Genomic DNA, 72,089 nt, shown 5'->3' with positions numbered 1-72,089 from the left:
ACTTGTTTGCACTCAAAAAGTGGCAAAAAAAAATCAAGCTCCATTGTGTTTTTAAAGTCTATACACCTTCGTCAAACTTACAGAATTTTGCTGAGGTCAGATGAAATCACAACATGCTATAGGCCTGTTGTATGTAACTTTGACAAGGAACTAGCAAAATAACTTTATATACTCACAGAAGGAGGGGAAGGAGCCAGTAATCCTAAATAAATTCCACGACATTTTCAGAAAGAGAACAACCTGAACATTAGTCAAATGGTATGCTGTGATGTTATCTGTTCCCAGCTGTTAGACTACAGCCATGCGGAGGTGGTGGGATCTGACCTGCGATGCTAATATGAGAGGCATGAATCAATGTGCATTACAGAGATTAAACTTATTTGCATATTTTTATTTCTGCCAGTATGATCACATTTAGCAGTTTTCTAAATCTGTTCATCAAATTCTTTCTCCCGACATCGCTGCGTTCGTCAGCAGCACAAAGAGCAGCTTGTTCTCGCCTTTCTTTAATGCAGTTATCTAACAAAATGCCATTTTATTACAGTATGTCTGCACAAATCTGACACATTCCTGCAGTACTATACACTGAGGAAATAGAATTAGAATTTATGTTAGAAATCGTTTTAAACCAATGTACTGTCTGCTCACATGCTGAGATTAAATTAGTCATGCCTGTATTTATTGCTCACTGTTTATCCATACGTGTATGTCCTTGGCAGCGCTGGATTTAAACCCACAATTTTCCTAATCTGAAGTCTCAGAATTTTATGCATGTTGTGTAACGTATTATTTTTGACTAATCCTTTGTCTGAATCTTTTGCCTGCCAAACTTGTTTACAAGCTTTATCATAAAAGCTGCAATGAAAAACAGTAGTAGATCCAAAACTACTACTAAATAAAACTAATCTCCAGAGATTATTTAGAAAGGCTGACAATAAATGTCTAAAATGCCCCAACACCTCAGTACTTTTGTTACTGTCATATACAAGGACTAAGGTTTAAAATGTGTAAGCTAAATACAGGCACTTATGTATTTTGTTGTATGTCCTTCCATGTACAAGAATAATGTACATGCTAAATGCTGTTATTAGAAACATATGTAAATTTATGAAGCAATTTAAGGAAAATCTGTCTTTTGTCTGATGTCTGATTATAACAAAAACACTGGCAATGGTGACTCATTCTACATAAATCACTAAGAAAATAAATGACAATAAGTCTCTGTTACTCAATCATCTAACCACTTTTGTGCATATTTTGTTGTATGTTTTGCAGAACGCGATGATGACGTTCGAGGAGGAAAAGATGCAGACGGCGTGTGATGACTTGAAGACCACAGAGAAACTGTGTGAGAGTGACAACGCCGGAGTTATTGAGACCATCCGCAACAAGATCAAGAAAAGTGTGAGTCCAATCTGTTTATTCCAAGGCTTTATAAGTATATTGAAAGTATAAATTTTGTTCTTTCATGCACGTGTTGGTGGTGAATGGTGTACCTCATTGTATAAACTTAAAGAAACTGCATGTAAGATTTTAAATGACATAAATATTACCCAACTGTGTCCCCAGATGAGGTAGACATGTGCAAATCAATTGCATCTTTTACTAATTGTAATGCTCATTTTTTTCATTACAAGAATGTTGATGATGGCTTGGTTGTTTGTTATAAATGAGTCTCACATTTGTGTTACCAGGTTCAATGATGAGATCTGAATTGTCACTACCTAAACCCCAGCACTGGCAGCCAATCATTACTCAGTGCTTTTGTAGGTTCTGCTGCTGCAGTATATATTGTGCACACTGAGAATGACAAATGTGTTCTCTATAGACAGATTAAGGCAGTGGCAACCCAGGTTTGGTTGTGAATTTTTTTTTTTTTTAATCATAAGAGCACAGGCTACATGTATTTCCTTTAAATTAGCTTAATTTTAAAGAGTCATATAAAGGTCTGGAAAAAATCTATATACAAATACAGAAGTTGCCCACATTGTGAAAGAGTAAGCCTGGTACATTTTTGTTAGATTTATATGTCTGGCCATTGTCTCTAAAGGTTCTTCTCTCACAGATTAAAAATTAATGTAGTGAATAAGTGTCTAATGTTTGATATTTTTGGTAGCCTTTGGACCTGTCACCTTCACAATATGTGAGAAGGAAAAGGCTTGGGGTGAGTTTGTAATAAATTTAAATTACGGGACAATAATAAAAAAAAAATTCCCTACACACAAAATATTGGCAGACCTTGCCAGGCCATTTGTTGCTCTGTAGTCTAGACAATCGGTATTGCGCATGAAAAAACAAAACAAAAAACATATCAGACGATCTCTAATTGTAGTTTAATTCCACTGTTGTTTTCTGATGTTGATGGTTCTTGTTGCCATGAGCTCATACCAGCGCTGCTCTCTGATTGAATTACTGTCTGTCAGATGAAATAAGAAGTCCACACATGTCCTGGAGTCTCCTCTCTCCCCTGGACTCGTGCCACTGGGGAAACTCCTCATTAATATATATTATATTAGAGTTAGTGTGTAGTGTGAATTTACATAAAGGTGAGTTGTGTATCATTTACTACAAGATCAAATTGAAAATGCTGAAGGAATTAGATACTGTAAGTAAATGTATCTACAAAAAAAAAAAAAAGCTTCCTGAAAGCTGAAAAAATAAGTGTTGCAGTGTGTCCAAAAAACAACACTGGTTTATTCTCGGGATAATTTAAAATATCTATTATACACTCACCTAAAGGATTATTAGGAACACCTGTTCAATTTCTCCTTAATGTAATTATCTAATCAACCAATCACATGGCAGTTGCTTCAGTGCATTTAGGGGTGTGGTCCTGGTCAAGACAATCTCCTGAACTCCAAACTGAATGTGAGAATGGGAAAGAAAGGTGATTTAAGCAATTTTGAGCGTGACATGGTTGTTGGTGCCAGTCTGAGTATTTCACAATCTACTCAGTTACTTGGATCTTCACGCACAACCATTTCTAGGGTTTACAAAGAATGGTGTGAAAAGGGAAACACATCCAGTATGCGGCAGTCCTGTGGGCGAAAATGCCTTGTTGATGCTAGAGGTCAGAGGAGAATGGGCCGAGTGATTCAAGCTGATAGAAGAGCAACGTTGACTAAAATAACCACTCGTTACAACCGAGGAATGCAGCAAAGCATTTGTGAAGCCACAACACGCACAACCTTGAGGCGGATGGGCTACAACAGCAGAAGACCCCACCGAGTACCACTCATCTCCACTACAAATAGGAAAAAGAGGTTACAATTTGTACGAGCTCACCAAAATTGGACAGTTGAAGACTGGAAAAATGTCGCCTGGTCTGATGAGTCTCGATTTCTGTTGAGACATTCAAATGGTAGAGTCAGAATTTGGCGTAAACAGAATGAGAACATGGATCCCTCATGCCTTGTTGCCACTGTGCAGGCTGCTGGTGGTGGTGTAATGGTGTGGGGATGTTTTCTTGGCACACTTTAGGTCCCTTAGTGCCAATTGGACATCGTTTAAATGCCATGGGCTACCTGAACATTGTTTCTGACCATGTCCATCCCTTCATGACCACCATGTACCCATCCTCTGATGGCTACTTCCAGCAGGATAATGCACCATGTCATAAAGCTCGAATCATTTCAGATTGGTTTCTTGAACATGACATTGAGTTCATTGTACTACAATGGCCCCCACAGTCACCAGATCTCAACCCGATAGAGCATCTTTGGGATGTGATGGAACGGGAGCTTCGTGCCCTGGATGTGCATCCCACAAATCTCCATCAACTGTAAGATGCTCCTATCAATATGGGCTAAAGAATGCTTTCAGCACCTTGTTGAATCAATGCCACGTAGAATTAAGGCAGTTATGAAGGTGAAAGGGGGTCAAACACCGTATTAGTATGGTGTTCCTAATAATCCTTCAGGTGAGTGTAGAGTATGTCTGTTATAACTGGTCACCAGTTTCAGATAATAGAGTTTGATGAAATTATGGAGTATCTTTGAGTATTTGTGAATGTGTTTGTATGTGACAGATGGACTCCCAGAGGTCGGGTGTGGCTGTGGTGGATCGGCTCCAGAGGCAGATCATTGTGGCAGACTGTCAGGTGTACCTCGCCGTTCTCTCCTTCGTCAAACAAGAACTGTCTGGTAATACATTTATTAACGTGTGTCTCAGAAATACACAACTGCCTTTAGTTTGTAAATTAAGTCGTAGTAGCAGTAGTAATGAAACTGGGCATTTGTATCCATTCCGACATACAGCATGTGTTGGTCAATTGATCTCAGTAAATAAATGTCAGTGCTAGTGGTGATCTGTCAGTGTCTCTCTTTGTTATCCATGTGATTCACTGGAGCTTGTCCAGGACTTCTAAATCAGCAAGGACTGGCTACAACAATAGGACTTGAAAAGTGACTTTTAAACTTTTATTTGCTCATAAACATATTGCGCTGTAGTTATTATGTAGTATTACATTTATGTATTCATCTTTATGTATTCATACTTTGTATTCTCACTCAGCCTATATCAAAGGAGGCTGGATCCTGCGCAAAGCCTGGAAAATGTATAACAAATGCCACAGTGACATCTCCCAGCTTAAGGAGGCCTCCCAGCGCCGCTCCTCTGTTCCGCAAACGGAGTCCATGAGCACGGACAACGATAACCACAGCCCCAGCCCGGAGTCCAGTCCAAACACCAGCCCCCAGCCCAAGGTCCCAACGGAGAACGCTGTCACAGATGAGGCCCTGGACCGCCTCAAAGGGTCCGTCAGCTTTGGGTATGGCCTCTTTCACCTGTGCATCTCTATGGTCCCGCCTCATCTGCTCAAGATCATCAACCTGCTGGGGTTTCCTGGGGACAGAATGCAGGGGCTGTCCTCGCTCATGTACGCCAGTGAGAGCAAGGACATGAAAGCACCGCTTGCTACGTAAGTGGGCTCTTGGTTTAGCTAGCATTTAAGTGTTATGTTAAATATTGGTAGATGAACAACATATACTTGCCTAACAAAAATGCTGGCTTTTTTGTATTGTACATTTATTTATTTGATTGGGAAAGTGCGTGTTAATAGACAGACATGATACAACATGAATATAAACACACCGGATTATAGCCAAAGGCTTCTATTGTCCCAAAGGACTGAGGTCACCAAAGGGCCAAAAAACTGAATATGCTGAAACATCATCATATCTGAAAGACACTTTACTTAATTGTGATGTGTTGCTACTCTGAAGTAAGTGAATGAAATTGAATAAGCTATTTTTCACTTTGATGCATAAATATTTACATGTTTCAAAATAAAGTAAATCAATAGTAATAGTAATAGTACTTGAGCAAAGTTTAAATCTACACACAGTTTACTCTAGTGGACTAATGTTCCTGAATTACAAGATTTGACCTGATTGTTCATCTTGGTTGAATGACCTCTGAATCATTTGAAAATAATTAGGTAAATCCAGCGGATCATCACTGCACTATAAAATGTGCCAACATAGTGTGTTCATCCTCATCCCAACTGACAATACTTACTCTTACTCTTATAATTGATTAATGTTAAAAAACAAACATACCACAACTAGAAGTGTCTTTATCTTGGCTCAGGTTGGCCCTCTTGTGGTACCATACAGTAGTGCTCCCCTTCTTTGCTCTGGACGGCTCAGACACTCATGCTGGACTCCTCGAGGCTAAAGAGATTCTTCAGAGAAAGTCTGTAGTTTATCCAAACTCCTCTCTCTTCATGTTCTTTAAGGGCAGAGTCCACAGGCTAGAGGTAAGTACAGCAAATGTGTGTTCTCTAAAACAGTACTGCCATTAACTGCATCAAGTCTAGAGTATGTTTTTTGTTTCGTTTTTTTTCCCTGTTATTTTGTACCACAATCACATTTGAATTTTAATAATATACATTCATTTGACTTGTCCCTTATCCTTATTTATAATAGCCCAACTTTTATCAACCTTTATCATCTGGCCATCTAAGTTGTGCCGGTGTTACTTAAAGTCATTTCACTCGTTTGCTCCTTGTCTGCAGTGCCAAATCAACAGTGCTTTGGCCTGTTTCCACGATGCACTAGAGCTGGCCTCGGACCAAAGAGAGATCCAGCATGTGTGTCTGTATGAAATTGGTCTGTCATTTTCTCATTTTTTCTCATTCTATTCCTATCCAAAACTATGCCAACAGATTCACATTTGTTATTATATTTTTCCACTAGGTTGGTGCAGCATGATAGAGCTCAATTTTGAGGATGCCTACAGAGCGTTTGAGAGACTTAAGAATGAATCTCGCTGGTCCCAATGCTACTATGCCTATTTGACTGGAGGTAAACTCATGCATATCAGCAACCAATAAATAATAGCAATATTTATTTCAATTTTGTATCTTTTTCTTGTCAGTTTGTCAAGGAGCATCTGGTGATCTTGAAGGAGCTCACGCTGTCTTCAAAGATGTGCAAAAGCTTTTTAAAAGAAAAAACAATCAGATAGAGCAGTTTGCTGTTAAAAGGGTTAGTCAATGTAAACACAAATACAATTCAAATTGCAGTATATATTACACTCATTCTTGAAAGCTTGAAATAATACAACATACACAATAATATTTACACTTTTTCACAAAATACCACTTAATTTGTGCTTATAGGCCTAATAATTGATTTTTATTTCTATCTCTCATATTTTTGCTTCTATATTTCCTTATGTAGGCTGAGAAATTAAGAAAAATGTCTCCCACGAGAGAGCTGTGCATCCTGGGTGTTATTGAGGTGCTTTATCTGTGGAAGGCCCTGCAGAACTGTTCCCCGTCCAAACTACAGATCATGAACCAGGGTAAAACAGCTTTAGAATGTGTCAAAACATAGTGTAAAATATAGGTTTGATCTAAGGGTCTGTGTGTTTTTGGACAGTGTTGCAGCGAGTAGACGACACTTCTTGTAGAGGCCTGAAACATCTGCTGCTGGGCTCCATTCATAAATGTCATGGGAACATCAGAGATGCAGTTCAAGTTAGTAGTTATATATAGTTTTTTAACATATACAATGTAACCTAGTCTGTCTCTTGTTTGTCTCCGTGGATGTTGTTACCACTTTGCCTGGAATGTTCCAAAATATCTAAAAGGCAGGTGACTCCACAGGTCAGATTTGTGGGGAGATGTGAACCAACTCACCATAAGAATGCATATTTTTAAAAACATGTTTGAGTAAAAAAAATAATTGAATGTATGCAAGATAGATTTTTAATGCCATACTATGGTACTTTCTAAGTATTGACATGTCTTAAGTGAGTCAAGTTGACTTCTCACTTGAAAAGTTACATAGTGTACCTTTAAGGAGTGCTTTTCTTTAGAATACCTCATTTCCATACTGTTTACATCATCATGTCCTCTGGCTTCCCCGTACAAAATGATGTCACAACGATGATGGGATTAAGTTGGACCTTTGCCAACAATTGAGTTAATGCTGATTGGGCAATTTACCATTCTGTACAAAGTTCACTCACAAAAATGTACTTGTACTTCACATGCAAATAATAATAATTATTATTATAAGTATACAGATAGATAGAGAGGTGTGTGTGTGTGTATGTATGTATATATATATATATATATATATATATATATATATATATATATATATATATATATATATATATATATATATATATATATATATATATATATATATATATATACATAAAAAAGACTTGTCCCTGTTTCAGTCGTTTCAGTTGGCTGCTAGAGATGAGTACGGTCGTCAGATTAACTCCTATGTTCAGCCTTATTCTGTCTATGAGCTTGGCTGTATATTATTGGGAAAAGTAGAGGTAAGCTATTAAAACATAATTCTTTTAAGATATCATTAATTTGCTGTCTAAATTGATTTTGGTCACAAACATTTCATTACATTTCTTTGTTGCAATGTAGACTGTCGGGAAGGGGAGGTCTTTTCTTCTTCAAGCAAAGGTAATAGTGTACCTAATTATTTTTCTACCTGATAGAGATTTTTTTTTTTTTTATTTATTTATTATTATATTTATTTTTTAAGAGGTTACATAGGACAAAAATGGTTTGAGAAAAAAAATGATTTGAGAAAAGAGAGATAATTTTTGTTCTGTTATGCTTCACAATTCAGTTCCTATCATGTCTTTCTACTATTTTTGTTTTTTTCTTTCAGGAGGATTTCACAGGCTACGACTTCGAAAACAGGCTTCATGTCCGTATCCACTCAGCTCTGGCCTCCATAAAGGATGTAGTGCCTCAGTGACCTCAGCAAAACTACACTATGAAGGCTCAAGTTACTCGCAGCACACAAGCCAATCACTCTTTGATTTCATTTACCCGTGTTTGCCCATAGAAAAACAGTTCAAATCTTTACACAATGGATCAGTTGAAACTAATGTGGAAAAGTAGACCTCCTCATTGAAGACCTCATTGACGTTTGACCCTAGTTTTACATAGTGATACAGATCTGCAACAAAAATGTATCATTTTTTCATGAAACTCAAGGCCTTACCTGAAAAAAAGCATTGTTGACAGCAAAAAGCATTGTTTAAAGCTTGAATATGCTACTTTACATATGCATTATTACAGTATTTTGATGTCCATAGGTTGTGAAACAAAAGAGTGAATCTAGAGTATTTAAATCCAAATTCATTTACATATTTTAAAAACAGTTGTTTAACTGGGCAAAATTGAAGGGCCTCAATCTGCCATATTTTCTTTTTACCAGGAATAAAATCTGCCCGCTAGTAGCTACCGTTCAAACGTGATGACCAGTAGTATGAAGAGTCTTGTCATTCAGAGAACCAAGCTTAGAACTTAATAAAATGTTTTATAATATTGCTTTATTTTTTTAAGCATTTAACTAGTTAGTTTGAACTTGTACTTTACAAGAATTAGTTGTTAGTGATCACATTTTAGCTCATTAGAAGGCACCAGATTACATAATGCTGTAAGGTGACACTGATTGGCTCACCTGGCTTATATGGACAGGGCATCAGTGTCTTTAGACTGAACCTGTTTCCATTTCTTACAATGTGTTTCAATATAAATATTCACTACTGTCAAGTTACCAATGACAGTTGCGGCTAATTGTATCTTACTCATTTATACATTGACCCATATAGCCACATGTTTTACTATGCTTTTCAATCATCACTTTTGAGACTTATAATTGTATAGGCTTGGCTATTAAAACAAAATTAGAGAATATTTAAAACATTTTGCACAATTTGTAACCTTTTTCAACATTTATTTAGATGTACATATGAATCATTGTGTGCCGCGTATTGGCTTTGAGCTCTGTAAGCAATACATCAACAAACCAGAACTCCCCATTATTTGGATGCACATGGTTGATTTTCCTTAAAGAAAAGATGGTCATCTTTGTAGCTGGTTGTAAATTGTACCTGTAAAGATGGCTCGGCAGGGCTCAGTGTATTGAATTGTGATGGTTTTTGTCAGTAAGCTGTGATCAACCTGCTCTATCGAACTGTTATGACACCTATTTGTTATTATTTTCCCCTATGAAGCTTTGACTCTGAAGTTATGTGTCAGACTGATGGTGTTTCAATGTGTCACTGATCCCTTCAATAAAACGTTCTCAAGTGAAGTTGTCGTTTCTGTTGGAGTTTGCAGTAATGGGCCGTAGAGGCTCAGGTGGAGGTGTTCAATAACAAAATGAAATGTCTTTGATTACTGCTATTCGGACATTCTGAATGTGTCCTTCGTCACAACACTTCACTTGATAGTTTGTGTAGAGTGAAACAGGGCTGGCTCATAAAGGCAGAGGACACTTAACTATTTACTATAAAAGGATAACAATAAATATTTGCAAAATGTGCAAAGGTGCATGGTGGCAGTCTGTACATGGCAGAGATGTTTGGACATTCACTGTGTCCATTACCACCATCCCAAACCTCAGTCAGCGGGAGCGGGATTCCTCATTGCTTTTGTTTTACCAAAGGAATAGCACCTGTATCTGCACCAACAGCAGATAACAGAGGCCTGAATCACAGTCAAGTGCAGAATAAACTTTAGGTGGGAGAGGGGCTAGAGCACACACACATATAAAAGTAAAGTGCATATTTAGATTCCACCACTGGAGGGCAGTATGTGATAAGTCTTTTTTCTGCAAAGTGCCTCGTGCATGAACAAAGGTAAAACGGAACAAATACAACACATCCATCATTTACAACGCTTTATAAATCAATTAACATGCAATGAAAACAAATAAAATATTACAACAAATACTTACGGCACATGAGTCCATCTAGAGGTCGTCAACAAATCCGGGGAGCTTTTGGTGACTTCAGAAGTGCGCAGGAGTCAACACAGGAACCTTAATTGCTGCATACAGGAGATCACAATCAGTATTTTATGTATGCTTTAGATGTGAGATAAGTCACAATGAGGAAATACTTTTCTTTCAGGCTGTAGAAGAGGAATAAAGAGCGGCTAAAACAGAAAAAAAATTGCATCAAATATCAAACAGAGCGGATGAGGGGGTTTTGACTGACGTGTTGAATGTTTATTATGTATTGTATATATTATGGTCTAATCTTATTTATTCCTGGATCTTCTGATGCAAATACAATAACATTTTATAGAGTCTACAGAATAAAACAACCATACTTTTCACTAAATGTTTTGTCTATTTGAGAATTACCCATGTTACTGGGTTTCAGATGACATCACAGCATTCTATAGGCCAGTATTACTTAATACGATGGTGGTAGCTAAAATTAATATTGTTAAAATGCAGATTGTAGTTAAGAGAAACGATCAGGTTCAATATTTGTGCATTTACCTTTTGGCTCATGGCAAAATACAATATAATCAATATGGAAAAACTTTGTGTCATCGATTGAGGAATTTAACCCTATAGCGTCGGATCCTATCGTCGCAGATAGAGCGGGTTGCGGACTTTCCAGCAGCGTAACTCCGCCCAGTCGTGCTCTCATGTAAATTCAAACGGCGTCTCAAAGTGGAGACATGGGGCTATCTAAATATTTTACCATCATTACAGTAATCTGCCTCTGTTGTCCCTCGAAGGTGACGAATGAGAGCGTGGGGGCTGTGGGGATTTTCACTCATTTATTCGATGCGTAAAAGAAAAAATGCGGATGGATGTGTAAAATAGAAGTAGTTGTGTGGGGGGGAAAAAACAGTAAATTCTGATACTTCCTTTAACATGATTTTTATGGCTATAAAAAGACAAAACCGTAATCAACATGATTAGCTCTGTTATCGCTTTCAAACGAAAAATGCAGTTTTACTCCTGGCTGTCAGAAGCTACTGCCTGAACTATACATCCCTCACTGATTCTATTCAGTGTCATCAGAGCAGTAATCATCATTCAAGTAATTATGAACATGTAAGAAGTTCAATTGTGTTGTGCAGTATTATCTCATGACCAGTGTTGGGCAAGTTACTTCAAAAATGTAATTAGTTATAGTTACAAGTTACTTCTCCCAAAAAGTAACTGAGTTAGTAACTCAGTTACTTTTTGGGAGAAGTAACTAGTTACTAGGCAAAGTAACTACTCTGCGTTACTTTACTCCACGTTACTTATGTTAAAACAATAAAAACACAACAGATGTGAACCTTTAACATTTATTTCACTTTAACAGATTGCAATTATATTGCATTTGTTTTCAAGTAAATTATAGAATGTATCAAAAATAAAAAATAAAAAATTTCATTTGAAGTGCAAATAAATCAACATGTCACACAGTTTCAGACAACTGAACTTCAAGTATTTTCTTCATTAAAATAAACAATAACAATAAAGTGCTTTCAGTAAAATACTGAAAAGATTCATTACCATGTTTTGCAAAACTAAGGCATTCAAATGTAAATCATGTAAAATAAGACAAAACGTTTAGGCCTTCTCTGGCCACACACTGTAATTCTCTGTCCAGTATTCAAATATTAATCACCTCTGATCTGAGCCTGTTCCTCTTTGGAGAGAACACAGTCACGTTTCTGATCAAAACACAACTCGGACCTAATCTGCTGTGAATGCACGTGTGGACAGGACATCATTTCCCATCATGCATTACGCGTTTGTAGTCCATGCAGGCGGCCGCAGTCGGTGGAGAGCTGCTGCGCTCACCTCGCTCATAAACTTCCCGTTACCGGCGCATACGTCAGAGCAAAGTCGGTGACACAAAACTAACCGGCATGCACCGCGCACCGATTGACAGCGTCGTATCTGCGCCCGCCTCATCTCAAACGAGCCTTTTATCTCACCCCAGCCTCCTCTTTCACCAAAGAAACACAACAGCAGCTCCTCGGCTGAGAGACTCTGAAGAAGAGAAGCGTGAACTCAATTAAAAGTAACGCGCTACATTTTATTGTCAGTAACGGTAACGGCGTTACGACGCTAGGAAAAGTAATTAGTTACATTACTCCGTTACTGAAAAAGTAACGCAGTTAGTAACGCCGTTATAGTTTAACGCCGTTACTCCCAACACTGAATATCACACATGGGATTATTGGTCTGATAATGCAATAAATCCCAGTATGTTAACATATGTCTCGAATGTTCCTTGGTAATTGACATAACAGCCTTGCTAAACGAGTTCATTATAATATTCAATAGATAAAGCGTTAATGCATAACAATGATAAGAACAATATAAACATACATTGCCCACAAGACAGCGCCATTTCTCACAATCAAACAATATTTCAAACATAGACATTACATTTACAGTCATATTAGCACATTTGCACAAGTTATAATACACAGTGCATGACATTAGCTTTGTGACGATTTATAATTCTGCCTCACACTTTGCATTAAAGTTGCTGTATAATGGTAAAGCACTTACTTGTATATTCAATATGACCCATAAGCAACATAATCTGCCTTGCCCAACAAATTAAGTGTCACGGTTCCTGCTCTGCTCTCCCCGTGCCCTCGTCTTCCCCCCTCCCTCACCTGTCTGTCTCCGGAGCTGTGCGGAATCCGGACTCCTCCCACGCGCACCTGCTCCCCATCAGCGCAATCAGCCGTGGATAAGAGGGGTTCGGACGAGTCACTCGGCGCCGGAACGTCCGCGTGTTTCACGTGATTATGCTCATGGCGTAGTACTTTGATTCATGCTCGTCTATTTTGTCTCATTGGAACCTTTTTGTCCTGCTCCAGATCTCCGCCCCAGAACCAGCTCCGGACTACCCCAGCACCCGCACCTCCGCCCTGGTACGTCTTGTGTCTTCACGGCCGTGCACTGTGTCTCTCTGCGCTCACGGACCCGCACCCACGCTCCCCAGCTACGTTGGATTAATGAACTGTGAAATACTAGACGCTATGCTATGAAGCTGCCTCGTTTCCCCGGCCATGTGGATATATGAACTTTGGTTTCTATGAACACTTATTGTGAATAAAGACATTGTAAAACTTCGTGAGTCTCGCAACTTTGGTCCTTACGCCCCGCTGGTTACGACATTAACTAAGTTAATAAGAGTCATCCATAGAACACACCAGCCCCCGATAACCTATCCGCCCTGAGTTCACCTCGCCGGGACAGCTCTCAGCCAATGCCCCGCCAAAAGCTCCGTAGTTTGGAGCAAAAGCGATCTGGCTTCACAACACGGGATTTCTCCTTTATTATCCCAGATTGATTAGTAGATTAATGTGAACCAAAAAGAAACACAATTTGCCTTGTCTAGCGAGTTTATATATTGATAAGAGTAAAACACTGACGTCTTGGCCGCTAACAATGTATCCGCTTCCGAGTTCACGTCTACCGGACACAGCTCAACTGAAGCCCCAGCAAAAGACCCACGGCCCGGAGCACAAGCGATCTAGCTCAATAAACACGGAATTTTCTCCATAATCACCTACAGATTGAGTTGCACATTACATGTGAACCACAAGAAACATAATTTGCCCTGTCTAACGAGTTCATTAAATTGATAGAGAGCAAAGCTAACGTGTCAACTGCTAACAATCTATCCGCTTATGAGCTCACATTCACGGCCACGGCTCCACGGCCGCCCGTCGAAGACCTGCGGCCCCGGAGTAAAAGCTATCTGGCTCCATAACACGGAATTTTTCTACGTTATACCCACAGATTAAGTTGTATATTACATGTAAACCACAAACATAATTTGCCCTGTCTAACGAGTTTATTCAACCGACACGAGCTAATGCTAACGCAGCAGCTGCTAACAAACTATCCGCTTTCGAGCTCCCATCCCCGGACCCAGCTTGGCGGCCGCCCGGCCGAAAGATCCGCAGCCCCGGAGCAAAAGCTAACTGGCTCCATAACACGAAATTTATTTACATTATCATCCACAGTTTAAGTTATACATTACATGTGAATCACAAGAAACATAATTTGCCCTGTCCAACGAGTTCATTCAATCAATAAGAGCTAATGCTAACGTGTCAGCCACTACCAAACTACCCGCGTTTGAGCTCCTATCCCCGGACACAGCTTATCGGCCTCCCCGCTGAAAGACCCGCAGCCCCGGAGCAAAAGCTATCTGGCTCCATAACACGGAAATTTCTAGTTTATTCACAGATTAAGTTATATACTACATGTGACCCACAAGAAACATAACTGCCTTGTCTAACGAGTTCATTCAATTGATAAAAGAGTTACAACGCTGACAAATCTGCCGCTAACAAGCTAACCGCCTCCAAGCTCAATATGGCTCCATGAAACGGGGATCCTCTCCGTTAATATCCCCAGTTTAAATTGTATATGAAATGTAAATCACAAAGAGACATTATGATATGTCTAACAAGTGTGTTTATTGATAAGGGAATAAAACGCTGACGCATCAGCCGCTAATAACCTCTCCGCATCTGAGCTACCATCCCCGGGCGCAGCTAGACGGCCGTCCCGCTGAAAGACCCGCAGTCTCGGAGCAAAAGCTGTCTGGCTCCATAACACGGGAATTTCCTCCATTAACATCCCCAATATCAAGTTGTAGATTAATGTTAATCACATAGAAACATAATTTGCCTTGCCAAACGAGTTCTTACAACCGATACGAGCTAATGTTCATATTCATATATAAGCTAATGCTTCATATTAATAGACCGTGCCCCATGTTAATATTTGATTTATATTGATAGATGTAGTTAATGTTGTTTTAATGTTAATATTTTGGTTTGTATTGATAGATGTAGTTTATGTTGTTTTAATATTAATATTTGGTTATATTGATAGATGTAGTCATGTTGTTAACATTTTAATATTTGGTTATATATGGATAGGCCATACCAGTTTAATGGCAAGTAGATTTTGGCAAATATCTTGGGATTATCATTGTTCAAGTTACACGCAAATACCGTCACTCCAGCCGCGGGAGCGCGCATGAGTAAGAAAAGCACGAGCTGTGAAATCCTGTAAAGCCGAGGAGGCAGCACACAAGACCCTGCCAAATGAATTTTATATCATAGTGTTGTTTATTTATTGAGTTGCTTCAATTAATACTTTTTGTAAGGATATTTACAAGCTGTGAATTAAAATGCTGCAATCAGGCCTCAAGCCCACGCAACTGCTCCGACGCCCGGAGCTCAGACCGCGGGGAACCCAAACACGCCTCCCGCCAAGAAGCGCCACAATTCGGCCTTCCACTTTCCACTGCTCCGCACGCCTGGAGCTCAGACTGCGGGGGTCAAACACATCACGCATCACATTTTGATGCATAACCATTTGACATTTCACTTTTATGCATCATTTCACCTTTATGCATCAAATAACTGAAACAACACCGAGCTAAAGATGTGAAACAGCCATGAACACAAAACTCAATGTCATACAACATTATTGACCCGAGTGATTTGAATATATCCATCACTAAGCAAAACACCCCGCCACTTTCAACTTTTGATTTAATTCATCAGTTCTGTTACACATATACATATATATACACACACACATATAAACCCGCCGTGCCTCTGTCCCGCCTGCTGAGCCAACCGTTAGCCGGTTAGCTAGGAGCCTAGCCTGAAGCTAACCGCCAAAGTCACCCCCTTACCCCACACAGACCCCCCCTTCCAAAAACAAAAACAACACAGTCCATCCTCTGCCCCTGCACGCTCGGTTAAAGGGGGCTCCACCACCACCGAACACCGTAGGGACGCACCACCCACTTTCCTCAGGTCACACAGCTCAATCCTCAGGTCACACAGCTTCATCCTCTTCATGGACATTTTGGAAACGGTTACGTTAATTACAGTCACCAATGGTAGAAAATTAAAAAAAACAACTCTCTTGCGTGTTCTCCTCCTCCACACCTTTTTGCAACTGGCGCTGTTACTCAGAGCAGCAGATATAAGAACCTGTCACCTAGCTCGTTCATCCATTCATGCGTGTCACTAATTAGATGACGAGGCATTTGACTAGGTTAAGAGAGTCATAGTTACTCCTGCCGTTTACCCGCGCTTCGTTGAATTTCTTCACTTTGACATTCAAATCTCAAGGAAAGAGACCGCTGGCAGATACTGGCCGTGGACCCAGTTCGACGACACGGATCGCATGAGCATCGTCATCACTGTTGGTGTGGAAATATTTTATCCACGGGCGTACCAGATGCTCTCTTCCCGGTGTCGTGTGTTTCAACGGGAAACTCAATCTCTCTAGGGCCGTCTTCACAAAGGACATACTCAGTTTTCCTAAACGCCCCTATGTCCCTCAGGATCAATTCATTGGGCTGGTACCATTTGCCTCTCGCGCCCATGGGGAATCCTCTGGCGGTGGTTTTATGGACTTTGAGCCAGGCCTTCACCGCCCCCTCGAAGGGCATGTACTTTTTCGCCTTCCTGCTGGCGACATCACTGAGCGTGGCCAGGGTCTGTTTGAAGCAAATGGCCACGTCCACTATGTGGGCCACGTCGCTCTTCTGAAGTATCAGGTCCGGGACCCCCGTTGCCCCATCCACGCACAGCCTGTGCCCCGTCCACACCTTCCAGCCGTTGTCTTCGGCCACGTTAGCCAGTCTTTGGCACACGTTGTGGGTCCGCATGTGGTTCTCCCTCAGCGATGGACAGTTGCCCACCACATGCGCCAGGGAGCCCGTTGCGTAACCACACAGCCGACAATGGCAAAAGACCGCCTCTGCCGCCAAAGACCCATACTTTTTCACCATCAGGAAGGTGTTGGAGCGGAGCTGCAGGGCCATGATGAATTCGGACTCCGAGAGACCCGCTGCAGTCGGGTCTCGACACCAACCGTTGGAGATCTTGTCTAGTTTGAAGTTGGCCACCCCTTTGCCGCGGCTGAGCTGAGCGGCCCACTTGGTGAAGGATTGGGCCTTGAGAGCTCGTTACGCCAACCATTACACTTACAACAGGCCAGGTAAATCGAGAGCAACGGACGGACATCCCCAACATACATGTACAGTCTCCCCATAAACCACACAGACCCCCTTTCTAAAAGTCAGATATTGCTCACAGTTCAGACGAGCAGACCACCTCTGGAGGAGAAGACACCGACCGTACGGCTCCATCCTCCTCCACCGGACACTCGGCCAAACAGGGGTCCACCACCGCCGAGCACCGCAGGGACGCACCACGCACCATCCCCAGGCCACACAGCTCCATCCTGAGGTCACATAGCTCCATCCTCAGGTCACAGCTTAATCCTCTTCATGGACATTTTGGAAACGGTTACGTTAATTCACCAACGGATAAAATAACAAAACCTCTCTCATTTGTCTTCTCCTCCTCAAAAACTTTTAGCAACTGGCAACTCAGAGCAGCACACAGATATATAAGAACACGTAAACCTAGCAACGGTCAACAAAGTCACCCCCCAAAGCTACTACAGATGACACATTATTTTAAAGTATTTTTTAAAATAATATTAATATTAATAATGATAACAACTATAATAATAATAACTATAATAATTGTAGTAATAATAATCTTAATAACAATAATCATAATAATAACTATAATAATTACAGTAATAATAATAATAACTATAATAATTATAGTAGTAATAATAATAAGATAAGATAAGATAAACTTTATTGTCCCAAAGGGAAATTTGTCTTGGGCTCACTGCCCGCAGCTTAAAATCACAGTTACACTCATACATACACAACAGTCTCAAGATACATGTGCCAATAATAACTATAATAATGATGACAACAACAATAATGATGATCACAAGTATAATATATTAATAATAAAAAATGCCAATGATAACTATAATACAAACAATGATAATAATAATTATAACAAAGGTAATAATAATAATCAACATGTATTTACAATATATATATATATTTTTTTAAAAGTTCAATAATCATAATAATCAACAAGTATTTACAATATATATATATATATATATATATATATATATATATATATATATATTTTTTTTTTTTTTTTTTTTTTAAAGTTCATTCAAAGTGATTTAAATAAAAGTCATTGAAACAGCTGATTCAGCTGGGGGGGGGGGGGGACAGTTTGTGAAAAGCCCGGCACAGTCTTACGGTCCCGCCAAAGGTCGTCTTGACAAAACATAAACAGGTTTTTTTTGTCGTCCCGGGGTCGTCACCCCTAGGTCTTGTGAACAATATACAAAAATATTACAGTATGTTCTGTCTCCCACGAGACGGTATCATTTCTTACTCTCAGACATAATGTTACATTTTGGCCAAGGCCACATTTCGCACTTCTTCACAATAGCTTCTTTGATACAGAACGAGTGACACCCACCCTGAGATGATTTAAAAACACTGATGTAATCCCAAAATTGTCAGACTCTACATTTGATGTTACATGGACTTTGCATCTGATTCTGCTGTACGCTGCCTTTAACCCGACTGTAAAATAAAAATCTACAGAACGATCCCCGAGCCTCTGCGCCTGTTCTTTCTGATAACAGAACAGAAACCGACAGAAACTTGGTGGAGGATGCGGGCATTATCAACAACTAACTGATTCTTATTTTTTTTCTTTCTTACAGGGTTTTCACTGAAGGTGTCGGGTGACGGCACGCATGTGCCCATCAACGGCCTGAAGTGACGACCCCATAGAGTCTCCATATTGACTGACATTCTCCAAAGTAGTGGTCGACCCAAATAAAAGGTGAGCAGAAACCTCTTGTACTGAAATACGTAATTCTGCATATTGGATACTTTTTTGCTAAATTTAACTTTGTGAGTTTGCCAGACTTTATGCCAATGTGTGAATGATTTTAATATGTATGTGCACAAAGTAAAGACGTTTGAGAAATAAAAATGCTAAAGGTACCAGAATATAAAGGCACCGGGTGCCAGGGTAACGAGTATTTACAGAGAATAAATACTGAGGTAACTAAGTGAGGGCCCAGCAAAGCCCACAGTGTGTGCGTTTTATTCTTAACTAATTGTTGATATTCTTAACTAGTTGTTGAGTATGAAATACATGCTGTGTGACACATAATCTTAAAGCGACATTGGTTTGTAGTGTATTATAGATGCTTTTAAAGGTACTGTATGATAAAATCTTAAAGCGACAGTAGCTTGCAGTGTGTGCTGGATGATTTTAAAGGTGCTGTATGATCCATATTCTTAAAGCTACATTAGTTTGCAGTTTGTGTGCTGGATGATTTTAAAGGTGCTGTGTGATTAAACCCACAGTGTGTGTTTTATTTTGAACTAGTTTTTGATTGTAGATTAAGTGCTGCATGATACACACTCTTGAAGTGACAGTACAAATTTCAAATTTCAAAATTAATAATATGGTAAAAAATTTGTATTAATTCTAATAAACAATATTCTTATAATAACCAATTTTTATGTTTTAGACATTTTGGATTTTAATTAAAAAAAAAACGCTGAAATTGATTATACAAAATGGCACAACAATTTATCAAAATGACTGAGCTCCTAGAGCATTTACAGAGCAAGATTCGTGAGGACGAACCAGATCCTAAACAAGCTAAAGCTAAAATCACATTGATTAAAACGCTGTTTTGTAAATATAGTGCAAAAAGGTTAGTTCATTACGGTAAAGATGCGCTTGCCCCAACCAATGCCCAATGGGAAAAAATCATGAGCTACCACACGGCAAAGGTCATGCATCATCAGACACACCCAGTCTGGACTGTCCGTGGCAAGATGTTGAACGAAGACAAAATTAAGCAACACCAAGACAAACTGGAGACTGCACAAAAAATTGAAAAATGGGCTAAGCAACTACAAATCCAGAAGCATGAACAGACACTGGCCTATGTACTGGTCTTAAAACCCAAACAAAAGGCAGGAAAAGTGGTGGCATTCAAGAAAATACCTGCCAAAGGAGAAGCTGAAACAGAAGAAGAAAAAACTACGAGCGCTGATATTTACCCCGTACTTAAAAAGTACACAAGAAATAATGGCAATGAGCAGAAACGTCATTCCTACAACACCAGAAGCAGCACCGGCTGGACCCAAAATTTGGAAAGTGCTGATGAAGGGGAGGAAAAGGAAGGTGCAAGACAACATGACAAAAGAAATTCTGTGAGACCTCATAGAAATTCATTTGACGATGGCATTTATCACAGGGAGTGCACAAAAAGCCACTTAGGAGCTGAGTCTAAGCTAGAATCCCACCCAGACATACCTCGACTACAAACTGATTGGTTGATGGCTCCACAAGCACCCCCAACCCCCACCAGCTCCACACTATGCCACCCACCTTCATACCAACCATCAGAAGCCAACCTGTTCGCCCCCACCACAGCAGAAGAAATGATACAAGGAGCAACACACAAAGTGAAGGGAGGAGCCTTGTCTCTGGTCCCACTTGGATCCACACCTATAGATGAAATACTTCAAGATATCCAACTCCAGCTCAATGCACTAACAAACATTTTGGAATCACAAGTGGCAACAACACAAAAACTGACTGACCTGACCAGACACTGTGCACCAAAGGGAATCTCAAGACAAACCAGTGACAGAACAAGTGACTCTGGCAGCTCTACTGACCCTGGCAGCTCTACTGACCCAGATGAACCTAAGAAAACAGCCAAAATAATACTGAAGCCACTTGATAAAAGCATGCTACATGTGCTGGAACAAAGAGCTACACCATCAACACTGCCACCATCAGACGTTAAACCAGAAGAACCACAGCCAATCACGGGCTCGTTCACCGCCATAGTGGACATTGAGAGTGCACAAGACACATTCATAAATAGATCTATGACGCCCCTCCATGGAAAACGACAAGAGCCACCAACTGACCTGCTCGATTGGGGCCCAGGAGAAACACTAGGAGGAGCCCAAATTGCACCACTGAGAGTAATGCCTGGACATACGCCACTGTACCAACCATTTCAACTTAAAGATTTTAACTCCTTGATGATGAGCCTCCCACGCATCACCCAGAGTGGACTGGCCTGGCTCCGTGCTCTGCTTAAGTACACAGCAGGAGAAACCCTCTGCTGGGGAGACATACAAGCCGCCTTGGTGAGAGCCACTGATGAGACAACTGCAGAAAACATACGTGGAGCAATACAACAAAAGCTTCATGCACCAATTCAAAGTAACACAGGCCTGGTCACATTCAAGCTTCACCTGTCAGAAGAACTGAAAAACCGCTTCCCAACTATGCTCCATGATGGACTGCTGTCCCTGCAGATGAAGAGCGGTGAAGATTACCACACATACAAACAAAGAGCCAAGGCACTATTCTATGACACAACAGGAGAACCCCTGCAGACAGGAACTGGATCCACAGTGATGTTTTTCTCAGCTCTGGTAAGAGGACTACCAAAACCAGTTCAAGAACGCTTGAGTGAAGTAGTGGGCCTCCACTCTAAGCCAGAAGAAGAATTTGACATGCAATGCAGCCACTTTGTCTCTAAATGGCTCCAGTCTAAAAGTGAAAATGAAGAGCAGAAACTAAATATGGAAATGGCGACACTAAAATTACAACTAAAAAAACTCCAGGAAGAAGTCAAAGAGAAAGAAAACAAGAAGAAAACTACAAAGGTACTGACAGTCCAAGAAGATGATAAAGAAGAAACTGCCACAACCAGTCAACTTGCTGCTGCAATCAAGATGGTCATGCAACAACAACAAGCTCCACCTGTCCAACAACCAGCAGTACAACAACAACCACCAGCTCCTGCTACAGCCCAAATGAACCCAGGAGTTATAATCTACACGGCTCCTGGAGGAAGAGGAGGACATGGAAGAGGGAGAGGAGGAAACATGAATATGCAACCCAATCAATGTTATGCATGTGGTGGAATTGGACATTGGTCAAGAGACTGCCCACTAAGGCAACAACAAATTCAGCCACAACATGGATACAATCAGGTGCCGCCACAACAGTGGTACAATCAAAATTTCATGCAAAATGCTCAGCCGCTGATGCAGCAGGTCCAACCACAGATACAACCAGCTCCAACCATGGTGACACAACAAAGTCCAGGACAATATGGACTACCCCAAGCCCCAAGAATGATGCCACTTCGCCGTGACAACTATGCTCAATATCCTGATGACCACGGGTGTTTTCATGAATATGACAACTGAAGGGGCCTACAGCCATACCAAGGCCAGTCGCTGAAACCATGGAAAAGCGAACCAATGGTGGCTTTGATGATAAATGGACAGAAGATATGTTTTTTAGTGGACTCAGGAGCCACAGTTTCCTGCATAAGACACCCATTTCCACTGACTACAAAGACTATGTCCATTTCCGGCTGTTTAGGAAAACCAGAAACAAAATATTTCACTGAACCATTGGCAGTAAGCATGGAGGATTTAACTACTAAACATGAATTTCTATACCTACCAGATTGTGAAATCTCGCTCTGCGGAAGAGATCTTATGTGCAAACTCTCATTGTTTCTAGTTTTCTGTCCAGAAGGACACAAACTACTCACAAAATCACAGACTATCGCATTGATAAGAAGCCTGGAACCAAAGAACCACACCAAGATTTTATACTTGTCCCCTGATGTGATAGAAGATTTGAAAGCACCAACCACAATCTACTGGATACAAGTCCTAACTGATCCGGAGGCAGTACAGCTACCAAGAAGAGTGGCCATAATGAAATGCAAAGCTCACACTAAAGGAAATCATGTAGCAGACACAGCTGCAAAACAAGTTGCCAACTACAATGAAAGAGCAATGGCTGCCCGAAGATCCTCAACTACAAATGGAGAAACTGACACAGAAACACAAGACAAAATAACAGAAACGCCTGACACAGCACCAGAGACGACACCACAAGGAATCATCGAAAAAACATATGTAAGAGAAATCCAACAAGCAGCTGGAGCATATGAACATTCTGTCTGGACACAGAGAGGAGCTAAAAAAGATGAAGATGGACTATGGAGAAACCATGAAGGAAAAGTTGTTGCACCAGTACCACTCTTACAGATGCTATTTGATGAATATCATAGACCAACACACAGAAGCTATGAAGCACTCCTGAAACACATTGACCTTTGGTGGCACCCACACATGAAATCGCTTTTGCGATATTGGATTGACACTTGTCACACCTGCCAAACTATGAACCCCAAGAAGACCTGTAAACCTCCACCTGGCACTTTTACACTTCCAAATAAACCTTTTGAGAAGATTGTGATGGATTTTACGGATATGGGCCCTGACATGCACATTCACGGTTTTCGTTATCTTTTAGTGATTGTGTGCGAGTACACTAAATGGGTAGAAGCATTTCCGTGCAAAACAGAGTCAGCTAAAGAAGTTGTTAAACATTTAGTGCAGGAGGTAATCCCTAGATTTGGTGTCCCTTATCAGATCAGTTCAGATAATGGAACTCATTTTACAGCTAAGGTAGTCCGCGACACATTAAAGGCCTTAAACATTTCTCAGCGTTTTGGTTGTATCTACCATCCTTCAAGCCAGGGTCAAGTTGAACGTACGAATGCTACTATTAAGAGAAAACTAGCTAAGGTTTGGCAAACTTGCAAAATAGATTGGGTCACAGCTCTTCCTGTTGTCTTGATGGACATCAGGAACAGTGTAAACAGAACCACATGTTTTACAACTCACATGCTTTTGACTGGACGAGAAATGCACAAACCAATTGGACCTTTCAACGAGGACTCTCCTTTCCTTGACTGGGACAAACAACATCATGACTATGTCCAAATGCTGCAGAAAATAGTCTCTGAAATGCACAAATGTAGAGAAAGGACTCACACTGTTCAAATGACTCCAGACGCTGACAATGACCTGGCCCCTGGTTCCTGGGTCTACATTAAAGTACACAAACGCAACAACTGGACTCAACCCTACCAAACTGGACCCTACAAAATCACTCAATCAACCGGGAGATCTGTGCAGGTCCAGCACGGCAATTCTAAGTTCTGGTACCATCTATCACATTGCATCAAGTGTCCAGTGGACCCCACTCAACGTACCCTTGCCGAAGTTCGCGCTGACATCAACACAGCAGCTCCAGAACCAGATGGGGAGGGACCAGGCATAGCCAACCCCGGGGCTCCGGGAGGGGAAGAAGAGAGAGAAAAAGGGGGAGTATAGACCATGTCCTCGTTTTCCATGTACCTTACCTGAACTTCTTTATTTTTTCTTAATCATTTCTATTTTTCTTGTTTTAGCTTGGTGGTATCTACACAATAGTGAGATGAAAGAGGACCTCGGACAGCCAACAAGATCAACCACAAATGCCACAAATATAACAAGTGACACGCACCCTCCGGCTGGAGGGGATCGCAACAATACAGGTATGAAATGGAGAGCACTGAAAAGGGCACCAAGAGAAACAGGTTTAAAATCTACAGAAAAAAAAATTCACTATTAATTGTTTAGAAGGACAGGACTGTACAGCACAATTTGACGTATGTGACTTTCTGACCTGCACGCCTGACCCTTGTGAACTCTCAAATAGAAAAATCTCTATTGTATATTACAATTGCCTCAACTACTGACTGGACCCATAAACACAAGCCAGACTTTCCACAAAATCCTACTTTACCTAAACGTCTACGACTTATCACTACTGCTATAGCTAAACAACAACCTGATGACTCTGACTTTGAAACTGACTCAGTTTAAATTTTATTTTAATCTTGGTGTTTCCTTCAGTAGCTGCTCTTTGTTTCATCCATGCTGTCCGAGTGTCATACACATTTTATAAATCTGAGTGTCACATATTTTACACAATGTTTTATGATTTGAAGCTCTGCTAACATTTTATGAAATTATCCACTTGATATTGATAATTTTTATATATATTTTTATGTTTTAGCTAAAACTTATGATTTTCTGGGTGGTTTATTTTATTTTTGTTGAAAGGTAGCGACTGGCGCCTTTCTTTTAGTGATCACATGTGTATGTGATCAAAAGGGGGAATTGTGAACAATATACAAAAATATTACAGTATGTTCTGTCTCCCACGAGACGGTATCATTTCTTACTCTCAGACATAATGTTACATTTTGGCCAAGGCCACATTTCGCACTTCTTCACAATAGCTTCTTTGATACAGAACGAGTGACACCCACCCTGAGATGATTTAAAAACACTGATGTAATCCCAAAATTGTCAGACTCTACATTTGATGTTACATGGACTTTGCATCTGATTCTGCTGTACGCTGCCTTTAACCCGACTGTAAAATAAAAAATCTACAGAACGATCCCCGAGCCTCTGCGCCTGTTCTTCTGATAACAGAACAGAAACCGACAGTCTCTCAGGATGACTTCGTTGGGTGGGTACCACTTTCCCCTCGCTCCCATGGGGAACCCTCTGGCCGTTGTCACTGCTCCTCCGAGCCAGGCCTTGACCGCTCCCTGGAAGGCCGCGTATTTTGCCGCCGTCCTGTCCGCGGCCTCACTGAGCGTGGTCAGGCTCTGCTCGAAGCATACGGCCACGTCCACTATGTGGGCCACGCCACCCTTCTCGAGGACAAGGTCCGGGACCCCCGTTGCCCCATCCACACACAGCCTGTGCTCCCTCCACACCTTCCAGCCGTTGTCCTCGGCCATGTTAGCCAGTCTTTGGCCCACGTCGTTGTGGGTCCGCATGCGGTTCTCCCTCAGCGCCGGACAATTGCCCACCACTTGCGCCAGGTAGCCCTTCGCGAAGCCGCACAGACGACAGTGGCAAAAGACCGCCGCCGCTGCCGAGGACCCATACTTTCTCACCGTCTCGAAGGTGTTGGAGCGGAGCTGCAGGGCCGTGATAAACTCCGACTCCAAGAGACCCGTGGCAGTCGGGTCTCGGCACCAACTGTTGGAGATTTTTTCTTCCTTGAAGTTGGCCACCCCTCTGCCGTGGCTGAGCTGAGCGGCCCACTTGTTGAAGGACTGGGCCTTCAGAGCTCGGGCAGAGAGGAGCCTCAGGTTGATGCCGACGACGAGGTCCTCTGGAGGGTCTGCGCCGGTCACCGTCCTGTAGAGAAGCTCCACCTGCCGCTACAGCTCCGTCAGTCGGGCGACCTCGCGGGTGACGGCGTCGGACGAGAGGATCATCCTGAGGAGCCGCCGCAACCTGGACGCCGGGACCTGCTTCTCGAACCTGGGCAGACCGAGGCCGCCGTCCGCGAAGGCTGAGTGCAGGATCCCGTCCATGGTGAAGTGCTCCAGGTGCAGCCAGCTCTTCACCGCACGCCTCACCCGGATGTCTACCTCCTTCAGGTCGCCCGCTTTGGAGCCGGAGAAGTCGCAGGTGTAGTGGATGCGGGGCAGGATGTGGGTCCGCAGCAGGTGGAGCTTCTGCGATGGCTTGAGGCAGGCCCCGGACGCTCGCCCGATCAGTCCGTCCAGCATGCTCAGGACAGACGTGGAGCTGCAGATGCCTCTCCAGGGGTGGACGTCGATGCCCAGGTAGCGCACCGTCTCCCTCTCGCCGAGCCAACGAACTGGCACTCCAGCTATCCTCCACGGGGGACTCTGGTTCAGAACCATGCGTCTGCCCTTCTTGGAGAGGAGGAAGCCCGAGCATTTGCGAGGGTTCGCCCTCAGGCCCGTCCTTTCCGAGAAGGCGTCCAGAATCGCAAGGTTCCTTGCCATGCCCCCGTGGTCTCGGCTGACGAGCACCAGGTCGTCGGCGTAGGCCATCGACGTCACCCCCAGGTCCTGCCCCAGTGCCAGGCTGACGCCGTTGTCCTCCAGGGTGTACAGGAGCGGGTCCAGGGCCAGGCTGAAGAGCAGGGGGGAGAGCGGGTCACCCTGCTTCACTCCCAGCTGGACCGCGATGGGAGTGGAGGTCTGCCCCGCCAACGTAATCACCGTCCTGCACCCGGTGTAGGCACTGGTGATCAGGTCCACTGTCAGAGGGCTCACCTGCCTCCTCCGGAGGGTCTCCCGGATGAGACCGTGGGGCACCGTGTCGAAGGTCCGGGCCAGGTCCACGAACACCACCGCCAGGCTGGTCTTGTTCTTTTTGCTGGTCCGGATGAGACCGTCCAGCACGGTGATGTTCTCGGATGCCCCGGGCTCCCGAATGAAGCCCCTCTGCCGGGGAGACAGGCCTCCGCCAGCCTTTTGGCCACAACCTTGGAGAAGAGGCGGAGGATGACCGAGCTGATGGTCAGCGGCCGCCAGTTTTTGATGTCCGCGGCATCCTGGCTCCCCGCCTTCTCGATCAGCGTGGTGCGGCTGCTCCGGAAGACGGTAGGGACGACCCCGAGGGCCATCCACGCGTTAAACATGGACGCCAACGCTGTGCCCTCGGGGTCGACCAGGCTGAGGTGGGCTCGGCGGGGGGGTCAAACACATCACGCATCACATTTTAAAGCATAACCATCTGACATTTCACTTTTATGCATCAAATTACAGACACTAAATCTACCTTAAGATTTGTGGCAGTCATAAACACCCGCCTCGATGTCAAACCCATTTTACATTAGTACGAGAACGCGCATTTGCTCCGGCGCCTGGAGCTCAGACCGCGCGGAACGTAAACGCTCTATCCGCTCAGAAGCGCCGCAATTCGGACACCCGCCCCCAACCACTCCGCACGCCTGGAGCTCAGACCGCGGGGGTCAAACACATCACACATCACTTTTTAAAGCATAACCATCTGACATTTCACTTTTATGCATCAAACAACATAAACAAAATCTACCTGAAGATGTGTGGCAGTCATAAACACCCGCCTCGATGTCAACCTCATTTTACGTGTGATTATTAATATTTTGACCTTAGTCATTTCAATAAATCCATCACTAAGCAAAACACATCGCCCCTTTCACCCTTTTAACTCTTTTTATTGCATTTCAGTTACACATATTCACATACATGCCAACATACATGTACAGTCTCCCCCTGAAACCACACAGACACAGACTTTTTTTTACAAAAGTCAGGTATTACTCACAGTTCAGACCGGCAGACCGCCACTGGAGGAGAAGTCAGAGACCGCACGGCTCCATCCTCTTCCGCTGGACACTCGGACAACGACGCGTCCATCGCCGCCAAGCACCGCTGGGACGGACCACGCACCTTCCTCAGGTCGCACAGCTGGATTATTACATCCTGCAGCCTGATCCTGGGGTCATACTTTGTCATCTTGAAACAGTTCATGGCAGTTACCAATTGTTCTCCTTCTCATCAACACATTTTGGGAGGGGCCAAGATGGCGGCGAAGCGGTAAACACTGTCAGAGAGCTTCTCCCAACTTTTTGAGAAAATAGGCATTTATGCACTGAACTGAAAACGACGACGCAGTGAGCCTCTTGGGTCTTCAAGATGGATTAGGGTTGTTTAGTAGTAGTAGTAGTAGTAGCAGCCATGGCATTAGGAGTAGTATTTTCTTAGGGTATGACGTAGGGTCAGAGAGGCTTACAGGTCAACTATCAAGATGGACCGGGGTCTTCAAGATGGAACAGGGCTTTAGAGTAGGAGCACCCACACAACTCACTTTTATCGAAGGGTCAGAAGTAGGTCAAAACAATTTCACAGGTCAGTTCAAGGGGGGGCTTCAATAAACATCTGGGCACTGCTATATCCCATCATGCACTGCACGTGTCTTCTTCTATGGGAGAAACAATGTTCATTTTCTTAAAGTTATGTAATACTAGCTACAATTGGGAAGAAAACACATATACCGTTATATTTGCCTATTGATATTCAAAGGGAAAGATTAATTCCTTACTTCTTTCAATATAAACAGAAATAAACACCTGCGACAACACCTTGACTCTTCCTCTATGAAATAATAAAGAATTAAAAGTAAAACTGTAATTATTTCAGTGTCCATTTAACATGTTTTGGTCATGAGTCAACAACCGTCATGGTTGCTAGGCGACAGAACGTAATCGACGTAACGTAAGTGTCCGAATTCGTCAAATGCATACTCTTCCAAGTACTCTTCGAAATACCCGGCCGAAAATGTGTACTCCTCAGTGTAGCTAGCTCTTGCCGAAATGGGACAGGCCTACAACACGGACCATACTACCTCCACTGTCTGTGTCTGTGTCCCAATTCGCCAAATGCACCGTTCAAAGTTAGGACATGGATTCCCTAAATGAAAATGAAAAAAAATGAAAAAAAGGCTTAACTTTTGAATAAATAGTTTATTAAAACCATTCACTCCCAGTAACCACTTAATTAAGGGGTTAGAGTTAAGAGTTAGGAGCATTAACTAAGAGGTTTCTAAGCCTGAATCATCAAGGCTTTGTTCATGCTTTATTAAGGCATAAATATGTGTAGTCATTATAAAGTATTACTGAAAAGTCTTATACTAATGATGTGCAGTATATGATTGATAACATCCTGCCAAGATTTGAGTTTGGCAGGATTCAGCGACAGTCCTATAGTCCTCCATATGGATCCTAAATGTGCAATAACTTCAGTTACAAAACACATTATTTCTCATTATGTCATTATTTGTCTTATTTCTCAGAATACCTTCTCACTGTGTTGAGTCATGCGCTAACATTCAGGGCTCCCTCTGGTGGTTCACTGCACTGTGTGGATGATACCATGGATTGCTCCATCTGAGAGACATCTCTCTGAAAAGTGAACAACAGCTATGGTAATAAATAAAAATATTACTTTACAATTGCTTGTTGACTCCAGCCTCAGTCTGGATCACATTTCTTGGCATATATATATAAGACATTTCATGATGAAACAGACTCAATAATAAACATGTCATCAGTGCTGTTGAACTGAAGGCTCAGCCTATCTGTCCTCAGTCAGTTCGTGCACAAATACAACGACATGTGTCGACTCTCAGCTTATACAGTGACCCACCTGCCAATCAAAGCCCTTTTTATGGAACTGAGAGGAAGTCATTAAGTGTACATTCACACTCCGCCAATGAGACAAATCCACAAATACTATCAGTATTCTTTCAATGAACAACCGTAAAAACAGAGGCTTTTTTGTACAAATATGCTGTGGAAAGAATGCTATGCAAAGAAGCAAGTACAATGTTTTATCATGTAAACATTATATACAGTTAAAATTCAATTTAAACAAGAGAAGCAGGGAGTTTCCCACCTGCCGACAAGTAAGTGGACAAATCTAAATTTCCACAAGTTATAAGTCTTTATAAAGTAAAAGTACAGTCTTCACAGAAACTGTTTATAGGAACATAACATACATTATAATACGTTATTTGTATACTACTTGTATACTAATTGTACAATAGCCTATATTCCGAAAACACTTAAACAGGAGAAGTACGAGTGTCCCACCAGTCGACAAGTTAGTGGGCAAACCCAAATCTCCACATCCTATTAGAAAGTATTAGAAAGTGTACTGATAATAATTTAGTCCGCACTTGCACTTTCTGTTGCTGGTGAGTTGAGACACCTGTATACTGCGCTGTATACAGTACAAGTAACAGTTTTTGTTTGTTTGTTTTTTGAAAAGTGACACATGGAACAAATTCATTGACTAAACATAAAAACTGCAAGTAATGTAGCCTACATAACTTATTTCCAAAATAATATAGGTTATCGATTAACTTTATATTCTCATAATGTCAAAATAAATTTTAAAAATCATTTTTTACATTTATGAGCTTTTTTTTTTTTTTTTACAGAGAAAGGAAACATTTAATGGCATTAACAAACATAATGATATAGACAGATGTGTGACTAGCAATAAATGAAAAGCATTGTCAAATGAGAGAGCAAATAAAAAAAGAGCAACTAAAATAAAAGTAAATAAATACAAGAGAGCAGGGAAAGAGAAAGAGAGGGGTCACACAAGCAAGGTAGGTCTTCAGATACAGATTCAGTTACTGCCCCGATTGAATCTCCCATAATGCTATGCTAAGGTGCGATTCAAACTAGAGACCTATATGATATGGTTTCCATTGTGAAGACACACTGGGGTGCAGACAAATAGGAGCAGAGGTCAGCAGCACTGGTCCGTGGACAGCTCCTCCAGCTCTCCTCCATGCCTGACCCGTGGATTTGATGATGAGGTTTTGTTTATGGTGACAGGTGGAGTTCACCAAATGTGACCTCTCTCACACAACAGATAGCTCTTGTTACCTTGTGATAATGAACTGTGATCAAAATCTCCACCTAAAAAAAGGGAGTGGGAAGAAGTATCATTTATTTAATCCCAGACCCAAATGTAATATTCGATTATCTCTTACATCACAATCAGAGCTTTGTTTTTGTCCATTTTTAGCACTAAAACAACATCATCCACAAGGCGATATATTTTTTGATGACCTAATTTTTCTGGGGCACGGTGAAGGTCAAGTCTGCTTTATAATACATGCATCATTATGAATAAATTAAATTAGACATTAAACTCATGTTCAAGTAATTTCATTTTCAACAAACCTATAATACAGACTTATATGGAGGATATTGCTATTGTACTGTCAAAATTCTGAATGTTTATCATGTTTTTGGTTAATATTTGTGCAGTTACTGAGACATTCCACATGAAACTGGTAACAATGTCTTCTCTATCAACATCCTTACTTCTGTTTGGTTGTAGACCACTATATTGATTACAGCTTGTATGACCAAGCATACATATCTTACAAGGGGTAAACTAATAATAACTTGATTGCAAAATTAAATGTATGCATTTTGTTCAGTAAATTGTTACATTTATTACAACATGCAGAGTGAATAGCTTGTGCAATATTGGCAGGTATCTACTTTAGATATATGACACCAGTGTTGGGAGGAATACTTTTCAAATCAATTCTGAATACTTGAATTAGAATGTATTCTGTTACATGGTAAAAATCAGAGTACTGTATTCTGAATATTTAGAATACTTTCTAAGTAAAGTAAAGAGTTGCATTGGGCTGTAATGTAAAAACAAAAAAATAAATAAATACAGTATAGGATTAAAACAGCTATATATATTTGCACCATTTATTATGCATTAATTTATGCAACAAAAATGTATCATTTTTTCGTGAAACTCAAGGCCTTACCTGAAAAAAAGCATTGTTGACAGCAAAAACATTGTTTAAAGCTTGAATATGCTACTTTACATATGCATTATTGCAGTATTTTGATGTCCATAGGTTGTGAAACAAAAGAGTGAATCTAGAGTATTTAAATCCAAATTCATTTACATATTTTAAAAACAGTTGTTTAACTGGGCAAAAGTGAAGGGGCTCAACCTGCCATATTTTCTTTTTACCAGGAATAAAATCTGCCCGCTAGTAGCTACCGTTCAAACGTGATGACCAGTAGTATGAAGAGTCTTGTCATTCAGAGAACCAAGCTTAGAACTTAATAAAATGTTTTATAATATTGCTTTTTTGAGCATTAAACTAGTTAGTTTGAACTTGTACTTTACAAGAATTAGTTGTTAGTGATCACATTTTAGCTCATTAGAAGGCACCAGATTACATAATGCTGTAAGGTGACACTGATTGGCTCACCTGGCTTATATGGACAGGGCATCAGTGTCTTTAGACTGAACCTGTTTCCATTTCTTACAATGTGTTTCAATATAAATATTCACTACTGTCAAGTTACCAATGACAGTTGCGGCTAATTGTATCTTACTCATTTATACATTGACCCATATAGCCACATGTTTTACTATGCTTTTCAATCATCACTTTTGAGACTTAGAATTGTATAGGCTTGGCTATTAAAACAAAACTGTTGTTGTGATTTTGGGCGTTACAAAAATAAAATGAATTGAATTGAATTAAATCAGTGTGTGTGTGTATCAGTGCATGTGTGTGTCGGGGTGTGTGTGTGGGTGTGTGTTTGGATCAGTGCGTGTGTGGATCAGTGTGTGTGTGTGTGGATCAGTGTGTGTGTGTGTGGATCAGTGTGTTGGGGTGTGTGTGTATCAGTCCATGTGGATCAATGCGTGTGTGTATCAGTGCGTGTGTATTGGTGTGTGTGTGTATCAGTGCTTGTTTGTGTGTCAGTGCTTGTGTGGATCAGTGTGTGTGGATCAGTGTGTCTGGATCAGTGTGTGTGTGTGGATCAGTGTGTGTATCAGTGCGTGTGTGTATCAGTGTGTGTGTGGATCAGTGTAGGAGTGTATCGGGGTGTGTGTGTGTGTGTTTCAGTACGTGTGTGTATCAGTGTATGTGTGTATCAGTGTGTGTGTGGATCAGTGCGTGTGTATCAGTACGTGTGTGTTGATCAGTGTCTGTGTATCAGTGTGTGTGTGGATCTGTGTGTGTGTATCAGTGTGTGTGTGCATCTGTGCGTGTGTGGATCAGTGTGTGTGTGTGTTGATCAGTGTGTGTGTAGGGGTGTGTGTGTATCAGTGCGTGTGTGGATCAGTGCATGTGTGCGTCAGTGCGTGTGTTGATCAGTGTGTGTGTGTATCAGTGCGTTTGTGGATTAGTGTACATGTGTGTATCAGTGTGTGTGTATATCAGTGTTTGTGTGGATCAGTGTGTGTGGATCAGTGTGTGTGGATCAGTGCGTGTATGTATCACTGTGTGTGTGGATCAGTGTGTGTGTGGATAATTGTGTGTGTGTATCAGTGTGTGTGTGTGTATCTGTGCGTGTGTGGATCAGTGTGTGTATATCAGTGCATGTGTGGATCAGTGTGTGTCTATCAGTGTGTGTGTATCAGTGCGTGTGTGGATCAGTGTGTGTGTATCAGTGTGTGTGGATCAGTTTGTGTTGGGGTGTATCAGTGTGTGTGTATCAGTGTGTGTGTATCGGGGTGTGTGTGTGTGTGTATCAGTGTGTGTGTGGATCAGTGAGTGTGTGGATCAGTGTGTGTGTGTATCAGTGTGTGTGTGGATCAGTGTGTGTGTATCAGTGCATGAGTGTATCAGTGCGTGTGTGGATCATTGTGTATGTGTATCATTGTGTGTGTATCAGTGCGTGTGTGAATCAGTGTATCAGTGTGTGTGGATCAGTGTGTGTGTGGATCAGTGAGTGTGTGTATCAGTGTGTGTGTGGATCAGTGCATGTGTGGTTTAGTGCGTTTGTATCAGTGCATGTGTGTGTCAGTGCGAGTGTTGATCAGTGTGTGTGGATCAGTGCGTGTGTGGATCAGTGCGTGTGTGGATCAGTGCGTGTGTGGATCAGTGCGTGTGTGGATCAGTGTGTGTGTGGATCATTGTGTGTGTGGATCAGTGCAAGTGTATCATTGTGTGTATCCGTGTGTCTGTATCCGTGTGTGTGTATCAGTGCGTGTGTATCAGTGCGTGTGTGTATCAGTGCATGTGTGTCAGTGTGTGTGTGTATCAGTGCGTTTGTGGATCAGTGCGTGTGTATCAGTGTGTGGATCAGTGCATGTGTGCGTCAGTGCGTGTGTTGATCAGTGTGTGTGTGTATCAGTGTGTTTGTGGATCAGTGTGTGTGTGTGTATCACTGTGTGTGGATCAGTGCATGTGTGCGTCAGTGCGTGTGTTGATCAGTGTGTGTGTGTATCAGTGCGTTTGTGGATTAGTGTACATGTGTGTATCAGTGTGTGTGTATATCAGTGTTTGTGTGGATCAGTGTGTGTGGATCAGTGTGTGTGGATCAGTGCGTGTATGTATCACTGTGTGTGTGGATCAGTGTGTGTGTGGATAATTGTGTGTGTGTATCAGTGTGTGTGTGTGTATCTGTGCGTGTGTGGATCAGTGTGTGTATATCAGTGCATGTGTGGATCAGTGTGTGTCTATCAGTGTGTGTGTATCAGTGCGTGTGTGGATCAGTGTGTGTGTATCAGTGTGTGTGGATCAGTTTGTGTTGGGGTGTATCAGTGTGTGTGTATCAGTGTGTGTGTATCGGTGTGTGTGTGTGTGTGTATCAGTGTGTGTGTGGATCAGTGAGTGTGTGGATCAGTGTGTGTGTGTATCAGTGTGTGTGTGGATCAGTGTGTGTGTATCAGTGCATGAGTGTATCAGTGCGTGTGTGGATCATTGTGTATGTGTATCATTGTGTGTGTATCAGTGCGTGTGTGAATCAGTGTATCAGTGTGTGTGGATCAGTGTGTGTGTGGATCAGTGTGTGTGTGGATCAGTGAGTGTGTGTATCAGTGTGTGTGTGGATCAGTGCATGTGTGGTTTAGTGCGTTTGTATCAGTGCATGTGTGTGTCAGTGCGTGTGTTGATCAGTGTGTGTGGATCAGTGCGTGTGTGGATCAGTGCGTGTGTGGATCAGTGCGTGTGTGGATCAGTGCGTGTGTGGATCAGTGTGTGTGTGGATCATTGTGTGTGTGGATCAGTGCAAGTGTATCATTGTGTGTATCCGTGTGTCTGTATCCGTGTGTGTGTATCAGTGCGTGTGTATCAGTGCGTGTGTGTATCAGTGCATGTGTGTCAGTGTGTGTGTGTATCAGTGCGTTTGTGGATCAGTGCGTGTGTATCAGTGTGTGTATCAGTGCATGTGTGCGTCAGTGCGTGTGTTGATCAGTGTGTGTGTGTATCAGTGTGTTTGTGGATCAGTGTGTGTGTGTGTATCACTGTGTGTGGATCAGTGCATGTGTGTATCAGTGTGTGTGTATCAGTGTGTGTAGATCAGTTTGTGTGTGTGTATCAGTGTGTGTGGATCAGTTTGTGTGTGGATCAGTGTGTGTGTTGATCAGTGCGTGTGTGGATTAGTGCGTGTGTGGATCAGTGTGTGTGTATCAGTGCATGTGTGTATCAGTGCGTGTGTGGATCATTGTGTGTGTTTATCAGTGTGTGTGTATCTGTGCGTGTGTGAATCAGTGTGTGTGTGTGTATTAGTGCGTGTGTGGATCAGTGTGTGTGTATCAGTGCATGTGTGTATCGGTGTGTGTGTGGATCGGTGTGTGTGTCTATCAGTGTGTGTGTGTATCTGTGCGTGTGTGGATCAGTGTGTGTGTATCAGTGCGTGTGTGTATCAGTGTGTGTGGATCAGTGTGTATGTGGATCAGTGCGTGTGTGGATCACTGCGTGTGTGTATCAGTGCGTGTGTGGATCAGTGTGTGTGTGGATCAGTGTGTGTGTGGATCAGTGTGTGTGTGGATCACTGCGTGTGTGGATCAGTGCGTGTGTGGATCAGTGCGTGTGTGGATCAGTGCATGTGTATCAGTGTGTGTGTGTGTTTCAGTACGTGTGTGTATCAGTGTATGTGTGTATCAGTGTGTGTGTGGATCAGTGCGTGTGTATCAGTACGTGTGTGTTGATCAGTGTCTGTGTATCAGTGTGTGTGTGCATCTGTGCGTGTGTGGATCAGTGTGCGTGTGTGGATCAGTGTGTGTGTATCGGTGTGTGTGTGTGTATCAGTGCGTGTGTGGATCAGTGTGTGTGTATCAGTGTGTGTGTGGATCAGCGTGTGTGTATCAGTGTGTGTTTGGATCAGTGTTTGTGTGGATCAGCCCTAATGGCTACATTGACTCTTAGGCCCCGGAAGGTGGTGAAATGAGCAGCGACTGGTTCATGGGCTAATTGGGCTGTCCTATCTTCTCTCTAGGTGGTTGGTGGCGCTAGAGAGTGAACAATGAAAAGGACACGAGACCTCACCTTGTCCACACCGGAGGAATGTAAGAGGAAACGGACCCCTCCCTTCGGAAGCTTACCCAGTGGATTTAGCCCGGGATCCAGTGCTGCCCTGAGAAAGAAATTTGGCCGGAACTCATTGACAGGGGACTCCCCGGATCCCCTGTCTACTCCAACCAGAGGGTCAATGTGCAAAGCCAAAAGGGTCCTGTTCAGGGATGAGGAAAAGGATAACCTTATCCTAATAATGTCCACCCAGGGAAAGAGAGAATGCACACCTGTGACTAATGGAAGGAAATTGCTGCCTACTGCCTGGGTGGGCCTGCAAAGCCCCTGGAGCACAACACCAGTGTGAATCAGTGCATGTGTATCAGTGTGTGTGTGTATCAGTGTGTGTGTGTATCAGTGTATGTGTGTATCAGTACGTGTGTGTATCAGTACGTGTGTGTATCAGTGTGTGTGTGAAGGGGTGCGTGTGTGTGTGTGTCTTTGTAGGAATGGGGGTGTGTATAGGAATGTGCGTGGCATTCTCATAATTACTATGTTAATGGTGTTATAATAGTCTATTTGTGGAGTTTATGTTGTTGATATTGATGACTGATTGAAAACAATATTAAAATGGTTTATGAATGGTGTTCCATAAGTTGTTTAAATGTTATGAATTTATTGTTGTGGAATAAGTGGTGAAGGTGAGTGATGCCTTTTTGTTCCCATGTGTAATAGTGAAGTGGGGTACTATTCATGTGAAAGTCAGGGTTGTGCCAGATGGGGGTGTATTTACAAGGTGCCGTGGAAGAATTGGTTAGTTTTAAAGCTTTCCACCAGGCGGTCAGAGTTGTTGAAATGACTGTGTTCTTGAAGCAGTTATGTTTTTTCAGAGTCGTATTCATTGAGGGTATGTCTGCCAAAGAAAGTTTTTTGAAGTATGACTGTTCCAAAGAAATCCATGTGCTATTATTGTATGTTTGTCCTGTCCACTTGACTAGATATTGTAGTTGATTTGCCAAGTGATAGTGGATGAAATTTGGTGCTTCGAGGCCGCCTTGTGTTTTGTTTTTTTGTAATGTTGAGAGTTTGATTTTTGCTTTTTTGTTCTTCCAATAAAAGTGTATCATTAATGAGTCTAGTGTCTGAAACCATTTGTCCGGAGGTGTAGCTGGGATGTTTGCAAATAGGTAGTTCAATTTGGGGAGGATTTTCATTTTTACTGATGGTATTCGTCCTATTAGTGAAAGTGGTAGGTTTGTCCATCGTCCAAGGTCGTCTTCTATTGTTTTAAGCAGAGGGTTATGATTAAGTGAGAACAACTCTGACAGCCTGGGGGAAATGTTAATGCCTAAATACTTAATGTTACCTGTGTGCATACCAGGGAATGAATCCTGAGCTGCAGAACTTCCTCCTTCATCTGAGAGAGGGAGTATTGTTGATTTGTTCCAGTTGATAGTGTAGTCTGATATGGATGAGAATGTATTTATAATTTTGAAAGTTTCGTGTAATGATTGCTGTGGTTTTTGTAGGTACAGTAGAATATCATCTGCATATAGGCTGATTTTATGATGTGTGTCCGAGACGTATATTCCTTGTATGCTGTTATTTTGGCGTATTGCTACTGCAAGCGGTTCAATGAATAAGGCGAACAGCGAGGGAGAGAGCGGGCATCCTTGTCTAGTGCCCCTGTGCAGTGTGAACGAAGGTGAGGTGATACCATTAGTTGTGACTGTGGCTCTAGGTGAGGTATAGAGTGTCTTAATCCAGTGGATAAATGACTCCCCGAAGCCAAATTGATGGAGTGTGTGGAAAAGAAATGTCCAGTTTACCTTATCAAAAGCTTTTTCTGCATCTAATGAGGTTATGATTGTCCTGATATTTGATTGTTGAGCGATATTGATGAGGTTGAATAATCTACGAAGGTTGTCTGAAGAGTTTCTATTTTTGATAAATCCTGTTTGGTCGGGGTGAATTAATAGTGGTGTAACTTTTTCTAGCCGGAGGGCAAGTGCTTTTGTAATGATTTTTAAATCTGTATTAAGCAGTTTTGCGTTTTAAACGCGACCGAGGACACTGTGGATGTTTGTACAAGTTAAACTAGAGGCATCTGGACCCGGAGCGGTTCGTGAAGATCTCATGGTGGACTCAGGAGCAGAGGACCTTATGATTTGATGGACTGGATGCTGTTCCTGATCGGTAAGCGTGGTTTATTCTGCTATTAACTTAATTGTGGGTCAAATGTGTATCATGTGTAATCATTAGCATTAGCTAATGCCAATCTGCGCCCCCCGACCACCACCAATCATCACGCATACACACCACTTGGGTGAAGTGTCTTGCCTAAGGACACAATGACAGAAATTGGTCCGAGTGGGACTCAAAAGCTCTAACCACTGAGCCACTGTTGCAGAATGACTGTCTCACTGTACAATCATGTACAGTGTGTTCTCAGTTTCCAGTGTGTTTGTTCACTGTTTGCAGTGTGTGGTTTGTAAATATATATTTATTTTGACCCATAGCACTTGTTTTGACTGTATTTTATATACAAATATACATTTTATATTGTGTTTTAATATGATATATAAATGTACAGTAATAGAGCAGCAGATTCATCTCAGTGTGAGTTTTCAGTAGAGCCTCATTTATGTCTGTGGGTTGAAACATTCAAAAGTTATTGCACTTTTTCCAAATGTTCTCCAAATGTCTTCATTCAGATATGTTTGGAGAGGCCTGGACTTACTCATGATAAAATGATTGTAAAACTCTCATTTTTATAGGTATTGACCTCAAATTTGAAATGTAAGTGGTCAACAATCTTGTCATTTGAGATATAGTGTATTTTTGTGCTACTCACTGCAGCTTTCTACACCTTCATTTTCACAAAAAATATTTGGTGAGGATGAGAATTTTTATTTTTTTATTTTTATGTGTGTTCCAAAGTGTATAAATTCTCAGCAGACAAACTTACAGTGATTCTGACACCTGTGGGTAAAATTATAGGGTCTTACCTTTACAAAGACCACAAACTAGTGCAGTTACTACTGAGGGTTCAATAATGGTGATTATTTTAATTTGGAGAGGTCAGAACAAAGGCAATTTCACCAAAATGACCCGGAATACGAAGGGGTTTTTAACCCACAAATTAGCAAAATGAGTAAAACACCCCCCCGGTCCACGGTAAAATTTTCAAGCGTTGGTCGGTCCGCGGTGATAAAAAGGTTGGGGACCACTGTTCTAAACCTGCTGCCCGTTCATGACAATAGGGCTCGTTCATATCGCTCACATGCGCGTTCATGTCGTACCACGTGCGCGCTTTACCAAAGCTTGATCTTAGGTACAGCAGACAGAGAGTGTAGCTGAAGCAAATGATTAAAAACACACGGATTTTGAGCTGAGAAAAAGTTTATGATCTGAAAATAGGTAAAAATTGCCACAAAATTCGACCGTTGTGAAAGTTGTAGGTGCCCTATCAGTCAAACACGAGCAGTTTGTGAAGTCCTTTCTGGGCAGGAGGGAATTTTTCATTGTAGTATCAATGAGTGGCCACTAATCCAACTTGAGACAGCTCTAAACTAGCAATACCCTATTCAGATACTTTAATAGATCCGCAGTGGCGGCACACTCCCTCAGTCAACTTCTACACATGCATTGAAACTACTTAAGCTACATTCACACTGCAGGACATATCAGACTTTTTTTCTCATATGTGATCTGTATTTGATTTTTTCATGTCAGTGTAAACAGCTTTTTTTCAAATCTGACCCAGACTGCATTTGTATGTGTCATAAATCCAATATGTATTTCATATGACTGCAGTCTGAATGCTCATGCAACATACACGTCATAAATAAATGTTTCCAATCACATATGTAGGCAAATGTTCTCCTGCTCATCCGAAAGTTATTAAAAAAAGTCTATGTCTCATATCACAAAATCTTTGGCCTCTTCCTTCTTTGTGAAATCACTTGAAAGAACCTGAAATAGCCACAAATGCACCAGGATTGAGTCAAATAGAGGCCATGTTGATGTTGATGTTGATGTTGTGTTCTGGTGTCTGCATGTGGGTCACTTCGAGGTTAGATAGCAATCTCATTTTTGTTGTAATGTGAACAACTACATAAAAAAATCAAATACAAACAAGAAATATGAATTGGGCCACATACCCTGCAGTGTGAACATAGCCACAGTTCTAAATCTTTTGAAGCTTCTTTAAACTTTACTGTGCCCCTCATTAAGTTTTCCCATGTTTCTACAGACCCTGATTTCTGTGATGAAGACTACAAACAAACTAGCTTGATTTCAGCTCATATCACCATTTCCTGTAATGATGTGTATGGCTTTATCTGTAAAGAGATGAACTACACCTGTGACACACTCTATGCCCCTTATGCGAAGTACACCATCAGTGATGTGAGGGCACTGGACAAGGGGGTCTACTGGTGCGGCAACCAATCACTGAGCGAAGACCACAGGGTGTCACGGCAGAAAATACTACTTCAAGGTAGAAATATTACACCATGTTCCCAAATTTAAGGACATTTTACACAATTTTATCCATAGTAATAGCTTTGTTAAAGAACACATATTATGCAAAATTGACTTTTTATAGCCTTTTAATAATAATAACAACAGTAATAACGCCCTACATTTGTAATGAACTTGCTTGTTGAAGCCTCTAAAAGCACTTTTTTACCAGGTATATTGTTGTTTCCTAATCAAAAACATACCTGGAGTTGTATTTAGCTTCCTTTGCACTTTAAACACATATTATGCAAAATGAACTTTTTGCAGTTTTGTCCATGTTATACTATTGTCCCCTCATCAAAACCTGGAGTTATATTTCACTTCATTTACACTTGTTTCATTAATCAATTAATGCAAAGTCATCTTCTCTGCACCTCAATGCTCCTTTTGCATTTTGCCTACAGTTAATACTGTACTCTGGTACTTCTCCTATACTTTTTAAGCCCATAAACCATCACCAAACTTATTCTACAGTCAAACTGTGTTCACAACAAACACGTGGCTCTATAAACATAGCATTCACAGAGGAAAAGGACTTCAGCTGGTTACTTTACTTTCTGATTGTTCTCTCCCATTCCTGACAGCAGAGGGAGCTCCATTGGTAACAGAATAGTTTATAGTCTAAATGCAGTTAAAGTTAAAGTTATTTTAACTTAGAAAATGTGAAATACTTATCGTGAGGTGGCGAAAAGCATGTACAAAGTAGTGATGGAACTTTTGGCTCTTTCATGGGATTTGAATCCTTTTGATCCATTCAAAAGACTGGCTCTTTTGCAATTCATTTATATGAGAGAAGCCAACGTAACTGACAAACTATTCATAGAGAGAAAAGACCAAGACTTAGATGTGTTTAAAATGGTTTATAGTGAGAGTGTGTGTTTGGAATTATGCATCTAATTAAACTGTTACTATGATGTCAAAATGTTTTTTTTTGTGCAGAAACGTCTCACTTATATTGTTCGCTTTGCTTCTGTGCTGATTCTTGTGTTGGTTCAACGTTAATCTAAAAATTTGAAACAAAAAGATTTGGTTCTTTAAAAAAAAAAAAAAATCCTGCTCCAGTCGTTCATGTTAAAGGAATAAGGGGAATAAGAGCCAAGAATGTATTATGTGTTCTTTAGACGGTTAGGATGTATATTAGGACCTGGGATTCAGTTGGTTCACAGATACTGGTGCAAACTCCACTTAATGTTATTTTCTTCAGTCTTTGCAGAAATTGTAGATGTGCCGGGCTGCTCTGGAGGCTGGGTTGAATTCATCTGGCCATATAAAGGAATGTATACAGAACACACAGTATCTACTCCAACACATGAGATATGCAGTAACGTGGATGATCAATGGGAGCAGGTGGGGCCATATCACCTGTACCACGACACCACAGGAAGATATCTGAAGATGACGGTGAGGCAGGTAACGTGTTGATACTGTCACTTTGCAGATGTAACTCATTTTGAAGCCCATTATATTAGTCCAGAGATTTTGCGATAAACGATAATAATGAAACTAGTGCCACTGATACAAAAACATTAATGGAGGATAATCCCAGTAAAACATTTTGAAACAGACGGAGATGGAATGTCGTAGTATTACGGAAAAAAAAAAAGTCGTAGTATTACGAGAAAAAAAGTCGTATTTTTATGAGAGTACAGGCTGCTGTGCGTGAATGAGTGACCAATGCGTTATGCGTTATGGAGAATTTAGAGCATTTTGTTCAGCTATACTTTCAACTGGGGTTTACGCACGATGAAATACTGTGTCTTTTAGCCCACCATCACCACACTATCATCAGTCTAAGTACTTTGAAGCGACACTGCAAGCGTTTGAGTTTGTTTCGTCGGAGGAACCATACAGATTTGGAAGAAATTGCTACTTTTGTGGAAGAGGAACTGGCTGGAAGTGGTCGGCTGCAGGGATATCGGTGGTGACGCCATAGAGCTATACAGAGAGGATTTGTTGTTTCTCAAGAAACGATTCGAATTTTACTGAAAATATTGGATCCAAATGGGGTAGAGTTGCGAAGAAGGCGGCGTCTTCGGCAAAGACAGTACAGCGTAAGGGCCAAACGCATTGTGGCATTTGGATTCATATGATAAACTGAAGCCGTATGGCATCTGCATAAATGGCTGTATTGATGGCTTTAGTCGACACATTATGTAGATGGAGGTATACATTACTAACAGCGATCCGAAAGTAATTGCGGATTACTATATCAACACAGTCACTCGAGTTGGGGGGTGTCCGCAAAGGCTCCGGGCGGATCCAGGTACAGAGAATTCACATGCCCAAGACATGCAACGGTTCTTGCGCAGAAACCACACCAACGCATTTGCTGGAGATCAAAGCTTCATCTATGGATGCAGCACCGCCAATCAACGAATAGTCTTGGTGGGAAGTCCTGCGTAAACAATGCATTCAGTTTTGGATGGACATCTTTCAAACTCTAAAGGAACATGGACATTTCACCAGTGATTTTCTGAGACCTGACGCTTTCTTAAAAATGCCACTATTTCAGAAATTGAGTCATTCATTATGGATCTGTAAAAGACAAGAAAATATGCCAATAATTATCTGTCCATTTACTGTCTCTTTTAATTATACACTAGTCACAGCATAAAACTTACTAATATCATGATATTCACATCCAAAGCAAGTCTTCCTCCAAAACTGGATATGGCCAGATCCACAATCCACTGTAAACACATGCCTTGGTGAATGGAGATATTCAATACATGCATAATTATGGCTTTTAATACCGCTATTCTTAAATTTATGCTTTTGTCCGCTAGCACTGGTATGGGGACCCACAACTACTATAGAGAATAAGAGAATTTGAGCAAAACTGGACCAACTCACGGGGACAGTTGCAAACAATGGCCTACTGTATTCTTGTAGATATTTTAAACAACATTGGTGTTGTTCGTAATGGCGCATGGAGCTGCCCGGTTTAGTCTTAGTTGTATGCGGGGGAGAGAGATGGGTCAATTGCGGATAAGCATAGTAGGGATAGTGCTGTCCGCGCAAGGACGGAGCTAGCGCATTTCTCCGGGGATGATCAGTGCTGTGTTGGTGATGAGTGACGGTCGGCCGCTCGATCAGTTCCCCTGCGCTCCTCATCCCCACGTGAGCTCTCTGTGCCACATCCTTCTTGGACCTGGTCAGCGAGAACAGCCTGGCGCGGGACTATCCCGGAGGTCATGCTTACCTCGCGGTGGGCTTGTCTAAACCAGGTTTAAAACCTCTAATGCCGCGTACAAACCAGACAAAATTGGCTAAGAGCAGCTCCATGCGCCATTACATTTAAACTCGTGAACCCATAAGTTTAAGGACCACATATGGACAACGATTGTTCATACATGTGTGGACACATGTGAACAAACTCCCTCTGTCCGTGACGAGCAAACAGCGGCCCTGCCCCGCAGTCGGTCCCTTAGCCAGGTGCGCGCAGAGGTTGGCTAGCAGAACTCTCATGCACTACCCACGGCCTGATGCTATAGGAAGAACATAAGCACCAGGGAGGTTTACTGGGGCCTCACTCGCATCTAGACTAATTCGGGCCACTAGCCAAAAGGCCACCACACTGTAAATGTTTAAAAAATAATATTTCACATACCTATAATAAGATAATGGTCATTACCTGCTTCGAAAAGATGGTATAGAAACCCAGGTGAAGGAGAAGGTTCCCTTTGCTTCTTTAGCTTCGTCTCCCACTTTGACTTTGAGTTTATTCTCGTAATATTACTTTTTTTTTTCCGTAATATTACGACTTTTTTTTTTTAGTAATACTACGACTTTTTTTTTTTCGTAATACTACGACTTTTTCTTTTTTCGTAGCGCCTTATACTCCGTCGTATGATCAGGTTAAACTTATGTGGGTTTTATTTTTTGGCATTTCTTATGAATATACCACATAGAATAATATGCTGTAAATATAAATATGCTGTAATGCCCCTAATCTGATATTGTTATTACATTCTTGAATCTGAAAACAACCAGTGGTACAAGGACTTTAATGCTATTGTGTGCCAAAATGCTATGGGACGATTGTATTTTCTGCAGAGACTTTCATTTTCAAGGGTAAAAATTGACAAAATGAATGTACTGTGTATCAAATGTGTGTAAATAGATATATAGGTATGTATGATGCAAAGATTTTAAAGAGAAAAATCTAGGTATTACATAAATTGTTACATTACTATAGCAAACCTGTGAAGACTTCCTTAGACTTGCAGGCAAAGTTAGGAGTCAAAGGTATGGACTTCCTTTGGTTCCACATCTTAATAATGACATTATAATATATGTAGAAGAATTCCCCAGTTTAGACTCAGTGCTACATGTCGTTCTTGGTGATGTAATGGCTGTTGGCTCTAAGATCGATTTTGAAATTGAGGTTTTATTGTTGCACAAAATCAAACTTTACAGTCTTGTGTAACTAAATAATACTGATCTCTTAAAGAGCAGCTGTTATAAATCAAAATTAACTTCACTTGGCACATTGTAGGCCTAGTATTTCTTCATACATAGTTGGAAACCTTTCAAATTTGAAAAATTCCTGGATTGGTTCAGTCATAATATCTGGATTTTTGTGTATATATTTTTGGACAGGGATATCTTTATGTATTTTCATTTTTTTTTAAGAGTGTGTGTTGAAGAATAACTGGACTCAAACAACTGTTGATCTTACATAAACCAAAGCTCATGATCCACCACTAGAGGGCGTCCTCACTGCAGCAGCAGCAGCACTCTGCTGCAGTGAGGCTGGGCTCCACAAACAGGTGTTACACAAACACTGTAATAATTTCAAGGAGTGAAATTCAGTATTCCTCTGCTGCAATATCCGTTCATTCATGATTCCAATTCAATGAAATCATACGAAACCTAAGGTTGTAAAAGCACTGATTTTTATTTTTTATTTTTTTTTTACAAAGAACCTTTATAGGGTACTGTATATGATTTAAAGGGAAAGGTTATGTGTGCATTATTTTAATGTACGCAGTTTCACTGTAATGTAGAAGTTTAGGACTTCAACAAAACACTGTATTTGATTAACCAAAAAACTAAACAAAACGAAAGCCGCAAAATGCTGCATTAAGGAGATTAGATGTACAGTACATCTAATAAATCATTTTTTATGTTCTTTTATGTGAAGTGAAGTTTGTTCTTTCAAACTGGCCTCAGTGCACCCCCTCCTGCTTAAGGCCCAAAGTTACTGGAGCACATTTTCGAATGCATTGTATAGAAAAACACACATGATCGCTATCTTCTGTAGAAACATGTGCAGCTATATGGTTTTGATCCAGCTACATAATAGTCTAATTTCCAATTCAATGTAAAATTGACAATGCCATGTAATTTTAATACCCATTTTAAAATTGCATTTGCAAACTTGGATTCATTCTGCAATTCATGAAAATCAAGCTCGGTTTATCATTTCAGTGAAAAGGAATATTTTTGGCACACCTTTAAATCAGCTATACTTGAAAAAAACAAAACACAAAGTTGAGGCTTCAAATGAGCTTTTATTAACTGGTTACAAACACAGGCAAAAGTCTGGTGCATTCACCAGTTGTCAGACTTAGTTTTAGTTATTTTGTGGGGTAAAATTACATGACAAACAGCACCAGGCATTTCAGCCTAATAATAAAGTTGGGTATGCACAACTAAATAGTTTGCCTGTGCAGTATCGTTGGCCCGGTGAACTGTGACTGAACGATCATGAACGTGTGTGTGTGTGAATGAGTGAGTGGTTCATTGATCTAAGGTGCTTTGAGTGCCTTGAATATAGAAAATCACTATATAAAAATGTAACCATTTATCTTTTAATATTCCTGGCAAAGCAATAACCTCTGTGAGACAAGCAGGTAGTGACCCCTGGACCAGAAAAGTTACAAAGTGCAACTTTTATGCTCAGGAGCAACAGTGGTCCCCTAACGTTTAGGTTTGGGTGTCTTGAAAGTCACTGAATCAAATGCTTTATTATTATTATATTGTGTATATATAGAAGATTTAAGTGAGGTTTTGCATGAGTGAAAATAAAACTTAGTTGTTGTGGAGGGATAATAAATGGTAAATGTGAAAATGTTTATTATCCAACTATTCTTTACTATTTATTTTCCAGTAAATGACATACAGTGCACACATTTGTAAGAACAATGACCAAACATTACAAGTATCAAAAGATACCTATTCTAAAAATGTTTCTAAATGTGTTGACAACTGAAAAACGATGCACGTATGTCTAATGAGAGGGTAGAACTTATCACAAACAGAACATGGGACAGTTTTTCACATTTTAAAACAAGTTAATATTCCTCGCCCTCTTCTTCTTCTCCCTCCATGGAATCAGCACCCACTTCTTCATAATCCTTCTCTAGAGCAGCCATGTCCTCTCCCTCCTCCATCCCTTCTCCTACGTACCAGTGGACAAAGGCACGCTTGGTGTACATCAGATCAAACTTGTGGTCAAGCCGAGCCCAGGCCTCAGCGATGGCCGTGGTGTTGCTCATCATGCACACGGCCCTCTGCACTCTGGCCAGGTCTCCTCCAGGGACCACAGTGGGAGGTTGGAAGTTGATGCCCACCTTGAAACCTGTGGGACACCAGTCTACAAACTGGATAGTGCGCTTGGCCTTAATGGAGGCAATAGCGGAGTTGACATCTTTGGGAACCACAGCCCCGCGGTAAAGCAGGCAGCAGGCCATGTACTTGCCGTGGCGAGGGTCACATTTGACCATCTGGTTGGCAGGCTCAAAGCAGGCGTTGGTTATTTCAGCCACTGTCAGTTGCTCATGAAAAGCCTCCTCAGCAGAGATGACTGGGGCATAGGTGGCCAAAGGGAAATGAATCCGAGGATACGGCACTAAGTTGGTCTGAAACTCGGTGAGATCCACATTGAGAGCACCATCAAAGCGAAGAGAAGCTGTAATGGAGGACACAATCTGACTCATGAGCCTGTTCAAATTGGTGTAGGTTGGGCGCTCAATATCAAGGTTTCTGCAGCAGATGTCATAGATGGCTTCATTATCGACCAGGAAGGCACAGTCTGAATGCTCCAGGGTGCTGTGTGTGGTCAGGATGGAGTTGTAGGGCTCCACCACAGCAGTGGACAGTCACGGAGAAGGGTAGATGGAGAACTCCAGCTTGGACTTCTTGCCATATTTGACAGAAAGACGCTCCATCAGCAAAGACGTAAAGCCAGAGCCAGTTCCACCGCCAAAGCTGCGGAACACCAGGAAGCCCTGGAGACCAGTGCACTGGTCAGCCTAATGACAGATAGGAGATATAACATCATACATTTAACAACCATAAGGTATGAACAAAACGGTATACAGCGAATAAAAATTTACCCACCAGTTTTCAGGTCCCTGTTAGCAGCATCTTCCTTTCCAGTGATGAGTTGCTCAGGGTGGAATAGCTGACGATAGGTTCCGGTACCGCACCTCATCTACAAATACATTAGATGCGAAATGGCAGTAGTCATTTTAGTAACAACCTAAGTACCAACAACTGACTTAAAAAGTGCTTTAAAATCTGACTTTACCTATTACAGTTGGCTCCAGGTCCACAAACACGGTTCTGGGCACATATTTTCCCGCTCCCATTTCACTGAAAAAGGTGTTGAAAGAGTCGTCTCCTCCTCCCACAGTCTTTTCACTGGGCAGCTGTCCATCAGGTTGAATGCCATGTTCCAGACAGTAAAGCTCCCAGCAAGAGTTTCCAATCTGAACACCAGCCTGCCCCACGTGGATGGAGATGCACTCACGCTGAAACAGATCATACAAAATGTGAAATACTGTTGGAGGCAGCTAGAAACATATTTACAGCGTGTTTCAATTCTAATAAAATAGTAATAAAAGTAACACTGTGCTAGTAAAGGCAGTGATGTTAGCAGTTAGCACTAATATCACATCACAAGTATTATTAAAAAAAACTGATAACTCTAGACCGAAGTTTATAAATCGTTGCATTTGTGTCATTATTATAAAAGGTTATAACTTTGAAGGCAGTGTATTGTTGATGCAATCACAAATACAATGCTATAACTGTTGCTAGGGGCAATGGTAAAAATGGCCTCAGGCCATAAAAAGCGGGAAAATACATAAAAGTTCATCAAATCTGCACTAGACAATGATTAAATGACCACACAATAACTCCAAATTACCCCCCAAAATACTACATACACCCTAACACCTCACACACGATCATTATTTAGCACAAAGACACAAAAAACGTCTGAACTAAAGTTAGCTAACGCCAGTTGATCAAATTCAATGGACGTTTAAAAAAAACAAAAAACAAATAAAGATGAATACACAATGAAATGCCAATAAGCAAAGAAAAAAATGTACCATGACTGACGGTTTTGAACAATTTGACAGTAGCTATTAAACAGTCAAAGCAGGCAGCGCAGAAGCTCAAAGAAGAGGAGACGAAGTGAGGCCATTTTTAAAGTTTATTTTTATTATTAATTGTTACTGTGCACAGTGGTAGGTAGTTCCAGAAACAGAGGGACAACCATTTCCAGTGTAATGTAATGTCTGTGAGGTTTGTGCTGAGTCACGCTAAAATCACTAAATCCTGACAGATCAGGCAGTGGACAGGGAGCTGCAGGTGGGTCAGGGGTCAGAGGTCAGAGGTAAGGGGGTTAGGATCAGGCAGTGGACAAGGAGCTGCAGGTGGATGTCACTGACAACATATTAAAAACTTTACAAATGTGAAGAAAACTCCACTGGAGGACTCTTCTGTGTTTATTAAGGTACCTCTTTGTTTGTCAATGCTAATGCTAATTTCAAAGCCTAATAAGTATTTAAATAACACCACTGACTGATGTAATCTACACCTAAAAATAATTGGGTCGTCCTGACAACAAATCATATTTTGTTATTATGTTACATTTAACATTTTAATAGAAGCTAGCATTAGCATTGACACACAAAGAAGTACCTTTCTATTGAATATCAGCACCAATACTGAATTGACCTGGATATCGATTCCATGGTATCCTGATATCCTGATTGGGCCTTTAACTGTGTGTAATAAGACCATTTACAGGCTGATTTTGGCTCCAGAATGCTTGAACTTTTATTCATTCAAAGCTGTTCAGTAGTTATTTGAGTGATAAGTAAAAGTTACATAACACAGTGGGATGTCTTGTGTAATAATTTCAATGTATTTTAAGGAAATATCTGCCATTTTCCTTTCCTACACTGGTCTCCATTAATATCAAATATCAGGAGACACTTAAAGTCAGCGTATTGATATCGGTATCAGAAGTGAAAAAGCTGCATCGGTACATCCCTACTTATCTTATAACTCTGTATTTTTATTGTTTCCAAAAAATAACTTTTTAATATTTACTTAAAGGAAACTTTGTCTTGTATTTTAGGGGAAAACATCATTATTAAAGATTAAAAAATACACTTATCAACAGCGTATTAACCAGATTGAGTCAGTTACACATAAATACTCATATTCACTGTACATTGAAACTATTTTTTTACTTGTCTTGTGTTCATTTTGACATACTGGTGACAAAACACTTCTCTTTGCACACACAAAAGACAATTTAAAATGATTATAACATACATCTGAACTGACTGAACTGTTTTTAATGTGATTGTGAGGTTGAGTTGAGTTCCTTGCAGTGTGGTGTAGTTTATTTCAGTCATTTTCTCAGACACTGCAGTGTTTCACAGATGACCTCTTTAATGCAGCGTCGTCAGTCTGAGTCTGTGTGCCCCTTTTGAAAAAACCTAACCTAAATCCTGATGAACTAGCCAACTACAGACCTATCTCTAATCTTCCCTTCCGCTCAAAAATTCTAGGAGTTGTGGTGAAACAGCTCTGCCGCCACCTGCAGGACAATAATATATTTGAAAAATAAAACCACAGCACAGAGACTGCACTGCTTAAAGTAACAAATGATTTACTACTAGCTGCTGATAATGGGCTGGCTTCAGAATTTGACATTGGAATTAGAGGGACCACCCTCAAATGGTTTAAATCCTATCTATCAGATAGGTACCAGTTTGTTAGTATAAACCAGAGCACCTCTCCCTGTTCTAAAGTAGCCTGTGGTGTTCCACAAGGATCTGTGCTTGGTCCAATCCTATTTACTCTGTATATGTTGCCATTGGGGAACATTATCAGAAAACATGGCATTAATTTTCACTGCTATGCTGATGACACTCAGCTGTACTTATCAATGAAACCAAATCAGACTGATCAAATAGATAAACTCAGTGCCTGTGTGAAGGACATCAAAACCTGGATGACCTTGAATTACCTGCTCTTAAATCCTGAAAAAAAGAGGTCATTGTCGTTGGTCCCAAAGGTCAAAGAGATTCTCTGATAATCTCACTCGATAATGTGAGTATAGCTTCTAGCCCTACTGTAAAAAATCTTGGAGTCCTATTTGATCAAAATCTCTCATTCACAGCCCATATAAACCTAGCTTGTAAAACCGCATACTTTCACCTGCGAAATATAACTAAAATTTGAAATATTTTACCTAAAAACGATTATGAAAAACTCATCCATGCATTTGTTACTTCCAGACTTGATTACTGTAATTCTCTGCTCACCGCCTGCCCCAAAAGTACTATAAAGTACTATAAAGTACTATAAGGAGCCTCCAGTTGGTCCAAAATGCAGCGGCCAGAGTCCTAACAGGAACTAAAAGAAGAGACCACATCAGTCCTGTACTAAAATATCTGCACTGGCTTCCTGTCGAGCTTAGAATCAAGTTCAAAGTCCTCCTCCTGACATACAAAGCCCTAAACGGTATGGCCCCATCCTATCTGCAAGATGCTATTGTCCCGTACCAGCCAAACAGAGCACTCCGCTCTCAGAATGCAGGACTATTAGTGGTTCCAAAAGTACAGTGGGAGGGAGAGCATTCAGTTACCAAGCTCCTGTGCTATGGAATCAACTCCCTGCTGATGTTAAACAGGCCCCCACAGTCTCTGTATTTAAGACCAGGCTTAAAAACCTTCCTCTTCGGTATAGCTTATGACCAGGTTACTTAGTTTATTGTCACTTTGAACTATGACCAGATTGGCTGGGAGTGACATTAAAACCCGGGATAAGATAGGCTGCAGTAGGAGATAACAAGCTGGGGGAAGAATGGCAACCTGAGCTCTATGCTCTGCTTTGTCCTATTTTCTCATCAGCAATGCTAGTCACATGTTTTCCCCTGTCCCACTCCCCCTGTGGAGTGTAACTCTTTCAGATGCCCCGATGACAGCTGGACCCTCTCCTCCTCCCCGCCTGGCCCTCCTCCACCCCCCTCCCTTCTCCTCGCCTGGCCGATTTTTCTTGTTTTGTCTGATTTTTCCTGTTGTTTTGTTTTTGTGTGTAGGCAGCACGGTGGCTGAGTGGAAACACTCATGCCTCACAGCAAGAAGTTTTGGTTCAATCCCCGGGTCGCCCAGGCCTTTCTGTGTGGAGTTTTTCATGTTTCTCCTCGTGTCTGGATGGGTTTCCTCCGGGTACTCCGGTTTCCCCCATCAACCAAAACATGAACGCCCTTCGAGACAACTGTTGTTGTGATTTTGGGCGTTACAAAAATAAAATGAATTGAATTGAATTGAATGGGGGGCTCTGCAGACACCTGTGTGTTTTTCACAAGGTTATGTCCCTTGTCCCTGACCCAGTTACCCCATCATCTTATAGGGCTGGGCAATATGACAATAGTAGCTCAGTTGGTCGAGATGTTAGATCCACTGATCCACAGTTTGACGATGTGATTCCAGCTCCCACAGATGAATACTGTTGTTGTGTCCCTGGGCAAGACACTTAACCCACCTCGCCCCCAGTGTCTGTGTACACTGGTGGATGAATGTGTGTGTGAATGGGTGAGTGGTTCGTTGATGTGCTGAAGTGCTTGTGAAGTGCAGTGAGTGACTTGAAGATGGAAAAACACTATATAAGTGACATTTTACAATGACAAAAATGTACATACAAAGTACAAATTTTTTCTCATGTTGATTGAAGATTTTTTTAAATTTAATCTTGAGGAAAACAAAAATAGCGTTTTTTTTTATTATTTCACAAAATTTAAACATAATAATTGCAATTTAGCACAGTTTAACACATAAGTTTACCCTCTGTGAGTAAAAGCTTGTGGTTTGAAGCAGAGGATTAGCTGGAGGAAGTGTCTGGGGTGAGGGAAGTCTGGGAGTCCCTGCTTAGACTGCTGCCCCCGGATAAACAGAAAAAATGACTATTACTACTACTTGTAGTGTTACTACTACTTAAAAGTACAACTACTACTAAATAAAAAAACAAACAGCAACCAACCTCTACTTTACTATCAGTACTAGTTTACTACCACTGCTTCCTAATATTATAAGGCTGTGTTCACGCTTGTCCTTGTTAGGTCCTAGTTTGAGTCTAGTTTAGTCCAGATGGTAGACCTGTTCTGTTTGGTCCTGTTCTAGTACTGGTTTAGTCCTGGTCAAGGTCAAGAGAAAGTTCCGAATTGAGTCCCAGTTTAGCCCCAATTTTAATGCAAAGTACAACCACACCCCTTCTACCATTTCTACCAAAGAGACAGAAAAGATGACTCCTAAGCTGTTTCCTTTTGCAGTAGATACTAAACACGACTGTGTGCAATGGACCACTCACATAAAAGCACGTCTGTTTCCTTTTGGTCTCTGGGGGTCTTTTATTGTGGCTTGCGGCTTTAATTTAGTTAGGTTTAATTTAGAGTTAATCAGTTTTTCCCTCCTTTTGAAGTAGTTCTTGTTTAAATGTAGTAGATAGATGGCACATTAAAAACAGGTCATGTTCGGATCCAAACGTACATTATGATCCCATGCTGTAGTAATATGAGATGTAATTGTTTGAATTTCACTTCAATTCATTTATTTTTGTAACGCCCAAAATCACAACAGTTGTCTCGAAGGGCGTTCATGTTTTGGTTGATGGGGGAAACCGGAGTACCCGGAGGAAACCCATACAGACACGGGGAGAAACATGAAAAACTCCACACAGAAAGGCCTGGGCGACCCGGGGATCCAACCAAACCTTCTGCTGTGAGGCATGAGCCACTCAGCCACCGTGCTGCCTACACACAAAAACAAACAGGAAAATCAAACAACAGGAAAAATCAGACAAAACAAGAAAAATCGGCCAGGCAAGGAGAAGGGAGGGGGCGGAGGAGGGCCAGGCGAGGAGGAGGAGAGAGTCCAGCTGTCATCGGGGCATCTGAAAGAGTTACACTCTACAGGGGGAGTGAGACAGGGGACAACATGTGAATAGCATTGCTGATGAGAAGAGAAAATAGGACAAAGCAGAGGATAGAGCTCAGGTTGCCATTCTTCCCCCAGCTTGTTATCTCCTACTGCAGCCTGTCTTATGTTTTAATGTCACTCCCAGCCAATCTGGTCATAGTTCAAAGTGACAATAAACTAAGTAACCTGGTCATAAGCTATACCGAAGAGGAAGGTTTTAAGCCTGGTCTTAAATACAGAGACTGTGGGGGCCTGTTTAACATCAGCAGGGAGTTGATTCCATAGCACAGGAGCTTGGTAACTGAATGCTCTCCCTCCCACTGTACTTTTGGACACTCTAGGAACCACTAATAGTCCTGCATTCTGAGAGCGGAGTGCTCTGTTTGGCTGGTACGGGACAATAACATCTTGCAGATAGGATGGGGCCATACCGTTTAGGGCTTTGTATGTCAGGAGGAGGACTTTGAATTTGATTCTAAGCTCGACAGGAAGCCAGTGCAGATATTTTAGTACAGGACTGATGTGGTCTCTTCTTTTAGTTCCTGTTAGGACTCTGGCTGCTGCATTTTGGACCAACTGGAGGCTCCTTATAGTACTTTTGGGGCAGGCGGCGAGCAGAGAATTACAGTAATCAAGTCTGGAAGTAACAAATGCATGGATGAGTTTTTCATAATCGTTTTTAGGCAAAATATTTCAAATTTTAGTTATATTTTGCAGGTGAAAGTATGCGGTTTTACAAGCTAGGTTTACATGGGCTGTGAATGAGAGATTTTGATCAAATAGGACTCCAAGATTTTTTACAGTAGGGCTAGAAGCTATACTCACATTGTCGAGTAAGATTATCAGAGAATCTCTTTGACCTTTGGGACCAACGACAATGACCTCTGTTTTTTCAGGATTTAAGAGCAGGTAATTCAAGGTCATCCAGGTTTTGATGTCCTTCACACAGGCACTGAGTTTATCTATTTGATCAGTCTGATTTGGTTTCATTGATAAGTACAGCTGAGTGTCATCAGCATAGCAGTGAAAATTAATGCCATGTTTTCTGATAATGTTCCCCAATGGCAACATATACAGAGTAAATAGGATTGGACCAAGCACAGATCCTTGTGGAACACCACAGGCTACTTTAGAACAGGGAGAGGTGCTCTGGTTTATACTAACAAACTGGTACTTATCTGATAGATAGGATTTAAACCATTTGAGGGTGGTCCCTCTGATTCCAATGTCACATTCTAACCTCTGCAGTAGAATGTTGTGATCAATGGTGTCAAACGCTGCACTGAGGTCCAGTAGGACCAGGACTGAAGCCAGCCCGTTATCAGCAGCTAGTAGTAAATCATTTGTTACTTTAAGCAGTGCAGTCTCTGTGCTGTGGTGAGCTCTGAATCCAGATTGAAAATTTTCAAATATATTATTGTCCTGCAGGTGGCGGCAGAGCTGTTTCACCACCACTCTTTTTTGAAAGAGTTTTTGAAAGGAAGGGAAGATTAGAGATAGGTCTATAGTTGACTAGTTCATCAGGATTTAGGTTAGGTTTTTTCAAAAGGGGTTTAATCACAGCATACTTAAAGGACTGAGGAACGTAGCCATTTTCTAACGACATATTTATTATGTTATGGATGGAATTTATTATTAGGGAGAGGGCTTCTTTGAGGAGTTTGATTGGAATAGGGTCGACCAAACAGGTTGATGGTTTGGATGACATGATGGCTGAGGTAATCTCCACCTCGTTAACAGGAGAAATTTATCTAATATTATTACATAGATCTAATTAGAGGATCTATGTGGGATCTATGTGGGATATTGGTATTACAGACTGGATTAGCTCAGAGCTGATTTTTGGAGTAGCTTTGTTGATTTTGTCTCTAATGGTTGTAATTTTGTAATCGAAGAATTGAAGAAAGTCATCACAACTAATGTTCGAGGGGATAAGAGACTCATTAGCAGTGTGGGAGTTTGTCAGCCTGGCTACAGTGCTGAACAGAAATCTGAGGTTATTTTTGTTTACTTCTATTACATTTGAATAATATCTGGTTCGGGCTTTCCGCAGAGCGGCCTTATAAGTGAGCAGGCAGAGCTTCCATGCCTTCAGAGACTGCTCAGAGCGCGAGCGGCGCCAAAGCTTCTCTGTGCGTCTTACATGTTGTTTGAGTGTCCTGAGCTGTAACGTGTACCATGGAGCCGGAGGTCTTGGTTTAATGCTTTTCTGTTTTAGCGGAGCTACAACATCGAGAGCAGATTTTAAGGTGAGCATTGTTCTGTCAACCAATTGATCAGTGACAGTTGGATTAAAATTATTCTCATTGTCACATGACATATCTTTCAGTAATGGCTCAATAATTACTTTAAACACTGTAACCGATTTATCTGATAATGTTCTTTTCACTATAGTTTTTTTCTGTGGGGCTGGATAGTCTTAGTATAAATTGAAAGGTAATTAAGAAATGGTCAGAGAGTATAGGGTTTTGAGGAAGGACAATTAGATCATTAATCTCAATACCATAAATTAGAATGAGATCTAGAGTGTGATTGTGACAGTGAGTCGGCTTATTCACACTCTGGGTGAAACCGACTCCATCCAGGAGTGCGCCAAAAACATTACTGAGGCAATCACTGCCGTTATCTACATGAATGTTGAAATCTCCAACTATAACAATCCTTTCCCAATTCAAAACTAAACTTGAAATGAAATCAGAAAACTCAGGAACTCGGCATATGGACCAGGAGGTCGATAAATTATTATAAATATAACAGCTTTTTGTTTTTTCCAATTGGGGCACGTAATGGAGAGTGCGAGGCTTTCAAAGGAGAGGTGTGTATAGTTGGGTTTGGGGCTGAGAATTAGACTGGAATGAGAGATGACGGGGACACCACCACCTCCACCTGTGCTCCGGGCACTCTGAAAGTTCATGTGACTCGATGGTGTAGATTCGTTTAGTCTAACATAGTCATTTTCCCGAAGCCATGTTTCAGTTAGGGCTAACAGATCAATATTAAGGTCGCAGCTTCCTTGTCAGAGTTTAGGGGTGTTTTATCTGTGCTTTCAGACTTATTTCAGATTTGGACTTAGTTTAGTGCTGGGGGCCCCTTGTAGTCTTGTTAAAAATCTGGTTTAGGTCTGATGGCAGCACTAAGGAAGTGAAATATGAATATAGGGAGACTTGCCTTTAGCTCGCACTGCCCAACGGACAGATTTTTATACAGAGCTTTTCCACTTTCAAGTCACTCAAAGCGTTTTACAGCAAAGAACCACTCACACATTCACACACACGTTCATACACCAGTGTACACAGACTTTAACTTGGTCGATACCAATTCCAGGATTGTGGCTTAAAGTACCTGCCCCGATATCAAGCAGTGACTGAAAACAGCATTTATTTTACTTAAAACAAAAATAAAATGAGACAGACTTGATTCATATGTGTTATGTGGCTGTTATATATGTATCAATAAAATGAAAACCTTTCTGGGCCAACTGTGACCAGTGAATAGTCTTATTATATAGTTTTATTTATACAAACAGGATATTGACTGAACCGATATTTGGGAGCCGATATCTGATCCAGCTCATTAGTATCGGACCTGATATCTGATTCTAGTCCCGTATTGTATCAGTACATCCCTCGTATCTGCTGCTTGTGTCACTCACTCAGAGCATTGTTGAGGCTGACCAATAGGAGGCGTGAGTGTAAAAAAGTATCTTTGTTTGAGCTTAAAGCAGCGATCAAGAGAAAGTTCTGCTTCTGAATTCCATATTTACAGTAATGAGCAGGTAACGTGTTGATACTGTCAGTGTTTGCAGATGTAACTCATTTTGAAACCCATTATATTAGTCCAGAGATTTTGCGATAAACGATAATAATGAAACTACTGCCACCGATACAAAAACAATAATGGAGGATAATCCCAGTAAAACATTTTTAAACAGACGGAGATGGAATGTAACAAAGTAGTAATGTACTATACTTGAGTAAAGTACAGATACCTAAAAATTCCACTTAAGTAAACTGCTACATTTGAGAGCAAAGTAAAACGTACCCACAAAGTAAATTATCTCTGTACTTTTTACTTTTCAGTCCTGTTCAAAATGTCGTGAAGTTGAAAATACTTTTCATATGATTTGAGGGGTTATTTATCCCTTAAGAAAAAATATATTTTTTCTAAGATATATTTCATAGAGACTAGTTTCTTCGTCTCCTTCAGACCTCTAGTTCCTTTGGTTGTTCTCATTCATTATTTACAGGCACTGGTTGAGTTACCAAACAAACGCAGTAAACCTAGTCTCATGTACTTCCTCTTTCCTTTCAAAATAAAAGTCCTTGCTCTTTTTTTCTAGGAGCGGTGAGGACTACACAGCCCCAAAGTCGTCATACCAAGAAATCTGAAAAACTTTTACTGTTTACTCACTGAAACCGCTCACGCTCTCATTTCGTTCAAGAGTTTTTAAGCTTTTACCGAGAAATAAAGTGTTATTTTTGCCTTTTATTTATTCATACATAAATGGTTGTCATGGTTTTGTACCATTTCAATTGTCATGTAAAGTCCCAAACTATTCAAATGAAGCCATTTCCAGAATATTAACCTAACTGCTGGTGATATAAAACATATTGCAGTGCTACTATCGAAATCATCTCTATTGTTTTGATTTGGACAGATTATTTTTTTAATCATTGCATTATTGAAACTGAACCATATAGTGTTGAAATCTTTTAGCATTCATTTTTAGTTCCAGGGATTTATTTGGTTTTATTTGTTTATGAATAAATATCTATTGAACCCATTATAGTTTTTTTTTTATTCAGAGGTGGGTATTAATGGCTTATGTTTGCTCTACTGTAACTTTAAACTTCTCAAGTCTAATTTTGTTATAAGCACATAAATTATAACACATACTTTGAATCAGGGCCACTCACCTTATTTCAGTGAACCATGAATTGCCTAGAATGTTCCGTAGTATAGCATTAAACATGTCTATCAACAGATCAGATCTGTGTTTTAAAGATATTTTTAAGCAATGAAAACAAATGCATCTTTGTGCTCCTTTAAAATTATTTGAACGTTTGACTTTTTTATCTCTTCTTTTCATCATGAATTTCACTTGATACTCTCAGATCAGGACTTCTTCCATCCATCCATCCATTTTCTTCTGCTTATCCGGGGCCGGGTCCCGGGGGCAGCAGTCTAAGCAGGGACTCCCAGACTTCCCTCACCCCGGACACGTCCTCCAGCTCCTCCGGTGGGACCCCAAGGCGTTCCCAGGCAAGCCGAGAGACATAGTCCCTCCAGCGTGTCCTGCATCTTCCCCGGGGCCTCCTCCCAGTGGGACATGCCCAGAACACCTCCCTAGGGAGGTGTCCAGGAGGCATCCTGACTCTACTCCGAGCTCCTCCTGTGTGACTGAGCTCCTCACCCTATCCCTAAGGGTGCGCCCGGCCACTCTGCGGAGGAAACTCATTTCAGCCGCTTGTATCCGCGATCTTGTCCTTTCGGTCATTACCCAGAGCTCATGACCATAGGTGAGGGTAGGAACATAGATTGACCGGTAAATCGAGAGCTTTGCCTTTGGGCTCAGCTCCTTCTTCACCAGAACGGACCGATACAGCGACCGCATCACTGCAGACGCTGCACCGATCCGCCTGTCAATCTCCCGCTCCATCCTTCCCTCACTCGTGAACAAGACCCCGAGATACTTGAACTCCTCCACTTGGGGCAGAGACCCACCACCCACCCGGAGAGAGAAAACCACCTTTTTCCGGTCGAGAACCATGGCCTCGGATTTGGAGGAGCTGATTCTCATCCCAGCCGCTTCACACTCGGCTGCAAACCGCCCCAGTGCCTGTTGCAGGTCCTGGCTCGAAGAAGCCATCAGGACAACATCATCTGCAAACAGCAGAGATGAAATCCTGTGGTTCCCAAACCAGGCCCCCTCCGGCCCCTGGCTGCGCCTAGAAATTCTGTCCATAAATATAATGAACAGAACCGGTGACAAAGGGCAGCCCTGGTGGAGTCCAACATGCACCGGGAACAGGTCTGACTTACTGCCGGCAATGCGAACACAGCTCCTGCTCCGGTCATACAGGGACCGGACAGCCCTTAGCAAAGAGCCCCGGACCCCATACTCCCAGAGCACCCCCCAAAGGACACCACGAGGGACACGGTCGAATGCCTTCTCCAGATCCACAAAACACATGTGGACTGGTTGGGCAAACTCCCATGAGCCCTCGAGGACCCGATGGAGAGTATAGAGCTGGTCCAGTGTTCCACGACCAGGACGAAAACCACACTGCTCCTCCTGAATCCGAGGTTCGACTATCGGTCAGATTCTCTTCCAGTACCCTGGAGTAGACCTTACCGGGAAGGCTGAGGAGTGTGATTCCCCTGTAATTGGAACACACCCTCCGGTCCCCCTTCTTATACAGAGGGACCACCACCCCGGTCTGCCATTCCACAGGGTACTGTCCCCGACCGCCACGCGATGTTGCAGAGACGTGTCAGCCAAGACAGTCCCACAACATCCAGAGACTTGAGGTACTCAGGACGGATCTCGTCCACCCCCGGAGCCTTGCCACCGAGGAGCTTGCCAACCACCTCAGTGACTTCAGCCAGGGTGATGGACGAGTCCGCCTCTGGGTCCCCAGTTTCTGCTTCCTCCTCGGAAGACGTGACAGTGGGATTGAGGAGATCCTCAAAGTATTCCTTCCACCGCCCGACAACATCCCCAGTCGAAGTCAGCAGCTCTCCACCCGCACTGTAAACAGTGTTGGTGAAGCACTGCTTCCCCCTCCTGAGGCGTCGGACAGTTTGCCAGAATCTCTTTGAGGCAGTCCGATAGTCCTCCTCCATGGCCCCCCCGAACTCCTCCCAACCCCGAGTTTTTGCCTCTGTGACTGCCCGACCGGTACTCATCAGCTGCCTCAGGAGTCCCACGAGCCAACAAGGCTCGATAGGACTCCTTCTTCAGCTTGACGGCCTCCCTTACTTCCGGTGTCCACCACCGGGTTCGGGGATTGCCGCCGCGACAAGCACCACAGACTTTACGACCACAGCTACGAGCAGCCGCATCGACAATAGAGGTGAAGAACATGGCCCACTCGGAGTCCATGTCTCCAACCTCCCCCGGGATCAGGGAGAAGCTCTCCCGGAGGTGGGAGTTGAAGACCCTCCTGACAGAGGGCTCCGCCAGACGTTCCCAGCAGACCCTCACAATGCGCTTGGGCCTGCCAGGTCTGTCCGGCTTCCTCCTCCGCCAGCGGATCCAACTCACCACCAGGTGGTGATCAGTTGACAGCTCAGCCCCTCTCTTCACCCGAGTGTCCAAGACATGCGGTCGGAGGTCAGATGACACGACAACAAAGTCGATCATCGACCTCTGACCTAGAGTGTCCTGGTGCCACGTGCACCGATGGACACCCTTGTGCTCGAACATGGTGTTTGTTATTGAAGGGTATGACAAATAATAAAGCTTCTTAGGTGCATCACATCTACATAAATACTTTTTGACACTGAAATCATAGAAGTTTTGAATATTGTCATGTAACCACTATGTGTATACTGAATTCATGTATCCTTTGAATGTTGCACTCTTTTTAAGGTCATCTAACGGGCACCATGTTTATGCTAAAGTTTGAACAATATGTACTAACACTGAAACTATTCACTCAGTATAATACTCCCATATTAAAGGAGGCATTGCAAGATGTGAGTTATGGGGGGCAGCCGGTTCTTTGCAGAAACTCCTTTCACAGAGATAAGGCGGCCGGACGAGACCCAAGGCCGAAAAACAAACCAGTGCTGCCCGGAGAAGTGAACGAGGCTGGAAGGAGGAACCAAGGCGTCAACCTACTCATCACAATATTTGCATATTCATGTTACATGTTACATTTTATTCTTTGGGGCCAGGGAAAAGCAGACAGACCGCCTGCTGCACAAACGAGGGATAGATCATTTTGACCCCGGGTACTGTATTAGATTGTATCTGTCAGGGGAATAAACTTTTGAGATTTGAACTGATCGAATCCAGTCGTCATTTTGATAGAACACGCCTAACATTATGGACAAAATGTGACTAGCACAGAAGTCCAATAACAAAACACCGCTCGGGTTCAGATCGGGGAGGCCGTTCCTCCCAATCACGCCCCTCCAAGTGTCACTGTCATTACCCACATGGGCGTTGAAGTCCCCCAGGAGAACAACAGATCAGGACTTCTTCTGCTTTTAAATAATGTTTTCATTTACATTCCATATTCCTTAAAGTAAAGTATTAGCTAGTATAAAAATGTATTTGTAAAGTTGGATATTTCTCCAAAAGGCCTCACTTTGGCCGATGATCCAAGAAGCACACAGAGAACATGGATGTGTTAAAATAACATGGAGAAACACTGCTGCACTAAACATTTATTATTTTATAGTAATTAGTGACAATACAAGTATGCATTCCAAAAATAATATTAATACAAATTAATATATATAATAGTGATTACATATTTTGTGAAAACATTTCAACAAATACTTAAGTCTGTAATTACAATGTAAAACACATTCAAAAGTTAATATCAGAAGTACTTCAGTTTACCATGGTTACATAAATAAAAGCAACACATGACTGGTTGGTCAGTCAAAAACTTTTCAAAACTAAATTTTAACATTTAACTGCCCAAAAATGGTTCCACCTGCTGACTGAAACACAGCAGTACGACATGTAAACATAAATAATGAATAATTCAACCTTTATAAACAAAAAGCTCTAGTTTTAGAAAATTACACTTAAATATATAACTGCATGTTAAAGGTAAACTAAACAAAACATAACAGCTTAAATGAGCTCAAGTGGATTTTAAAGTGTTGGGTTTTTGCAAATAATATGAACTATAAACAGATGCCAGGCTTAAAGAAGCTGTGGTACTCTTCAGTTGGAGCTTTACTTTAAACTTTGGTTAGATTAAGGAGTTTGTTAGTTTGTTCAAGCCAAATGTTAGTTAGCTTCAGCTCCAGCAGTGTGTTAGTTAGTTTTAGCAGAGTGTCAACATTTGTGTTGACTCAGAGTGCCACTTCCACTGAATGCTTTTCCACACATGTCACAGGAGTACGGCCACTCCTCTGTGTGTGTTTTTTCCTGTTTTTTAAAGTGTGCCAACTCACCGAAAGCCTTCATACAGATGTCACAAGAGTATGGCTTTTCCCCAGAATGTGTACGCTCATGTCTTTTAAGATTACTCTTTTGTGTGAATGACTTTTTGCAGACGTCACATTGAAAGGGTCTGTCTCCTGTATGAAGGTTTTTGTGCTCGTTAAGAGTACACCTTTGTGTGAATGACTTTTTGCAGACGTCACATTGAAAGGGTCTGTCTCCTGTATGAATGTGTTTGTGCACTTTAAGATGATTGCTCTTTGTGAATGACTTTTTGCAGACGTCACACTGAAACGGCCTATCTCCTGTATGAATGCGTTTGTGCTCATTAAGATGATTCCTCTGTGAGAATGACTTTTTGCAGACATCACACTGAAAGGGTCTGTCTCCTGTATGAATGCGTTTGTGGATGGTAAGGTCACTGCTCTGTGTGAAAGACTTTTTGCAGACGTTACACTGAAAGGGTCTGTCTTCTGTATGAATGCGTTTGTGCTTAAGATTATTCCTCCGTGTGAATGACTTTTTGCAGACGTCACACTGAAAGGGTCTGTCTTCTGTATGAATGCGTTTGTGCTTAAGATTATTCCTCCGTGTGAAAGACTTTTTGCAGACGTTACACTGAAAGGGTCTGTCTTCTGTATGAATGCGTTTGTGCTTAAGATTATTCCTCCGTGTGAAAGACTTTTTGCAGACGTTACACTGAAAGGGTCTGTCTTCTGTATGAATGCGTTTGTGCTTAAGATTATTCCTCCGTGTGAATGACTTTTTGCAGACGTCACACTGAAAGGGTCTTTCTCCTGTATGAATGTGTTTGTGCTTGTTAAGGTTACTGTTCTGAGTGAATGACTTTTTGCAGATATCACACTGAAAGGGTCTGTCTCCTGTATGAATACGTTTGTGCTTTTTAAGATTATTCCTTTCTGAGAATGACCTTTTGCAGACGTCACACTGAAAGGGTCTGTCTCCTGTATGAATGCGTTTGTGGTTATTAAGATTATTCCTCTGTGAGAATGACTTTTTGCAGACGTCACACTGAAAAGATCTGTCCTTCGAGTGTGCACGTTCATGGATTCTTAGAGTAGACTTGTATCTAAAACCTTTTCCACAGACACCACACTTGTGTGGCCACTCTGTAGACTCGATAACCTCCTCTTTTATATTTTTGGCCTGCTCTGACACTTTTGTTGTCAGGTTTCTCGATCGTGTTGCTCCATTTTGCACCCAACACGTTTTGTTGCTGTTATCACTGTAAGATACCAGACCTGTCTGCAGTTCGTCTCTTTCTGGCTGTTTAACATCCTCAAAAAATGTGTCAACAATGTCCTGCTCTTGAAGAGCATCATGCCGTCCTTCCTGGACTGTCTCTTGTAAGTACTTGTCTTGTGCAGTGTTAGCACTAGTCCTGAGCACAGTCTCCTCATTTGAACTGAGGCGGGCCTCTTCTGCTGCTGGAGCTGCTTTTGGCTGATTCCCATCTCCAAAAGTGATGCAGACCTGAGGAGCGGCTGTCAAGAAAGAAAACATCTATGTTACTTGTTTAGAAATACTGAAATGTAGAGCAAAGCAATTTATTATTTTATGTATCTTTTTATTTATTTAAAACTTGCTAGAGTGTAATAAATGGAAATAATACAATGGAAATAATAAATAGTAAATAGTCTCTGACTCGTGATGTGAAAGGCAAATTGGACTGATATTGTCAAAGTTAAGAGGTCTCAAAGAGTCAGTGTATTTTATGTCAAAGGTGAACGTGGACTATTTCACTTTAACATTAGTTAAAACTATATATAAAAACATTTAAACTAGGACTCAACCAAGGCAACTCCAGACCCTAAGCAAGAAATCAAAACCAAACCATGAACAAAACCAGGACAAAAGCAGGTCTAAACTTTCTTTTACTATGTCTTTGCGGACTGTGCCGTAGACTCCATATAAAGTGTCAAACTCACATTCACACTGGGACAAAACTTAAAACTGAGACAAATTCTCGGGCCAAACTCAATATTTATTGAAAAATTGACTGCACCTGATATGTCATTTTTAACCTTTTCATATGGAAACAGACTTTAATTTTGCTTAAACACAAAATCTGGAACAACTCAAGCTTGATATTGTCAAGCCCACCGTGAAAAGACTCTAACCCCCACATTTACAACATGTGTCCACGCCGTGTACATTTACTCTGTGTTTTAACGGCTCTCAAACCTGAAATGGCACTCGGACAGTCCAGTCCGGTTCCCTGGTGGTTCTCGTCCAAAGCTGAAGTCAAAATTTTCTCCACTTGTCCCAAAATGTCCTGCGCCGCCGCGTGCAGCCTCTGGTACAAAAAGGAGCTCAGCTGGTTCATCATTTGGTCCTTAAAAGACGCCATTGCGGTTAAAGGCATAATTCAAAGCAGAATCAAATGCAAAGTCCAACCATTTAAGATTACACCAGTGTTTTTTAAATCATCCCAGAGTGGATGTTACAACTCTGTATCAAAGAAGCTCTTGTGAAGAAGTGTGAAATGTGACCTTGGCCAAAATGTAACATTATGTCTGAGAGTAAGAAATGACACTGTTTTGTGGGAAACAGAACATTTTGTAAGCACAGTAATATATTTGTATATTGTTCACAATTTCCCCTTTTAATCACATACACATGTGATCACAAAAAGAAAGGCGCCAGTTGCTACTTTTCAACAAAAATAAAATAAACCACCCAGAAAATCATAAGTCTTAGCTAAAACATAAAGATATATAAAAAAAATTATCAATATCAAGTGGATCATTTCATAAAATGTTAGCAGAGCTTCAAATCATAAAATATAGTGTAAAATATGTGACACTCAGATTAATAAAATGTGTATGACACTCGGACAGCATGGATGAAACAAAAAGCAGCTACTGAAAGAAACACCAAGAATAAAATTAGATTCAAACTGAGTCAGTTTCAAAGTCAGAGTGAAAGTCATCAGGTGAATCATTGGTCAATAGGGGTTCAGAGGCAGACAAATGCAAAAGCTGAGTGTGTGGTTGTTGTTTAGCTATAGCAGCAGTGATAAGTCGTGCAATAAGATTACGAGGACGGGACAACACAACATCCAATTATAATAAGTACTGCAATGATGATCATGATAGTAGTGAAAACAGAGACAATGGTTTCTGTCCAGGGACCAAAAATTCTGTAGAACCAGGCTGACCAAGAATTGTTGGGGATCCCTGAATTTGTGAATTATAGTGTTAGTGTTAGTGTTAGTTAGTGTTATTGGGAATGTAAGTGCAACACAAACATAGAGCATACACCACCTTCTTTGGCTAATAACATATCTAAAGCTATACGGTTCTGCCAGGCCATCAGAGATGTGGGACCCAGTTGTTCAGTTATTCCTTCTAGAGCTTCAACAGTGAAGTTCAAAAATCTTTGTTGATTATAATATATGTAATTTGTCCAGGCTACACTTTTATTAGATGTGACCCATGAAAACAAAATAGAGGCTAAACCTGCCAAAACCTCATCCTGGGCCTTATATTCATCTGGGACACAACAGGGTGTGTTTACAGCATGAAGATAAATGTCTTTATTGAATGAGCCTAAGGGTTTGTCTTTGGAAGGGAATAACAGAGATTGTTTCTGGGTTTGGTGTAGTTTAATAGCATATGGATTATCAGGTAGTTTAAAGTCGTCAATAGTGGGAAATGCGTCAGCAGGTAGTAAAAGGGATAATAAGCATTACCAGGGTGCATTGTCCAGTCCAGGTCTTGGGTAGCATAGCATGTAAGTGTAGGTCTGCACAGATCCACCAAATATCTGCTATTGCCAGGGAATGATGGAATAAGTCCGCATAAGCTTCAGACATTAATGTTCTGTTACAATGCAAGTCAGTAAAGTCTCCAAATTGTTTGTCGTGGTTTGTATGTGTCCTGCTCGCAAAACAGGTGTATTTTGTGTGTCCAGCAGCCCAGTTCAATGGCACATCTTTAGAAGTGACACCTGGAAATACTTTGTCTACCTGACAACAGTTATCAGTGCTATGGAACGTTTTGTGTGTAAAAAATTTGAGCATACATATCATGTCTGTATCATTGCTATAAGGGGCAGGTGCAGTAGTCAACTGTGGCCTAGCTGAGGCACATGCAAAGCAATTCTCGTTAGTCACAGTTTTAGTAGTATATTGAACCCATTTTAACCATAAATTTGCTCCAATGTCTGCACCTGTCTCTAGAGAGATTACTTGGGACATAGATAGTTCTTCAAAATACTTAACAATGCTGGCGTTTCGTGATGGTGGGCGTGGATGTACATTTAATGAAAATTTTGTTGTAAGTTCTCCCACTGACTTAAGTAGGCATAGGATAAATGTACTATTATCAGATAGAGCAGGTGATTTCAGTGTTAAAATGACTGCATTACAGTGTGGATATGGCTTGGGGCTTCTTATTATAAGGAGACGTTTAGATAAAGTAGGATTTTGTGGAAAGCCTGGCTTGTATTTATGGGTCCAGTCAGTAGTTGAGGCAAGTGTAATCAAATATCCAGGGTTCATGTCTGATACAATAGAGATTTTTCTATTTGAGAGTTCACAAGGGTCAGTCGTGCAGGTCAGAAAGTCACATAAGTCAAATTAATAATAATAATAATAATAATAATAAATTTTATTTGTTAGGCGCCTTTCAAGGCTCTCAAGGTCACCGTACATACATACATACACAATACAAATTTAACAATGTAAAATGATTAAAAATACATTTAAAAACAAATATAGATTAAAAGACAGAGCAGTTATGGTCAGAGTGGTCAGGGTGAGAAGGCCTTTCTAAACTGTGCTGTACAGTCCTGTCCTTCTAAACAATTAATAGTGATTTTTTTTCCTGTAGATTTTAAACCTGTTTCTCTTGGTGCCCTTTTCAGTGTTTGTGATGAGGAAACATTATAACATAGATCAGAAAATGGCGTAATATGGGATTCACTTGTTCTTACTAATCCCGCCCTCTCTTTCCTCTCTCTGTCGTCAGATGGAGCAAATCAAACGCGCCAACAAGCTTTTCAATAACGACTGTATTTTCCTCAAGAGCATCCTCAACATCCCCGTACTCACTCAAAAACGCTTCATTTTTAACGGACTCTCTCTCGAATCCCCCGATAACGACTCTGCCAGCCAGGACTCGTTTTTGTTTTTTGGTTTTTTTTACTTTTATTATCAAAAATATGATTTCATAAAATCACAGTACGAAGTACATTGGGGCAAGTGGGGGGGAGGGGACAGGGGGATGGAAACACACATGGTGGAAAATGGGGAACATACAAGAAATAATAAATAAATGTGTACATGTACATCACAAGACAGGCAACACTGGGGCAAGTAGGGAGGGTGCGGGGTTGGATAGGACATATGGGGGGGCGGGGCAGACTGGGACATAATTGAGAAATAATATTAAATTGAATAAACGGTATTTGCACATTTTCATTTTAGTCTTTCAGAACCCGAGGTGGGGTGGGGGATGGGGTGAGTGATCAAAAGTGAAAGTCCAAATGTCCTTGGGGGGTGACGGTGATGAGGGTGTTGCAGGGGAGCAGGGTCTTGTTAAAACGGTGGGGGATGGCTATGTGAAGGTGTTGGAGGTGGGTGGTAAGGCGGTTCGTGAACAGGGTCCAGTGGGGGGCGGTGCGCTGATCGTGTAGGTGGAGGTTTCTGATGAAGAAGATGGTGTACCGGGCTATGGACATGATGAGTCTGACGAGGGGGAGGTTGGGTCTGGATGGGTGATCAGGTGGACGGGTGGGCGGGCGGTGATGATGGCGATGTTCCGGAGGACGTGGGTCTGGGTGCGGTGACCTGGAGTGCGGTGATCTGGAGTGCGGTGATCCAGGGTGCGGTGATCTGGGGTGCGGTGATCCGGGGTGCGGTGGTCCGATGGATGGTCTGGGGTGTGGTGATCTGGGGTGCGCTGGTCCGGTGGGTGTCCCGGAGTGTGATGGGGGAGCACCTGGCCTGCCGCACGATGGTCCGGGCGATGGTCAGCTGAAGCGGCTGGAGTGGCGACAGCTGGGCTGTGGTGGGCTGAGCTGACGGTCGGCTGCGGCGCCGAAGCAGTGGTCGGCCCCAGGGCGCCCCCTTCCGGCCCTGAACAGGAGAGACCAGTGCTCCTGGTCGTCCCCTCCCAGGGCCACTGGCGGTGGGAGACTCCAGTCCAGCCTCCGGGCGAGGAGGTCCTGGACCCGGACCCAGAAGCGGCGGGCGGCACCACATTCACATAAAAGATGTATGAGAGTCTCAGGGGATTCCCCGCACACTGGGCAGTCTCTGCCGTACACCGTGGGGCTGATGGCGTGTAACTGTATGCACGTGTAAATCAGTCTGTGTTTCAATTTGAATTCAACGTGACTATGTGTGGTGTAAACCATTCGAATGTGTAGGCCCAGATGGATGCGATGTCGTGTGAGGGGAATGTCTGTGACCATTTGTGTTCTGCCGTGGGACGTCTGAAGACTCCAGGGGTCAGCACTCTGTAACAGGCTCGGGTGTTCATCTCGGTCAGCTTCTTCCACACGGTCCCGCCCGCCCAAACGTCGAAGTCGAAGCCGGCGGTGGGGGAATCGACTCCTCCCGTCCCCGGCTCGGGGGTACCACAGAGCGGAGCGCCTTCCCCCAGGAGGGACCCCCATTTGACTCCGACGTTCAGGGCGAAACGGAGGGCCATGTTGGAGACCGGGGTCAATCGGAAGGTTAGGCCGGCGGCCGCGAAGCGCCCCCGGATGACCTCTATGTCAAAGTCACCGGTGGCGCCCAGCAGGTCGCCGACCCGGACAAACCCCGCTCTCTCGAAATTCTCACTCCTCATGCACTCCCGAGAGGCGGACAGGCTCGACAGGAGGTCCGGGTTGAACCACAGGGGGATGCTGGACAGCTGCCCGGCCGTGGCCGGTGCGGCGATCGCCAAGGGCCTCAGCGCCCGCCACGCCGCCCACACCTCCCGTTCGAATGTGGGCAGGCTGTCCAGCATCAAGGGCGGCAGCATCTGGCAGAGCCGGTACACTCCCTGGCCGCCCCCCCAAGCCCAGGGCGTGGCCAAAAAAGGGTTTCCAGGGGGCATAACAGTGGGGGTCCAGGAACCTGCGGACAAGTTTCAGTCTGAGGCTGGCTTGCTCTCCCTGGGTGCTTGCTCAGCCTGCCTGGACAGGGATGGCTCGTTCTGGGTGGGGGGGCAGGATTCTCCCCTCCCCCTGTGGGCGGAGGCCAAGGGATCAGAGTGGATTTTCTGGGTTGGGACTGGCTCGTTCTCCATGGATGCTGGATCAGTTGGAGGCCAGGGCCCCAGCCTGACCTCAGCGGCCGATGGGTGGCTTCCTTCTCCTGGATGGGGAGCCAGGCTGCTCCCCCTGGTGCCATTGGAGCCATTCCTGGCTAAAGCAGTTCAAGCTGATCCCCAGGCTCTACACCTACAAAGAAGGGGGAACATCCTGGTCACTCCAGATTTGGGTATCCCGACTCCCTTTCGATCGGCCAGGGGCGACGTAGGTCATCTCCCCACCCTTCTGTACAGCTTTCGCCCATCTCTTAGGACCGACTTACCCATGTTCAACTGCTGTTCACAACCACGGCCCCCCACCCAGAAAGAATGAGCTACACCTGGGCCACTGAATGCAGGCCAGCGCACCAGCCCTCCACCTCCAGGGGGGCATCCCGATCCAGCACCCATGGAGAACGAGTCATTTCTGGGGTCTGATGAGCGTCAGCATTGGGTGCCGTAACCCAGCGTTCCGTTCATCCCACAGCACCAGTTCTGCTTACCAAAAGTGACCCATGACATTGGCATGGGTCACTTCCATGCCCAGCTCTAAGCCAGCCAGCAAGACTTCTTACCCATTTAAAGTTTGAGAATAGGTTGAGATTGTTTCGACCATAAGACCTCTAATCATTCGCTTCACCAGATAAAACTGTGAGACATTGAGCGCCACTGGTTCTGAGGGAGTTCTTTTCTTTTCTGTTCTTTTTGATGACCAGGTCCACAAGCCCTAGACCCCCACTGTCGTAGCCCCCCACGATGGTGTCGTGGGCCACCAGCGCTCTCTCCCTCTTCCAGATGAAGCGGCTGAGGGATCCTCTGAGGCCCCCAGTGTTGACGGAGAGGAGAGGCGTGCCATGGCGCACAGGAGGGAGATGTTGCCTGAGGTTCATTTTGACTTTTTGTGTTTACTCTTCTGCATATCCGTGTCCCCCAGGCGTTTTTTAACCTCAGGCGTGCTGAATTCGATCAGCTCAGAGTCGTCAGCGGTCTGATTGAAGGCGGCAGTGTTGGGGGTAGGGGCTGGTGTGAGAGAGAGAGCCGGCTTGCGGGGGCTGCGCGCAGGCATAGCGCACGCACGCTGCCTCCGCTCTGCCCCGCTCAGCTCTACTGCCCTGTGACAGAGAGCGCGCTCTCGTTGGCAGCTCGCCCCACTGTCTTCCCCGCATGATGCTTTCTAGCCTAGGAATGCGGCCCGCTGCC

General features: G+C 42.3%; 1 protein-coding gene and 1 pseudogene across 1 annotated transcript in view; one reads left to right on the top strand and one right to left on the bottom strand.

The window, feature by feature from the left end:
* LOC117370291 (tetratricopeptide repeat protein 39C-like) overlaps positions 1-9,585 on the top strand; it is a 13,218-nt gene extending 3,633 nt beyond the window's left edge. The window contains exons 3-14 of the mRNA XM_033965684.2: positions 1,276-1,404; positions 4,028-4,142; positions 4,513-4,918; positions 5,590-5,758; positions 6,017-6,110; positions 6,198-6,305; positions 6,379-6,488; positions 6,684-6,807; positions 6,885-6,982; positions 7,696-7,800; positions 7,901-7,939; positions 8,151-9,585. Coding sequence (XP_033821575.1) covers positions 1,276-1,404; positions 4,028-4,142; positions 4,513-4,918; positions 5,590-5,758; positions 6,017-6,110; positions 6,198-6,305; positions 6,379-6,488; positions 6,684-6,807; positions 6,885-6,982; positions 7,696-7,800; positions 7,901-7,939; positions 8,151-8,240 — 1,587 coding nt within the window. The 3' untranslated portion in view covers positions 8,241-9,585. The remainder of the gene's footprint in view (positions 1-1,275; positions 1,405-4,027; positions 4,143-4,512; positions 4,919-5,589; positions 5,759-6,016; positions 6,111-6,197; positions 6,306-6,378; positions 6,489-6,683; positions 6,808-6,884; positions 6,983-7,695; positions 7,801-7,900; positions 7,940-8,150) is intronic.
* A 37,973-nt stretch (positions 9,586-47,558) lies between these two features.
* On the bottom strand, positions 47,559-53,795 carry LOC117394105 (tubulin alpha-1C chain-like; annotated as a pseudogene).
* Positions 53,796-72,089: the final 18,294 nt, after the last annotated feature.

Source organism: Periophthalmus magnuspinnatus, chromosome 4 (assembly GCF_009829125.3).
Source record: "Periophthalmus magnuspinnatus isolate fPerMag1 chromosome 4, fPerMag1.2.pri, whole genome shotgun sequence".
NCBI classification, from domain to species: Eukaryota; Metazoa; Chordata; class Actinopteri; order Gobiiformes; family Gobiidae; genus Periophthalmus; species Periophthalmus magnuspinnatus.
Note: the sequence above shows the minus strand (reverse complement) of the source record. Positions and strands in the feature narration are given on the sequence as shown.